The sequence below is a fragment of the Mauremys reevesii genome, linkage group 7 (assembly GCF_016161935.1).
Source record: "Mauremys reevesii isolate NIE-2019 linkage group 7, ASM1616193v1, whole genome shotgun sequence".
In the NCBI taxonomy this organism is placed as follows: Eukaryota; Metazoa; Chordata; order Testudines; family Geoemydidae; genus Mauremys; species Mauremys reevesii.
Genome location: NC_052629.1, coordinates 81,329,069 through 81,383,063, shown reverse-complemented (window position 1 = coordinate 81,383,063; position 53,995 = coordinate 81,329,069). Strand labels below are relative to the sequence as shown.

At 48.1% G+C, this 53,995-nt stretch overlaps 1 long non-coding RNA gene across 1 annotated transcript; it reads left to right on the top strand.

The window, feature by feature from the left end:
- The first annotated feature begins 11,029 nt into the window (after positions 1 to 11,029).
- On the top strand, positions 11,030 to 46,568 carry LOC120368894. Its single transcript, XR_005582826.1, has 4 exons — positions 11,030 to 11,121; positions 22,774 to 22,836; positions 44,453 to 44,538; positions 46,531 to 46,568. It is a non-coding gene; the product is annotated as an uncharacterized LOC120368894 (long non-coding RNA).
- The last annotated feature ends 7,427 nt before the right edge of the window (positions 46,569 to 53,995 follow it).

Genomic DNA, 53,995 nt, shown 5'->3' with positions numbered 1-53,995 from the left:
CAGGTACTGCCCAAACAAGCAAGACAAATGCATTCCAAAAAATGAAATACAAGGGCGGCCAGAAAGCTGGGGATGCTGCACACAGTTTGGAGGCTGCAGTAATTGATAGACCAAAGATTTTCCTTTCCCATCATGCCTTGGGGTGAATGTGTTGTAATTTGATGCTTGGCTGTTGGGTCACTTGATTGCTGCTGATATGGTGGGAGCTGTTTATGAAGTTACCTTTCAGTGATTATAACTTTTATTCAAGAAAGGCCCAGGATTGGAATAGCTGGACTGAGGTGCATTGGCACCAAGACTAAAATAGCAGAGGGCTGCAAGTGCTTTGACAGTGCTGTGATATGACTCAGGACTGGGATGGCAGCAGGGTTGGGCAGACAGGATTTTGTAGTGAAAAACCATTCCATTTCTCGTCTCCTTTTGCACAATACATCGCAGCACACCAGTGTTTTAAAGGTATAAAGAATCTTGGGTAAGCTTGCATTGTGCCTGCTTGTGCTGGCCTGGCCTTATACAGCCAGGGTTGCTAGTTTCCCAATGCTATAAATATTTGAAAAGCTTTTTCAATAGTACCAGCATAGGGGACTCTATTGTGCTAGAGACAGGGCTGATTCATCAGGCAAAGACCTGCAACAAGGAGGAATGGAAATGCCAACAGCTAGACAGGAATGAGCCCCAGTTAAAGACCTGGTAACAGCAGGACCTGGCACATAGGAGGAGGAAAAAGCAGCATTTGAGTCAAGGCTAGTGTATTCTTATAACATAAAAACCTGGTTCCATTGCCACCAGGGAGACAGGCATGAGAGGAGCCAGCCTATAGGAGCAGCTGCTGAACCTATGCTAATAAAATAGCCAAGGACCTGTTTCCAGGAGTGTGCTCAACAAGATTCACTTTCCACAAAACAGCATCTGTTCTTTGTTGCCCTTTTCATGAGAGCAAATTGGGGTTTGGATAATATAAGAATTTTTTTCTCCCCAGACCTTTGTTCAGAATTTAACCACATCCAAACAGGAAAATATTTTCACTTGTCTTTAAACTACAGTGGATTGCACTTAGTAGCAACCTTTCAGTTCCCAGAAGAAAGTTACTATTATCGAAGAGTTGCCAATAAGTGAAAGTTACGTTTGTGGGGCTGCAGCCAGGGAAGAAAGTCCTGGGACATGTTTTTGGGCTGCACGTCCTAGCATTTCTTGTCCTGGTGGCAGCCTCACAGACCTGCCTCCAGCTGGGACCTTTCTTCCACAAAATCATTGTGAATCCCATTAACATTAGATTCAGTGGGATGGGATCAGTTCCTGGTAAAAGTTGCTAATATTGGGACTGCTGTTAAGCAGCGTCCACTGTATGTATGTATTTATTTATTGCAACTTTTTTCTTTGGGTTTTGGCTAAAAGCAGAAGTTTCAAACACCAGTAGAAAACCAATTCTCAGAGGAGGTTAAGTGCAGAGGACATGGGACTGAAATTCAGGAAACCTGTGGTAAATCTCTGGCTCCAATGTAGTCAATGGGAGTTTTGTCACTGTGATAGATTGACACCCTCCACCCCCATACATGATCTTACATCACTGACTTCAATGGGGCCAGGATCCACCCCTGGTTTCTGTTCTGTCCTGGTGCTGATCTGCAGCGTGACATTGGGAATGTCACTTTACCTCTCTGTGCCCCCATTTCCCCTTCTATAACGGTTTATGAGACTGATACTTACCCACCTTTGTGAAGCATTTTTAAATCTGTGGATGAAAGGTGGTGTACTATAAATGCTGGGAGCAAAATTAGAGGGGCTGGGAATGTCACGAGAGCCTGTTGGCATGCAATTGCAGACCTAAGATGCTTAGATGTGGTTCAGCTAAACACCCACACTTGGGGTTCTACCCAGTGGAATCTTTAAACTTTTTGCAATTTGCCCTATTTTCACCATTCTTCAGTGGCAACCTCCTGCAGTGAAACAGTATGATGACAAAAGGGGAAAGTGAGGGTGTAATAGAGCACGTGTTAGAGATTCCTGAGAAGAGAGGCTAAGCCCCTTGCAAAAACCCACATGTTGGCTGAAAGCAGAAGCTTGGCTGAAAGAGTCAGCTGGGGAGGTTTTGGGGTTTGTGGGCAATTGAAAAAATTGCTCCTTGAAGTTTTCTTTCTGCACAATGTTCTACCTCAACTTGGGCTTAGGAACAGTGTGACGGGGTTCCCGGCATGGACTGTGGCACCACCGAACCCTCTGTCCCACCAATCTGGGCTGCCTCTCACACTTTGATGCTATTGCCAAGCTACAAATCTGACAGGTGCTGCACTTTCACAGACAGCCACAGGCAGGGACACACTCAACTGAGTTACATGCATGCTTCTCCCAGCCACTCATGAACCAACAATAGAGAGGCTCCAGCCACTTCTCCACAGTCTTGCACCCCAGAACTGTACTGTCTTGCACTGGTCAGAAGCCTGACCAGTGTAAGTTCATTACCCAGTCCGCTCCTCCTTTGATGTAGAGTGGACATACACAAGCCTTTGCACTTCAACCAAAACACTGTTTTACATAAAATATAAAACAGATTTACTAACTACAGAAAGTTAGATTTTAACTGATTATAGGTAGTAAGCATAGAAATCCAAGTTGGTTATCTAAAAAATAAAAGTAAATTCACAGTCTGAGTTCTATAAGCTAAACAGGATTTGAATCAAGCAGTGTGTCAACCTGATAGATGGTACAAACAGGTCACTGATCTTCAATACACAGGCTGGAACTGCATTCCATGTTAGAGAGCTTATTCCTTCACTCTCACCCTTCCCTGGTCCTTCTCGCATGAACAGAGAGCAACAATACCCGAAGTCCAAAGGTGCAAACAATTCGATGTTTATTGGGGTGAACTTCCAGCAAGCTTAAATTCAACTTCCTTTTCCTTATTTTCGAATCCCAACTTACTTCCTGTTTGCCCCTAATTTATATAGTAATATTTTCAGCTATACCTTAACCAATCATTCTACTAAAATTTACCTAACCAATCCTAACGTATTGTAACATGATTAGCTAACCAATTATATCCCACCACCTTAATTAGTTTACACCTAGCAAAATTAATTATACAGCAGTCAGAGACAATCACAGAACCAGACAGAGACCATGCAAATAAACATACAAAACAATACAGAAGTGAGGATTTCACAGCTACATCTATACAGACATAAGGGTTCTGCAGCTGTGTCTATTGATAAGTGAATTCTTACCAGACAGAAAATTATCAAACTAAATTTCTAGGCTCTTTCCTTTCTCTGGAGGTGATAGATCGAATCACCTTCCTAACAGCCCCAGATTGCCTTATTTTAATATGACTAGTTTGGAATGTGAGGACGTGACCATACATTTCCCAGTTTATGGCTGCTAAAGAACCAGGCCTCAGACTGTCACAGTAAGAGAAGGCCACTACACAGACAGTGATTTTTTATTCTTTCTTTTATACCTCTATAACTAGCTGTCAGGATCTACCCTCACTTGAAACTGGGGGGTTTCTAAGTGAGGATCCGCATGACTTCCCCCACCCCAAAATCCTAGGGTAGGTCCCCCCTTTTGCTGCCACCACCCAGTCAATTTCGTGGGCCTGGACACCCCTGTTTCCCCCCTGTCTCCCTTCAAAGACACTCCCTGGGAACACAGATCAATTCACAGAGGAGGAACCTTCCCCCTCCCCCCTCTTCCCTCTCTCCAGCCTGCTCCGGAGAGAGAGATACCTTGATTCAAACTCCTTGAATCTCACACACACAGGGAAGCAGCCCACTTCCCCCCTTCCTCTCCCCTAGCCACTCTGGAGAGATTTCTGATTCAAACTGCTTGAATCAAACCCAGGAGGACTGTCTCTTCCCTCCTCCCCTTCCCCTGAATTTCCCCAAGGGAAGGAATTAACCAAGTCCAAAGAAAAGAAAATAATTTATTAAGAGAACCAAAAGAAAATACAGAATCTCTATGAGTCCAAGCTGGACACTCATAGGGTATAACCTTGCTAAGTTCTGGAGAGAATCCCCTCTCCTTCTCAGTACAACCAGTACAAGCAGAATTAAGAATAATCAATAACAAACACACAGAATTGCAAACATAGGATTATTAGTTAAGACACCACGTATCTTTCTAATACTCACTATCTTGGCTAGAAGAATTTAGTTCAGAAAGGTAGAACTTGTAGGGACTTGATTAACTCGTCTGGTCTCTTGAACTCCAAACGGCCAAAGACAAAAGACACAGAAGCAGAGGGAAAAAGTTCCCTCCTAGAAATTTCAAATTCTTTTCCCTGATTGGTCCTTAGGTCAGGTGTCTACCAGGTACTATTTTTAACCCTTTACTAACTATTCATGACAGTAGCTAAGTGATAAGAATACACCTACATTCTTAAAGTATAGGCCTTTGCAGACAGGCCTGAATATCTATATCCTAACACTCCACCTCTTTTTTTTTCTTTTGGGATCCTCCTGCCCAGGTATCCCTGGAAAAGCATAGGACATATGGCGACACATTTTCTGATAGGGCCAGGCATCAAGGTGGAAGGTGTTGATATTTCATTTGTCCCACTGCCCCTTGTGTAGTACAGTGCCCTGCACCTTCTTTCATACGGGCGTACCACACCTAGTTCAATTAGTGTTCCAGACTTTCCATTATAGTGGGCCTGAGAAGGTTGGGTCCGGGTTGTTTAGTGCACTGCGGGGGAGGGCTTACTACATTACATATAGGTTATAATTAGTGGCTGTTTACTAGGGGGTTGTGCCCCCCTTAATTGTTTCCATATACAACGTAACACAAATACAGTTAACAATACACCAGCTGCTATGATAATCCACAGCAACACTGAGAGTCCTGACCACTGCAGTATGGTCCAACATCCTGGCCACCACCAAAAACACTGCTTCTCCTCCTTTGATAGGGTTAAATTTTTGTCAGCACCATCCTGTAGTGTGTATTGTAAAGTGTGTCCAACTGTTGGCACTTGCAGCAAGTTGCTCTTGTAATTTTTATGTGCTTTTGTTCATATTGTGTGTCCATTGAATATTCACAGTGAAATTTGGTATTGTCCAAACCAGTTCAACTACTTGGTACGGCATGGGGTAGTGGGTGCTGGTTTGATTGTTTACAACGATTAAGTCCACTGATCCATTGGTGCACCATAGTCCAGGTGGCAGTGTATAGAAGTTCATAATTTGGTCATATACTGGAAGGATTTTGCCTCCTAGTGTTATATTGCAGGACTGCATCCATTCCCAACAGAATACACCATACCCCATATACATTACCCCTAAATGCCCCCCCTTTGCAATAGGCCATTGATTCTGCTCCTCCATAGTCATAGGCGAGGGGCACATCCATATTCCTCCTCTGGATATACAACTTCTTAATGTGATGACAGTCCAATTTACCCCATTCCACCCCCCCACACCTATTTCCTAATGGTTCCCAACGTGCTCCCCCTTCCCTAGTTACTCCCATAGGGTTCAAGGGGACCACCTTATTTGCATTTCCTTCCCATGGTATTATAGTAACAATTACACAAGAACTCTCCCCATAGGTGGGGGATGTTATTTTCCTGGTAGATGGGTATGTTTTTGCAATTGTGGATAAATATGGGCTAGCCTTACGATTTAATACTGAAGGCCACTGTTCCGACCAAGCATTTTTCATAATATCCATTAACATTATTAACTGAGCATTTTGAATACCCACACATGCTTCTCCCCATGTTAATCTTCTGAAGCCATCCCCAACCCATGTTACCAGGTCCCCTGCCCAATGAGTTAACTGCAAGTTTACCTCAACTGCTGTCCTCCACCCGGTGGCAACTGCAGATAGTTGCTGTGCCATTAATTTATTAATTTGTTATTAAAATTTTACATTTTGGCTTACTAATTGTTTGGTTACCCACTCGTCCCCCAGATTCCATGTACCCAGCATAGTGTTCCCCGCTGCCCACAGTCCCCTTTTCCGACGACAATTCCAGGTGTGTCCCCTCACCCACCAATTAAATTGTTGTTTCAACCCTTTTATGTACATACTACAATTAGGATGAACTTGGTCCACCCACCATTCCTTGGGGCGTACCACCCATGTAATAGAGTGAAAGGACACATTAAAAAGTGCTGGTTGCACCTGCTTCCACAATGGCTCCCATACATTTGCTCTTCGGGGAATATTTTCAGCTCCAGGCTGTGGCCACTTTAAATTTGGATTCTTCCAACTTGGCATTCATATTACCTGTAGGGTTACATTCTGTAAAATGGTTAACTCATTATACACCGAGCGTGTCTTCCACCATGGGTAAATTACACTCCCCGGGCAGGTCATACCATGCTTTGACTTTTGCTGCTCGCTCGTCTCAGCAGGCCACTGCCTGCTGTACCTGTTTAACATGGTCAATTAGAGTTAAAATTCATTTTTGCGTTAAGCCGTGTGTAGTGACTTCCCCAGGTACTGGGGTAAGTAGATTTTCCCACCGTTCCATGGGCCTTCCCATGAGAGCCTTGTATGGAGAAAATCCTGTGCCCTTTGATTCTCGGGCCCTTATTCTTATTAAGACAAAGGGCAGTAACTGTGACCAGTTTTTTCCTCCCATTTCCACTCCCTTTCTTAGCTTACTTTTAATGGTGCGATTCATGCGTTCCACCTGCCCCGCAGCCTGTGGGTGATAAGCAATATGGAACAATTGTGTGATTCCAGTGAGGGCTGATAGCTCCCCTAACAGATCTGACCGGAAAGCAGCTCCTTGGTGTGAGTCAATCATCTTTGGGACCCCCCAGCGAGTGAATACCTCATTTACCAGTATTGCAGCAGTTACCGGGCGGGCAGTTTGATACTTTGTGGGGAAAGCTTGCACCCACCTGCTGAAAGCATCCACTACCACCAACATGAACCGGTTTTTCCTGTGATCTGGTGGTAGGGGTCCTGTGTAATCAATTTGTATCCTTTCCCAAGGTCCCCTGGGGGCTTGTCTCATTAATTGTCCCTTTAGCACCTTGTGAGATGGGTTGTGCCTGGCAAATCTCCTGCCTCCCAACAGATTTAGCACATCATTACAACCCCACATAATCTCCCCTTCCCCCCAGACTCCTTTGATCTGTCCCCGCCTCAGGGTTAACTGTGTCTCCCCTCCCCTTGCCCCTACAATTGTTACAGTTCCTTCTGAGGGCCTCCCCTGCCCCCATGTGGTTAAGCTGATGGCTGCTCTAGTGTCTATGAAAAAATCCCTCATGGGACTCCTTCGATCGCTCCCTGGAGCGTGGGGCGACCAGATGCATCCCGTCCTAAACTGAGAACATGGACAGGATGCCTCCCAGGGCACCCCTAAATCGCAGCATCCACCTCTGTCCCTCCCACTGGTTCACGGTGGGGGGGAGTGGGGTGGGGTTTCTGGCACCGAAGACATTCCTGTCTCCAAGCAAAATTGTGTGTCTGGCATTTCAGGCAGTCCCAATCCCCTGGCCTCCAGGGCCACGTTCCCCCTGATCTGGTAAGATCCTGGGTAGTCAGTCTAGCCTGCAGTCTCTGGATCTGTTGCTCTATAGCTGCCCGCTCATCCCTGACTACCCCCACAAAGCCACAACCTCGCCCTCTACCTCCTCCCCTCCGGGCTGACCCACCCCTTTCCACCTTGTTCTGATCCCCTTCAGTAATAACATGGACCGGCTCTCCCCCCTGATACATCTGCCTTCACACATCTGCCTGTACCAGAAACTGGGATAGCTGATTGGGAGCAAGTTCAGGATGCTGCAACCTTAAATGTCCCACGAACTGAGGATCGCTCAGCTCCAACCATTTTTCCAGCAATTCCACACCCCTACCATGCTCCACACCCCCACCAGGTCCTGGTGCCCCTGTCTGGGGTATCACCCATGGACCGTCTAGGGGATCCACCCAGCACTGTGCCCATGCCTGTATGCAATTAAGTGCATCTCGCCCTGTTTCCCCAGGGATTCGCTTCATCTTATTTATCCCCGCAGTACTTATTTTAATATGACTAGTTTGGAATGTGAGGATTGGTATCCTATACCTTAACCAATCATTCTACTAAAATTTACCTAACCAACTGTTTTATAGAGGTATAAAAGAAAGAATAAAAAATCACTGTCTGTGTAGTGGCCTTCTCTTACTGTGACAGTCTGAGGCCTGGTTCTTTAGCAGCCACAAACTGGGAAATGTATGGTCACGTCCTCAGACTGTCACAGTAAGAGAAGGCCACTACACAGACAGTTTAGCTAAGTGATAAAAATACATCTAAATTCTTAAAGTATAGGCCTTTGCAGACAGGCCTGAATATCTATATCCTAACATTCCAGCCTGGGACCACCCTCTCCAGTTCAGTCTTTGTCCTCCAGACGTGTTTCCAAGTGTTGAGTTGTGGGGGAGTGAGGCCAAGTCATGATGTCGTTTCCCCTCTTTATAATTTCTTCCAGTTTCTTGGAAAGACGTTTTGCTATGAGGTCAAGCAGTCTCCATTGTCTATGTGCTCTCCCTGAGAAGTTTCCATTGTAGACAGTTCCTGGGATAGTGGATTCTCTTTAATGGGCTATCAGCACATCTGGCTACTCTATTGTTGTACCTGAAAGACTGGATGTGGGTGTTCCCAACCTCACAACATATTTCAGTAACATATGCAGCAATATTTTAACCTCACATACAGTGATAGCACATACAATCCAACAGGATATTAATGTTCAACAGATCAAGACTTTTACAATGATACCTCACAAGGCATACTGTGTACAAAATATATCATAATTATATGACAGTGTTGAATATGGGGTCCCTGGGTGTAGCTTTGAGTGCCACAAACATTCTCCTGTAGGATAATCTGAACCTTTGGATGACAGAAAATGGAAGGGTAATGTGAACAGCCACGCCAGAAAACTAGCTCCCAGTACAAAAAGGTAAAGAGGTGTTTCTGAGAATGCAAACAAATTTGTTAGGAGACAGAATTAGCCAGAAATAGAAGGGTTGCAAGAAGGAAGCACTGTCCCCGTATGTGACTGGGAGAAGAACATGGGGGGTGGAGGAAGGAACAGTATATGAAGCAGGTGGCTGCCTCAGTTCCCCTTGACAAATTTTAATGTCCAGGGCAAATACTTTGCTTCCCATTCCCTCCAAGTACTGAGTACAAAGTACTGCAGAGTGCTGAGTGCCTCTCATCTCCCATTGAAGTCAACTGGAGTTGAGGATGCTCAGCACCTCACAGGAGTAGCCTCTTGGGATTCTGGCCCCGAGGATTGTAAAGGGAAGTGCAACCAAGAGTTGACCCAGAGGGTGTCAGGAGCATCTCAAGGGAGGCTGGAGAAAAAGTTGCTCATCCTGCAACAATCTGCTTTTCTCTTGGTTCCTGCTAAAATGTCCATCATGCAGCTCTGCTTAATTTTCACTTCCTTGCGTGCTTTCTCTGTGACTCATGAGCAGACACAAGGTATTTGGTCTCATGCCTGATGCTGGCTTGGCCGTAAGACAAATTGCCTAAGTAAAGCAGCTTAAATTTTGCCATTAATGGCTGATACAGGCCAGAGGGAGAGATGCTAAGGGAGACAGTGACTAGGAAAAATTCCACACCTCCCAGGAGGCTTGGGTGGAACCCAAGAATTCTGGTAATAACTTATCAGGGGGAAGGGTAATCTGTCCTTCTCAGTCTTGCTTTTTGCCACCTCCCTAAGTCATACTGTCTCCACGTTTTCAAAAGCTCTTTCTGTTAGAAGCAGAGATTTCATTGGGAGGGAATCATGGGGGCTGAGCCCAGCATGATCTGATAGAAGCTCCACCAGTTAACAAACCGCTCTCCTCTTCAACCCAACCAAAGGTCCATCTCCCTTACCCTCACTCCCAGGAAGCACACACTTTAGGCTCCAGAGACCTTGGAGCACTTCTCCCTTTGGAGTGAAGTTCACTCTCAAGGCAGATATCGATTTGATCCTTTGGTTTCTGTACAATTCTTTCCCCTCCATCATATTACAGTGGTTGTGCATGAGTGACCTGGGGAAGCTAGACATTGGTGAGGAGCTCCGGTACCTTCCAGAGCATTGCTTGCCCCTGCTGGCTGCCTCTTTGCAGTACCCGCTCCAGCTGCCAGGCTTTTAGAAACGTTCTCCCATGTTGCTCTGTGATCTCCCCAGTGCCCTCTTCTGCATACGGTAAAGGCAAAGAGACAGAACTGAAGCCTAAGTCTCATTTTACACACACAAAGATGAGCAAGGAGCCAATGAGCTCAGTCTATTGAGAGCAGTCTTCACAGCCCTGTATCTCACAGCCCTGTCACCAGCACTTGAAGGCCAACAGTATTAACAGTTACTGAAAGACAAGGAGTGTTCCTCACCAACTGGAGACTGTCAACTCTAGCAGCTCTGAATTTGTCAAGAAAGAATAATTCCCACAACATTATCTCACCTTTGTAGTTTGGGGTTCTAAGCATTCTAGATACCAAGATGCCAAGGTATGGAGTCTGGGTGCATTTCTGTCTGCTTGCAAGATGTTCACAGATGAGATTCATGTGTGGTGAGCCTGGATCTGTAATCCTTGGGTAGCAGGGATTTCATTTAAGCTTCATTTGAAAGGTGTTAACAATTTTCTCTCTCTGAGAATTATTTAATTTTGTTTGCCTCTGTATCAGAAGATGCTGCCCCCTCATCCACTTGGCCAAATGGTGCCTATTACCCCTATTCCAGTGTAGTTTAGAAAACCTGCCTGAGCAGCAGTGAGTTTACATGCTATAGGAAAGATCAAGATCCTCTCTTTAAGTGAATGGGAGCAGAGGATCTACTCCAGGGGTAGGCAACCTATGGCACGGGTGCCAAAGGCGGCACGCAAGCTGATTTTCAGTGGCACTCACATTGCCCGGGTCCTGGCCACCGGTCCGGGGAGATCTGCATTTTAATTTAATTTTAAATGAAGCTTCTTAAACATTTAAAAAACCTTATTTACTTTACATACAACAATAGTTTAGTTATATATTATAGACTTATAGAAAGAGACCTTCTAAAAACATTAAAATGTATTATTTAAATTTAATAATTTAACCCTTAAATTAGAGTGAATAAATGAAGACTCGGCACACACTTCTGAAAGGTTGCCGACCCCTGACCTACTCAATACTTCGAATAGAGAACATTTTCCTCATAGGTAAGAAAAAGTAACCTGAAGGAATTCTCTCTTTCCTAAGAGCTTCTACAAACTTTCACAATGTAGTCCATACAGCATCTACCAAGGAGTAGCAAAATCACATTTCTATAGCTCTCTATCCACTTAACCTTTCTATTTCTCTCTCTTCCTTTGCTACGCCACTCTTTCTGACAGCTTAAGTTAAATCCGTTCAAGTGCCTTATATTGAAGAACTGATTCAACCAAATTGGTTTGTAAACTCTGTTAGTTAAATTGTTGAACTTCTGTATGTAGACAAACCCTTACATATCCTCCTGGCACCTGCTTCAGTAGCCCAGCAAATAGCAATGGTGAAGACAGAAGGCCCAATTCTCAGTTGTCCTACACTTTGTGTAGCTATTTACACCCAATCAGAATGGTTGTTTTTCACATCCCCTTTGCCCTGCCTCTTGGGCAGTTCTTTACATCTGTGCAATGGAGAAGCAGGCACAGAGTCATTAGCATGGCACATGCTCCACTTGTCTGTTGTGTTAGTGTTGGTTGTCTTTGGCTATGTGTATGCCACTCTTTGCCCTTCCAGTGTATTGAGTGTTGTTGTTTTTTAGTTTGCACTTAGCTGATGTTTCCACTTCTGTACTCACTCCTTATAAAGGTTTAGAAACTGCTTCAGAGTAATCCACAAAGGTCAGAATATATGTTTGGGGCTCTGAAAACCTGACCCTGCTTCCATTTAAGTAATCAGCAACACTGTCCATAGGCGGCAGGTTCGTATAATTTTTGGTGGGGCCCAAAATGGTGGTGTCCCCCCCCCCCCGCTCTCACCCTGTAAGCTGATATAAAATGAAGCTACAATGCATCAGCACTACAAGATTACAAGGGTCAATTAAAAGTGGAAAGTCAGAAGCAGCACTTGCCTGCTTTAATATACAGTATTAAATTTTGTTGCACCTGTTGTGACAAAGTGGGAATGTTCTTAATGTTTTCTCTGAATACTGTGTGGGTACCTCAGTTTCCCCTGCAAAGTGCCAACTGACGGTGTTGGGGACAAAGAGATCAGGTGGCCTCCTTGTCCGGAAGAGACACAAAGGCCAGATGAGGGAGTGTCAGTTTGGAGCTGGCTGGGGAAATCGGGAGAGGCCCAGAACTTTGGTCTGGGCTCCCCACCCCCCAAGATGGACCTGACTGAGGGGTCCTGTTTTCTGTACCTACAAGCTCTGTTTTAGACTGTGTTCCTGTCATCTAATAAACCTTCTGTTTTACTGTCTGGCTGAGAGTCACGTCTGACTGCGGAGTTGGGGTGCAGGGACCTCTGGTTGCCCCAGGACCTGCCTGGGCAGACTCGCTGCGGAAAGTGCATGGTGTGGAAGGGCATGCTGAATGCTCCGAGGTCAGACCCAGGAAGGTGTAAGCTTCTTGCCCTGGAGACAGTATGCTCAGAGAGGAGGCTCCCCCAGAGTCCTGACTGGCTTTGTATGGAGTTGTTCCAAAGCATCCCAGCATCCCCTTCCACACCATGCGCTTCCCGGAAGTCCGCACAGGCACTGACACTCCCTCCTCTGGTCTTTGTCTCTTTTCCAGGCATTAGGAGGCCACCTGATCTCTTTGTTCTCCAACACCTTCAGTTGGCACCTTGCAGGGGGGTGGCCCAGGCCATCAGTTGCCTGGAGACAGGGTGTTGGCCATTCTCTGTGCAGACGGCATCACACTGGCCTTCTAGGGCTTTACAACAATCACACCCCCTTATCCCACCATCTAGAGCCTTAAGAAATGCATTGGGGAAACTGAGGCACACAGACAGTACTCAGAGAAAACACCTGTATATGACCAGTTACGTACTTTGAAGGGTGTAAAATAATCAAATATTGTGCTAAATACAATGATACTCCAAACTGACCACCAAATTTAAGTTGCACGTTTTTCCCCTCAGGTGAGGGTTCTGGGGTGGGACTGGGGATGAGGGGTTCACAGTGCAGGAGCGTGCTCGGTGCTGGGGGTGCAGGTTTTGGGGTGAGCCAGGGCTGAGGATGAGGAACTTGGGGTGCAGACAGGCTGCCCCAGGGCTAGGGCCAGAGAAGACTCCCCATCACCACCACTGGCAGCAGCAAGCTCCAGGGGAGGGACCCCTCCTCTGCCCCCCTACCCGCCACAGCACACTCACTCTGCACCACAGTCACTGCACATGCTCCTAGGCCCCCTCTCAGGTCCAGAAAGCTCACTCACCTCCTCTATGATGGGTACTAGGGGGTGGGGGTTGCCATCACAGGTGGCCTTCCATGTTACTGCCCCTCACCATAACTTCACTGTGGATGGGGCTGCCCCTTGCCCAGCATGGGGCAGAAGTGGGGTCTGCATGGTGATGGCTATGGGGCAGGGGAGCAGGGTGTCATAAAATTCACCCAAGCCCCAGCTGCTCAGGTAGGTCTATGAATCCCCTCCCCCATCTGCCCTGTGGTGGGTGGGTGCTGGAGGGGAGGGGCACTGCCTTCATATATGGCTTCCTGCCTCCCTGACCCCTGCTGCAGGCTGCAGCCTGCTGCCCCTCACCGTAGCTTCACTGGGGGACGGTGGGAGGGGATGGCATGGGGCTGCCCCTTCCCCAGCGTTGGGCAGGAGTGGGGCGGGGGGGGGGGAATCATAGGGTCAAACACTCACGGAAGCCCCAGCAGCTGCTCAGGTGAGTGAGGTCAGTCTCCGAGTCCTGGCCAGAAGTCCCCTTTGCCTCTCCTCCAGGTAGGGGGAGGGGAGGGCTGCCAAACATGGCACAGCCCCCTCCACTCCGCTCCCCTCCCCCGGCCGGTGCTCCAGCAAGCAACAGCAGCTTGCATTGCCTTAGGCAGCAGCCGGCAGCAGCAGAGGCAAGGGAGAGAGACACGCTGTCTGGTCTGTGTTCAGGCAGGGAAGCTCTGGGGCCGGGCGGCAGGGCCGGCTCTAGGTTTTTTGCCGCCCCAAGCAAAACATTTTTTGGCTGCCCTCCCCCGCCCCCAGACATGAGCCCCCCCCCGTACACCCCCTGTTGCCCCAGCACTGGGCTCCACCCCAAATGTGGGATCCGCTACCAGCACACTGCAGCCAAACCCTGGCCCAGCTGTGACTCTGTCCCCATGCGGGTGGAGCTGCTGGGCGGCGCGGAGCGGGAGTACTTCCAGGTGGCGGCGCGGCTACGGGGTGGTGCAAAGAACACGGCCCCCTCCCTGGGCTTCGCAGCACTGCTGGTGGCCAAGGTGGATCAGTTCACGCTCACCGCCCTCACCCCCGACATGCTGGCAGCCGAGGACCTGGAGAGCCCCCTGGACCTGCTGCTCTTCAGCCTCACGGTGCCCTGGCCCAGCCCCGGCAGGAGGGAAGGCAAGGATCTCCGGCTGCGGGGCTACCTGCTCAGCACCGACGAACCCAGCCGGCCGCTCACCTCCTCACACACTCCAGGAGCCCCTCGCCACCATCGCAGCCTGGGCTCGGCTCCAGGGGACCCCGTTTCCGTCCCTCCCCAGCTCCTCACACACACTGGGTAGGGCCTCCCAGAGGATTCAGGGGGCCTGGGGCAAAGCAATTTTGGGGGCCCCTTCCATAAAAAAAGTTGCAATACTATAGTAACATGTATTTGGAAATGTAAAAAATAACTAGTGAAAATTAATTTGTAATAATTTGAAAATACACCAAATACATTATTTAAAAACATTAAATGCTTTACTGGTCTGTCTACATTTGCAATTACATAATGGGCTGTTGCTGGGTGATGGTTGGTGCCAATGGGCTGTCACTGCCTGGAGGTGGTGCTGCTGTTGCCCAGGGCTGGGTGGGGAGCTGGGCTCTGGGGGGTGCCTGGCTCACAGGGGCTGGGCTCAGGACTGTGGGGAGATGGGGTCGGAGGTTGTCTGGCTCAGAGGGGCTCGCCTCAGAGCTGGGGGTCTGGGGTGGGGATGGGGTCGGGGTGCCCAGCTCAACGGGGGCTGGGCTCGGAGCGGGGGGTCTGGGGTGAGGGAGATGGTGTCGGGGAGTGCCCACCTCAGAGCAGCTGGGCTCAGAGCTGGGGGTCAGGGCTGTGGGGGGACTGAGGTCAGGGGGGTGCCCAGCTCAGAGGGGCTGGGCTCAGAGCTGGGGGGCAGGGCTGTGAGGGGGAATGGGTACAGGGGGGTGTCCGGATCAGAGGGGCTGGGCTCGGAGCTGGGGTCAGGGCTGTGGGGGGAATGGGTACAGGGGAGTGTCCGGATCAGAGGGGCTGGGCTCAGAGCTGGGGGTCAGGGCTGTGGGGGGAATGGGTACAGGGGGATGTCCGGATCAGAGGTGCTGGGCTCAGAGCTGGGGGTCAGGGCTGTGAGGGGGATGGGGCCGTGGGGTGTGCCCAGGTCCGAGGGGCTGGGCTTGGAGCTGGGGGTCAGGGCTGGGTGGGGAGGATGGGTTTGGGGGGGTGCCCACCTCAGAGGGGCTGGGCTTGGAGCTGGGGGACAGGGCTGGGTGGGGAGGATGGGTTTGGGGGGGTGCCCATCTCAGTGGGGCTGGGCTTGGAGCTGGGGGTCAGGGCTGGGCCTGGGGGGTAATGGGGTCGGGGGGTGCCTGACAACCACCTCCCTGAGACCCCCAATCCAACCCCCTTCCTGGCCCCGGACCGCCCCTCCCCCCACAGAACCTGTGCCCCCTCCCTGCCCCCTGAGTGTCCCCGGGACTCCCTGCCCCTTAGCCAACCCCCCGGCCCCGGCTGCTTACCCCCCGCTCACTGCGCGCCTCGAGAAGCGGCCCTGCACAGCGCTGCAGCCGCATGGCTCCCGGAGGGGGCTGAGCTCTTCCCCGCTCAGAGCCGCGTGGTCAGGGGAGGAGCCGCTCGGCCCGGAGCTCCCAGCCCCGCCCCCTGACCACGCGGCTCTGAGCGGGGCGGAGCTTAGCCCCGCCCCCCCCAGCCAAGCTGCTGCTGCTGCGCTGTGTAGGACCCGGGCGCGAACAAGCGGAGGAGGAGCGGCCCGTCCTCTGCAGCCAGGCGGGGCCGCGCTACCGGTAAGGGGCCATCCCTCTCCCCCAAGCGGAGCCGGTAGCGCAGCCCTGCCCCGGCTGCAGGGGATGGGCCGCTCCTCGGCTCACAGCGGCAGGATGAGCTGGGGCCCCAGCTCTAGGCACCAGCTTGTTTTGCTGGTGCCTAGAGCCGCCCCTGCCGGGCGGGGAGGGGGGAAGCTCCAGCCGTGGCGACGGTGGCGGCGGCGGCGGGGGGTGCACTCCAAGCAGGGGAGAAAACATTGGTGGGGCAGAGCCCCTGCTTGGGAATATTCCTGGGGCTAAAGCCCCAGAGCCCCATATAAGTCGGCGCCTATGACACTGTCCCTTTCAATGGTGCGCAGGATCCAGCCAATAGGCAGTATTTTGAGAGGAAACTTTAAGTGAACTTTAGGAAAAAGTATCATTCCCTTTTTATTTTTCCTAAGCCCCGTGTCCACTTTTGCAGCATGAGTTCCTGCAGAGTGCCTGAGCACCTTGCAGCTGCTTTTCACGCATGCTGAACTTCCACAATTACATGTCTGCTACTACTTGAAGTCAGTGGAAGTTGCTCATGCTCAGCAATCCTATAACTCATGCTCAGTAGAGCTCAGATTGGGCACCAAACACAACAATTCCCCCAAATCATTAGCTACTTGGAAAATATCTAAAGTGTCTTGTCCAAAGTCAATGTCAGAGCCAGGAATAAAACTCACATCTTCTAGCTACTGATCGTGTGCTTTAGCTGCAGGACCAGACTTCATCTGAGACAGAGCAATGGGCTCAGCTAGATCTCCTATTAACACATTCTTGTGTGGCTTTGTTTTCCCACTTTAGGTTGATGAAATAGTCACAAAAATGGGTAACCTCTCCTTTGTGGTGCCCAGGGTTCCTCAGATGCTCAGTGCAGAGTAGGCTAATGCAGGCAAGTGGCAACACAATCAATTACATGACCACGTTCACCGGAGCTGTCCCAGTGACATGATGGCATGGTGCCAGCCCTCACCCCCAAGCTGTTGGAAGAATAGATGTTCCTGGAGCTACCCGGTCAGTTTTCTCCAATAAAAGGAAACTGGAAGCTATTTGATAACTAGCCAAGATGGTCATGTTGAAAGAAATGAGGTTTTTTAAATCAACAGATGAGTTTTCCCACACACAAGTGCAGTCCTACCCCCTCAGGATGTGGCATGAAACAACACCCTGGCCCAAGAAGGCAAGACTAAATTCCTCTCCTCCTCACGCCTTGAGAGAGTATGATCCTCTCCTAGTCTCAGTTGGAGATTTACTTGTAAAACAGTCAAGAGGAAGCCCTGTGTTGAGTAACCCCAAAGAGTGAATTCCTCTCTTCACCCAGGAGAGGCTGTGTCCCCCAGGTGGTGCTGGGCAACCACTGATAGACAGGACATGAGAAGCCAGATTTGAATGCACATTGATTTAAGAGAACCCCTCTTTCCATTCTATCATTCTAACACCCTTCGCATTTGCTAAATATCACCTCTGTCAGCCCTAGCAGCTGAGGCCACTTTCAGAGGGAGATCACTACAGTGTGATTGCTTGCAGAGAGCCAGGCATCCTGCCGTCCTGGAGAAAAGGTTATGGCTGAAAAGGAGGGCACGAGGAGCTTTGTGCCTCTCCTCCTTTCTCTCCTCCCTTGCAGAACTCAAAGGACTAGCGGACTGGATCTTGCAGCCTTTCCTGAAAGATGAGCCAGCCACAACAGGTTATAAATACCCCTTTTATTGCTCCTTGGGGAGGGAACACAGCAACACCCAAATCCAATCCCTTTAGCTTGGCTCAGCATCAAGTGACATGATGCTATCCTTTAGTCATTTCACCTTTTGCTCGCAACAGAGGGCCAGATTCCACCATGGCTAGGAGAAGAGTCTGGCCTGGAGGGGCAGATTCTGCCCATAGTTTGCTGGATGCGGAGGGACGGTTGGTAGCAGAATCAGTTCAGTCAGGACCCCGGAGCGTTCACACCATAGGGTGTCCGATTGGACTCAAGAGGTGGACAGAATAGACCAAGGGGGTGGGAGGGTGAGCTGACAAAATGAACTGAGTAAGGGGTGCTAGGCCCACTAAGGTTACCCTGCTCTTCTCCCTCATGGATCAGAGGAAACCTTCTGACAACCACCGTCCCCAGCAGAGAGTCCCAGTGCCCAGACAAGATACTTGCACTGGATTTGACCCTGAGTGTCCTCTTACCCTATGTCTGGCTCACCAAAGGACTGACTGGAGAAGCTGTCTTACCACAGAGGCGCACTGCTGATTGGCATCAGGAGACCTGTGACGAGGATGGATGCCCCTGCTGTCAACAGGCATATCCCCAAAATGACCAGATTTCCTTTTAACATCTCAGGGCAAGTGAAGCTAGCATCACAGGCTTCTCACTGCACTAAAATTATACTGACAAATAGATGCACAGTGGAAGGAGGGGATGTGCAGTGGAGACCAGGAAGGGTCTGGCAGAGGGCGGTGCCTGGCAATGGAGAGGAGATCAGGCACAGCAGAAGTCAACGAAAACAATGTAAGAGTCTGAGATAAACCCCACAAATCAGGAAATAGAGTCAGGGCTGCCACTCCGTCTTTAACCCTTCCCGTGCTGCCAATGTACATGGAGTGAAATCCAACCACCATTGAAATCAGTGGGAGTTTTTCCATTTATTTCAAGAGGCCAGAATTTCACCCATGGCAGGTATCATCCCCCACTCAGATCTTTGCTGTGTAGACAACACAGTGCAGCCTTTTGTAGCTCACTGCCAGATGCGGGCCTCACTGGACACATTTCTTTACAGCCAAATGTGATCAAGTTTCCAATTCTCTGTTCTGCACCCAACGCCCACCATTTCCCTCATGTGTTTACTATCTGCCCTTCTCTTTTACACTGCCTTTCGAGTCCCCATTCTGGCTCTACGTCTTGAGTCATAGCAGAAATTGGGCTATTGCTACTGCCACCTCTCCAGTCTGCACTAGGTTATCTTTCTTACCCATCTATTAATTCTGGATTTCCATGTGAGACAATGGTCTGTTGTTGTTTAATATTTACATTAGAGGAGAGCCTAGAGGCCCTGATCCCTTTGTGCACAAAGGCATCTGAAGACATTGGCTCTGCCCTGAAGAGTTTCCAATCTAAGAGGTGTGGGGGAGAAGAACACAATAAAATAAAACCATTTTTTATCTAAATATGTATATCAGCAATATTTTTTCTGATATTTATTATAATGTGCACATGTAGCAATGCCTGTTACTGAGGTTGCCAAACACTTCCCACTATGACCACTTTTTCTAACTGCTTATAACATTGCCAAACTGTAACCATTGAACCTGAAATGTGTACTGTCACAGATTGATCTATTGCCTGTCCCCCCTTGCTCACAATTTCTCACAATTCTGGGTTGAACATGTTGCTTCTAGAATAGGTTTAAGGGAGGTTGGCTGTTGGAATGAGAATCATAAGTGATTAGTGACCTCCTTGTTTGCTGGACCAGTTCTGATAGACTCTCTGTAAGGAAGAATTTGGAGGGCTGCTGCTTTGGTATCTGCATAATTCCTCAAAATGTGGATGCTCTTTCTTTTTACACTTGTATCTGCTAGTGATTACTGACATCTTGTTGGAAGGTCTGGCTGGAACATATCAGACTCTGCCCCACACTGTGACATCACAGCTACCACAAGAGCAGGGAACAACCCATACGGGCTGTACTTAGTGGTGTTTTGCTTGTTTTATTTAATGGCCTCTTATGTTTCCTGTGTTGTATCTCTAAAAGTATCAAGCAATCTTAAAAACAACCAATCACATGAGAATAACCCATTTCCTGAGTCCCTGTAGGCTGTCACCAGCAAGGCTCCATGGTTATTTAACATGGTGCATGCTGGGACATTGTAGTGGACCAGGAGCTAGTGAGTGTGGTCTGTAGCACATTTTAAATGGCTGAGGCTGGAATCTATGAGTCACATGGCAAATGGCCCTGTTTGTCTGATGTGGGATGCCAAATGCCCATCTTACACTTGCTGCTTGAGTCATTCAGAATCTAATGGTATGTTAGAGAGAGAAATCAGATGTATGTCTCCATTAAGAGCACATAAAGTAACCTGGGCCTGATTCTCATTTGCATTAAGGCTACATCACACCACTTTGTACCCACTTTACGGTGCAACCTTTGCATTGCCAGAGCAGCGTAAAAGGGCCTTAATGTAAACAGGAATCAGGCTCATTAATTCTGAACATCATGGTGATTGAACTGGGGCATTAATGTGCTAATAAGATGGAGCTGTGACAGCCCAGGGACTATGTCTATGTCAACTTATGAATTCCATTTTTATTTTGTGAATGTCTGTTGTATTTCAGCCTCTATTTTGACTGTTATATTTAGTGGACTTTGAGCATTCATGCTGTAGTCGGAACTTGACTCCTAGTGCAGAGACTGTGCCTGGAAAGTGGTGACAGAGCAATCCAGGGTCATCAACATCAACAACTCTTCCCTACTGGAGCAGTGGGGTTTCAACTGGCAGGACTGCTGGCTTTGAATGACTCTTCCCAGAAGTTTGGTCGTGGGATTGTGGGGTTGGTGAATGGAAAATCCCCTGCAAGACCAGAGAAGAGTGAAGACAGAAAAGGTGTCAGAGGCTGTTTTAGAAGAGGCATACTTCCTCAGCAAAACGAGCCATCTTACCACCAGAAACAGAAGTCCTAGCCGGAGGAAGTGAAGGCAGGAAGGCCTTGCCCCTCCCCCCATTAAAGGATCTAGACCAAACCCAAAGACTCACAAAAGATCAGACCAAGGGTATTAAATTCAATAATGTGTTGTTTTCTACAGATCTGTAACTCTTCTGAGCGATCTAAGACTAAAGTGTGTGTGTTTAGGAAATTCCTTTGCTAAGCCTGTGTTTCCTGGCTTTACTGAAGGGATTAGTTGAGAAAAATATAGCTTGTATAGCCAGGTGAACACTGGAAGGAACGTGCCTAAGCAACTGGGGGCTGAGGAGGGCTGAGATACTGGTTCCAGGATCTTGGCAGCTGGGCTGCAGGGTCCCAGTGTCCAAGAAGGGTCTCAGACACTGGGCGGTGTATCTGGGTGTTTGCTTGCGAGACCCAGAGCTAGGGATAATGACCAGTCACCTAACAGCACTTCAGATTCAGCAGTTGCCATCACAGATTGGTGTCCACACAAAGAGAGACAAACTGAGCCAGGTGATAATAGGGGCTATCTTAAGTTTGTTGAATTGTACTCCTAACTCTTCCTATGGCATTCCCGTCATGTATAAAGAGCCAAGGAGTGAAAAGCGTAGAATTGTGCATAACTTTCTTTTTTTTTTTTTAGTTGTGGTTCATTGCACAACATTCCAAAACACTACCAGTGCAGAAATAACTTCCCCCTGCATCCAACTTTTCTTGCTGCTTTATTATGTCAATATGTATGAATAAACTGTGAGCTTGACAGGATGGCAGTGTCAGCATGGGAGACTTTTTGCTTTGTCTGTCTTTAGATCATGTGTTTAATAAAAATAGTCTTGCTGGCTGATGTCTGCTAAAAATGGGATTTTGAATGCACTTAGCATTGGCTTAACTCTAATCCCTGTGAAATCAATGATAAAACTCCCCTTCATTTCCATGGGAGCAAAGTTAGACCAACACTGACTGCTTTTGAAAAATCTGACTCCAAAGTAATATAAAAATATTCATTTTGATAGATATAAGAAGGGAAGGTCCTTATTAGACCAAGTTAAAAATGCCATTTTTTCCTTTGCAAAAAACCTGAAAACAAATCAACCCCCCTTAAAATTTTAAATTTTTAATTTTGGTCATTTTTATTTTTTATTTCATAGCTCTGCTCCTCATTATTAATTGTGTGTTGCTCTAGCAGCATATTAGGTGCTATGAGTGCCTAATATGTGTGAGTTAGTTACTGTAGAATAATAGATCAGCAGTTCTCAAACTGTGGGTTGGGACCCCAAAGTGGGTCGTGACCCTGTTTTAATGGGGTCACCAGGGCTGGTTTAAATTTGCTGGAGTGGCGGGGCTCAGGTTACAGGCCCCTTGCCTAGGGCTGAAGCTCTTGGGCTTGGGCTTTGGCCTCCCACACCAGGGGTGGCTGGGCTTGGACAGGCTCAGGCTTCCGTCTCCCCTCCTGGGGTTGTGTAGTAATTTTTGTTGTCAGAAGGGGGCTGCGGTGCAATGAAGTTTGGGAACCCCTGGAATAGATCCTTCAGAGAGGCACTAAAAGTTATATAGTCTCTGTGCTTTACTACCCATATCAGAGTGGCAATGGCTAGTTAAGATAGAATCTCCACTCTATTTTTTTTATCTAATAAGAGGTACAAGAGAGTGGAAAATACTAGTCTTTTGTTCTTTAAATAACAAAAATTGAGCCAGTCACATGACAGGCATGAACAGGATCTAATTACAATAGAGATGTAAAAACTCAGGAGTCCTGAGAGTATTGGGAAAAGCAAAATCTCTGTAAAAGTAAATATGGGTTAGGGTTTCAAGGCAATGTGCCAAATTCACCCCTACTGTATTCACAGTGTGCTATGGAGTCCAAATAAAAACTGATATTCTCTCTCTTGAATTATAGCCCTGGATTTGCAAGTTAAGCATATTCTGGTCAGAAGCGGGATCCCACACAGGTTGCAAATAATACCACGTGTATCTGTGCTAGAATGTGGATTTCTGAGCTCTTTTTTTTTTCTTTTCTTTTCTTTTTCTTCTTGCAGATGAAGTGAAAGGTCCCGGATGAACAGCTCTTGCGACTGCAGCCCTCTGTCTATCCCCGCAAAGTAAGTATAGCATGAGCAACAACAGTCCAGGCTTGTCTGCACCACATTGCTGAGATGCCCTGAACCTTCAGGAATCTTCGCTAGGGCAGTGGTTCTCAGTCTTTCCAGACTATTGTACCCCTTTCAGGAGTCTGATTTGTCTTGCATACCCCAAGTTTCATCTTCCTTAAAAATTACTTGCTTACAAAATCAGACATAAAAATACAAAAGTGTCACAGCACACTACTACTGAAAACTTGCTGACTTCCTCATGTTTACCATATAATTATAAAATAGATCAATTGGAATACAAATATTGTACTTACAATTCAGTGTATAGTACAGGGGTCGGCAACTTTTCAGAAGTAGTGTGCCGAGTCTTCATGGGTTCAATCTAATTTAAGGTTTTGCGTGCCAGTAATACATGTTAACGTTTTTAGAAGGTCTCTTTCTATGTCTATAATATATAACTAAACTATTGTTGTATGTAAAGTAAATAAGGTTTTTTAAATGTTTAAGAAGCTTCATTTAAAATTAAATTAAAATGCAGAGCCCCCCGGACTGGTGTCCAGGACCCGGGCAGTGTGAGTGCCACTGAAAATCAGCTCGCATGCTGCCTTCGGCACATGTGCCATAGGTTGCCTACCCCTGGTATAGTATATAGAGCAGTATTAACAAGTCATTGTCTGTATGAAATTTTAGTTTATACTGACTTCGCTAGTGCTTTTTATGTCACCTGTTGTAAAACCAGGCAAATATCTAGATAAGCTGATGTATCCCCTGGAAGACCTCTGCATACCTCCAGGGGTATGTGTACCCCTGGTTGAGAACCACTGCTTTAGGAGACAGAGTGTTAGTCACTTTCCAAGTCCATTCAGTCCTCTGCCTTCCTACTGAGTTTTCCAACAATGATTTGACTGGTCCACTTTTGCAATGCTGGCTTCTGTCCACAAGAAAATGGATACCCTACTGGAAATTCACTTAGGTTCTTTTTGAATTGTTCATTTGGCTTCCATTGAACAATTCAGTGGGAGACAAACAAGCCCATTTAGCTTGTTCAAAACCTGTTTGGCCACCTGGAAAAAGGGAGTTTTTTAAACTGGACTATCCTCTAGGGCTGAGACCAGCTCCTTTCAGAGAGGTCACTGATGGCAAATTAGGTGGCATTAAATGTCACCATAAACTGAGGCCAGATTTGTTCTAGTGCCCTACAAGTGAGTGGTGCTCTGTGACTCATTATCAATCAACCAAACTCATCTAGTCTCCCTGATAGGCAGCAGACAGTAAACCTGATGAGTGAAGTAAGAGGAATTGGGCATTTCACCCTAATTTTCCAGGACATTCATAATGGTCAGTTGACCACTGTCTGCCACCACATGCCATCCAGAGAATTCTTCTATGTTCTCCAGCTATTGTTCATGCCAGGGAGCTGTACAAGTACAAATACAGGCAGACCACCACCAACATACACACACCAATAGTATTTTTACAGGGTTCTAAAATGATCCTTTTCCTCTACCTCCGAGCCCTCTACAATTGCCCATGGGGTATTAAAGCCCCTTAGCTTTACTTGCAGAGGAAGTTAAAAAACAGTCTAACAAAAATACCTCTCTCAAATATTTCTAAACTAGCTCATTTGTAAAATGTGGTAAATGCACACAATGTGGTAGAGTGGGATAAAGGTTGTCTCAGCATTCGTTTGGGATGATTTGCATAACTCATTCTCTTGTGGCTTTGATGTTTGTGAGTAATGCAGCCATCCTAAACTTGTGCTAATAAGTCTCTGACTGCACGCTACAGCACCACATACTGTATAAATCTCCAAAGGCTTACATTTAAATTGAAGCCGGTTAAGGAAGACGAGTTAAATTTATCACTAAGGCTTTTAAGTGTTTCTCTCTATTTCTCTTCTGCTTAAGAGGTTTTTTTTCCAAACGTGTTTGCATTAAGTCATTCATTCTGGAATGACCCATCTTGTTTGGAGAAGAACAGGAACTGAATGGGTTCTGGGTGCAGCTTCTGGGAGGAAAAGTACCTGGTCAGGGTGCTCCTGGAAACAATGCTGAGTATAGCTCCTGAGAGGAGAGAAGCAAGGGCTTATAGCTCCAGACCAATGGGTTAAGCATGTGCTGTTTCATAACTCCTGCTTTTTGCATGGAGCCCTCTGAAGCACATGCACTGTGTTTACACTGAATGATCTTGCTCTAAATGTGGTCTGTAAGCACAAAACTCTCCTTCCCTGTTCTGTTACATGAAAGTCTTGCTGTGTTTCATCCTAAATTAAAGAGGCAGAAAAGATGTAAAATATCTAATTATATATTCACAGACTGAGGCTTTTTATGACTGTTGCATAAAGCAAACAATGAAGCACCCAAGGAGGTTGGCAGCAGGTGAGACAGACACCTCTCTTGGTGCTCGTTCTTGCTGAGTGTCTTTTATGATGAGCTGAGTCAACAGGATTCATACCAAGCGTACCAAGAGAGCTCCCAGGAGCCTCCTAGTATGTATACCAGTGGTGACTGCATTATCTCGCTCTAACAAAATTCCTGCTGGTGGAGCACCCACTCAGCTGCTGTTTAAACAGCAGCACCTACTCTGTGTTTCTGTCCCACTTGAGGCCTCCATAGGTTGGAGATTTAGAAAAGAGGCTCAGCACCTTGATTGTGAGCAGTGCTAAGAACGGGTCATGTTCCCACTGGAGGAGAGCATTCGAGGGCAGCCTGTGTTACGGGGTAGAACAGAGAACCCAGTGCAAAGCAAAGAGAGACGAGGCTGGCATAGTCCCCCAGCTGATACCAATCGGTAAATCTAGGTTTTTATACTTTTCTTACCACCTAGTATCAGTATAGAGAAACTTTTAACTTGTTCTAAAGCAGCTGAGTAACAAATTGAGGGAGAGAAGGCTGCAGAGAATCACATGGGCCAGTTGGCCATGCTTTTCAAAAAGAGAGGCTTAAATTTAGGCTCCTAGAGTAAAATTCACCAAGAGCCCAACTTACTTAGGAGCCTTTCAGTGGGGCATAGGCTCCTGAGTCAGTTAGGTGTGCTGGAAATTTTTACTCAGAAGTGCTGAGTACCCATTGGGTGTGTCTACACAGCCAGTTGTCATGAGCCTCCAAGTCTAGATCAACAGACTGAGGCTTGCACTAAAAATAGCTGTGTAGACAACGCTTTTAAATTGCGGCTCAGGCGGAGCTTAGGTTCTGAAGCCTATGGTGAGGGATGAACCCCCCACCCTGGGCTTCAGAGCCTGAGCTCCAGTCTGACCCACAGCATCCATACAGCTATATTTAATGCCATAGCAGAATCTCAAGTCTCAGGAAAGAATTTTTGCTCTGTACATGTTCACAAAGATCACTTCATCCAACACTGAACACAGTCGCCATTGGGCTAGAAAAAGCATTACAATAATGCTACTGTCAAGACAACTAGAGTGGCTTATGACCATGAGTGCCAAGCTCAGCACAGACTGTTAAGAAACAGGGCACAAACCCCAAACTGGTTGTGTGTTCTACATTTAGGTTTCACCAATGAAGTATCAAGTGTGAACTCCTCAAGCACTACAACAGCCATTAACATAGAGTCACAGACAGTCCCTTTCGGCACTCAGGTCTATCTAGTCACCTACGCAAACTTGCCTTTGTGATAGATGGTCCCTTACACCAAAAATCACAACAATATTCAGGTTACTCCCAGTCACTTACCCCAGGTCAGTTGTATCTTATCTCTCTCCACAAAGACAGCACCTGTAGCCAATCCACTAATAAATCAACTAAAGATTTGTTAACTAGGAAAAAGAAATGAGAGTTAATTACAAGGTTAAAGCAGGTAAACATATATACACATACAAATGAGTTACAGTCTTAGGTTTCAAAAGGCAATAGAAGCTGCTGTAATATGCAAACTCTATATGTCCCTTACGGCTAACCCAAGCTGAGTGGCTTGGGGATCCCTTGCTTATACTTAGAAATATTGCCTTCTCCAAATTCCACAGTGATACGGTTCCGTCTGGTCAGGGACTTTTATTCCTTTCCCCCAGAGCTCTCACGGATGCAGCAAGTGTTGGTGCCTGCCTCCTCTTCATGGGTGTGTGGGGGTGGGACGACAATCTTCACTGCTGTTGTCCTTTGATGTTTCACTATGGCTCCTTGGGTTTCAGTTGGCCTTCTTGTGTGCAGGACCAGCACTTAACATTAGTTAACACTTCTTTCCTTTTTGGGGAGTTACACAAGTACAGAGCTTTACAAAGCAAACATTCCATATAACGTCATACCATGCAGTTCAATACATGCAGCATCCTACAAGCATTTCATCAAATCTAAACACTCAACATATTCTTAGCAAATTAACATCTATGCGAACAGTGCTAGCACACAGGTGAGCCAGACTGGTTTCTAGCTATGCTTTTATCAGTGTTCCGTGTAGGGTGACCAGACAGCAAGTGTGAAAAATCGGGATGGGGTCGGGTGTAATAAGAGTCTATATAAAAAAAAGACCCAAAAATCGGGACTGTCCCTATAAAATCAGGACATCTGGTCACCCTAGTTCAGTGAGGCTTGGGGGCCGTGGCATGAACTGATGGCTGGTCTGTCGGCATCATAGTTACCTAGAGGTTTAGGAGAGGAAATGAAGATCTGTGCATCGAAACTGCATCATGACATAGAGGGCCTGGGATCTCAGGAGGCCCACTCAGATGGGAAAGCCTGAGCATTAGCTATAAATACTCAAAAATATGACTGACTACCATGACATAATATTAAAAGGACATGCTGTGCCTGCCAGTTTACAGTACAATCCGTCCATGAAGTGTTCCAGTAAACCTGGAAGGAGTTATGGGACAAAGTGACCACAGCCTCTGAGCCTGGGGGGATCAGTGTTCTTCAAACTGATTGAAAGTTTGCCAAGTACAGTTAGTCCTCTTGGAATTAGACCACGCTCAGTAATTCCTTGTGCATTAACTGCAGCCTCCTGAGTTTACTGTTCTGATAGCTCACAAGTGTTTCATGCAATTCTAGATCTTTGGGCCATGGTGCAGCTACATCTGGCTGAAACTGAAATATGTTTAGCTGACCATGTTTACAGTTTAAACTGATGTGAGGTTCCTTCTTCTTCCATCAGGCTGATTACCATGAATTCCACTGCCTTAATTTCAGCTCTCTGTGATTCTAGGAATAGGTCCTTGATTAAATGCTCAGAAACTAATCTATTTTTAGTGCTTCAGTTACAGTACAGTATACTAAATATAGACATGACCCCAAATCAAAACCCTAGATCCCAGGTTATGGGGGTGCTTGAGATCCTTATCCAAATTTAAATTTTGTTGCTTGGGCCCATCTCTAATTAAAGCTAATGGGCCAGATCCTCACTTGACATACTCAGCATTTACACCAGGTGCAGATTTGTCCAATGGCAATCTGAGCAGGTGCAAAAAGCCTCTTCTAGCTTTTTCGGTTCCTGATTCCAGTTTTAAGATGGCAATACTGAATAAGGCCTCAGGTCAATGGGGAATAGAACTCCCTAAGGAGCGGCAGAAAATTAAAACTTTGGGTGGTGTTTGGTGTCTGAGAACTCTGAAATTGTAACTTGGGTAAGTTGAAAATGTTCATTTACATGCAAACCAACCCAGTGGTTTGCTGTTGACTTGGCATTGCTCACTCTGCTGGAGATGTTGCTATCTCTGGTGCTGTTAGGGTGACCAGATGTCCCAATTTTATATTGACAGTCCTGATTTTTGGGTCTTTTCCTTATATAGGCTCCTATTCCCCTCCCCAGTCCTGATTTTTCACATTTGCTGTCTGGTCACCCTAAGTGCCATCCTCCTTTTTGCAACAAAGCAATGCTGAAGCCAGTTAAAGGTAATAACAATAAATTCACCTCAAGCTGTGAAACTGAGAGACTAGGACCTGTCAGTGCAGAGAACTTTGCAGAAGCCTGATGACCAGACTCATTTACCGGTATATCCTGCTCCCTTGGAGCTAAGGAAATGTTTTATGTGACTAGCACTTGTGATGAACCAATAGCCCTGGAACCTGAAGTCTTCTAATTTGCCGACTGACCAGCTACTGTACATCATAGCAAACAGCAATGTAAGCTTCTCCTATACCTCCCCCGGTAGCAAATTGTCTTGGCCCTGACCAGGTGGTCACTTGTAGGACTGATGTGCATTACGGACCATTCAGTCATTAGCCTCTCTGCTGAAACTCCCAAGAAGGACACTGGTCTACTAGGAACCCCGTTGAGACCCACTAACTCGGTTCACATTGGCTAATAACTTTCAGACAATAATGACTTGCAGTCACTGCTAGCCAAGGTTGGGGTTGAACCAGGGCTTTAAGGTGAAAGGCTGTGTAATGCATCATCCTGGCAAGCTGCCCAGACACTAGCCTCTCCAGCAGAGCTCCCTTTTTTCTCGGCTCATTACCACCCCGCTGAGTTTCAGAGCCAGCTCCCGGAAGAGTAAAGTAGACTCAATCTGATTTTTATTTATCCTTTGTGTCTCTCCCATTCTTACGCTGAGCTCTGCTATCTGTCTCTGCTCTGAATGGTTCCGTGGGCAGTCACTTGCTTTGTGTCACTCAGCATACTTCACCTATGAACCAGATTATTGCCTTTAAAAATGGAGACGTCCCTTCCTATAGACATTTCCACTGGGTTATTGTAAACTCCCTCCACGGACAGCTCTGCTGGGAATGATCCCAATATCCAGTCAGCTTTTGGAATTTGTATTGCATGTTGCTAAAATAGCCCCAAATAGCTTCCAGAGGCTGGGTGATGTTGGAGGGTTCTGTGTTTATTTCTGGGAAAAGTTTAAAAAATACAGTAGGTCACACTGTAACTGAACAGGTCATGCGATGGAGTGGGGAACGGGACAGGGGGAACGATCACTTACCCAGTGATCTAATCTTTGGTGGTTTGATGAATTCAGCCTCTTTCTGCTTGTGAGCTGCTTACAATGTCCAGGAAGTTATTTGATAAAAAGAACGAGCCCAGCTTTACAGCAGGGAGATGCAGAGCTGACAGGGAAGGAGTGCTCATACAGCCCTGCCAATGCCAACGCCTTATTTTCCTTTGCCTTCCAAGAACAACACTGTGTTCCATTGCCCGCCGCCCCCTCAGCTGGTGCTGGGAAGAGCAGCTGAGTTTAGCTCATTGTTCCTGGAAGTAACTGAGATTCTGAGCGTTCTCTGCCGTCAGGAACTGCTTGCACAGAAAAAATGAGCAACTCTGAATCCTTTTCCCTCACTAATGCACGTATAAAACTCTGCATCAAAAGAGATGATGCAGCTGTTCTCAGGGTCCTCACAAAATGCACAGGGCTCTCTCCCATAAGCCTTGAATTTAGGAGCAATTAGCATATTCAGACTATAATGTCAAGTATCAGAGGGGTAGCCGTGTTAGTCTGGTTCTGTAGAAGCAGCAAAGAATCCTGTGGCACCTTATAGACTAACAGATGTTTTGCAGCATGAGCTTTCGTGGGTGAATACCCACTTCTTCGGATGCAAGCAGTGGAAATTTCCAGGGGCAGGTGTGTATATATAAGCAAGCAAGAAGCAGGCTAGAGATAACGAGGTTAGATCAATCAGGGAGGATGGGGCCCTGTTCCAGCAGCTGAGGTGTGAAAACCAAGGGAGGAGAAACTGGTTCTGTAATTGGCAAGCCATTCACAGTCTTTGTTTAGTCCTAAACTGATGGTGTTAAATTTGCAAATGAATTGGAGCTCAGCAGTTTCTCTCTGGAGTCTGGTCCTAAAGTTTTTTGCTGGAGGATGGCCACCTTAAAATCTGCTATTGTGTGGCCAGGGAGGTTGAAGTGTTCTCCTACAGGTTTTTGTATATTGCCATTCCTAATGTCTGATTTGTGTCCATTTATCCTTTTCCTTAGAGACTGTCCAGTTTGGCCGATGTACATAGCAGAGGGGCATTGCTGGCATATGATGGCATATATTACATTGGTGGACGTGCAGGTGAATGAACCGGTGATGGTGTGGCTGATCTGGTTAGGTCCTATGATGGTGTTGCTGGTGTAGATATGTGGGCAGAGTTGGCATCGAGGTTTGTTGCATGGGTTGGTTCCTGAGCTAGAGTTACTATGGTGCGGTGTGCAGTTGCTGGTGAGAATATGCTTCAGGTTGGCAGGTTGTCTGTGGGCGAGGACTGGCCTGCCACCCAAGGCCTGTGAAAGTGTGGGATCATTGTCCAGGATGGGTTGTAGATCCCTGATGATGCGGTGGAGGGGTTTGAGCTGGGGACTGTATGTGATGGCCAGTGGAGTCCTGTCATGGACTCAGTTCATCTCTGGTGTAACTCCAGGGAGTTCAGTAGAGTTCCACCAGAAAAATGATTTTTTTCTTTGTTCAGCAAATTGAAGTACCATCAGCTGTTCAGCCAGTCCACATGATCTACTAGCCAACTATTCCACAAAGTCTGTGTTTGAAGAGAGACGGTGCCTTGCAACACAGAACAGGTGGAGCAAGGGGCCATTCGAATGTGACTACCCCAGGAGGTGGACTGCTGTAACAGACAGTTCCATTGTGACCATGCCCTGGGGATACTGGAGAGGGGGGTATTCAAATGTTAATGCTAATTGAGGACACAAAAGATATTAATGCTACTTCATACCAGGCTATTAGAGCCTAATCCAGACCTGGTGTGAGTAGGTTAACCAGATCACACAGCTGAAATATCAGGACGCTGGGGGGGCAGAGCAAAAAAAAAAAAGGAAAAAAAATGGCCGCTGGAGCGCCACACCCCGCCCCCACTGCACCAGCATGCCTCTGCTCCATCTCCACCTCCCCGCTCCCTCCAGCACTTGCGCTGCCATACAGCTGATCAGCGCAAGCCTAGGGGGCAGGAGGAGGAATGCAGCGTGCTTGGGGAAGAGGTGGGGCCAGAGCAGGGATTTGGGGAGGGATCCAATGGGGCAGTGAGGGGATGGGGCTGAGGGCACGGGGCCAGGGCGGGGATTTGGGGAGGGATCCAATGGGGGAAGGAGGGGACGGAGTCAGGGCAGGGGGGTGCAAAATATTGGGACAATTTGCATCCCAACCGAAGGTAGGTCGGTACGCGGGACAAATAAGCAAATATCGGGACAGACCCGATAAAATCAGGATATCTGGTCACCCTAGGTGTGAGTGAATGACTCACTGCAAACTCCATTGAATCAAATGAAGTTGTAGTCACTTCTATCAGGTCTGAAATTGGCCCATAGATAGGTGGATGGTTTGGGGAGTCATGTGACCTGAGTTTGTTTCCTGGCTGTGCCACAGACTTCCTGTGTGACCTTGGGCAAATCACAGCATCACCCGTTGCTTCAGTTTCCCCATTTGTAAAATGGGCATAATGATACAGAACTACCTTACGGGGGGACAGTGAGGCTTTATTAATGTCTGGAAGGCCCTCAGGGGGAAAGCACTATAGAAATACAAATTATTACTATGCCCTTTGGGAGGTGCTCTCTGTAAGGCTGCTCAGTTCAGAGTCAGGGATAGAAGAGCTGTCTCTTCAGGCTGGCCCAGTGCTCTAATTGAGCAGCCCGGTGAGGGATCTGCAATCCAGTCCCCCACACTGTCCCTGATGTGCTATGAGTTTAATGGCTGCAAAGAATCCAACTGGGTCTAGGAAAAAAGAGTGCCCCAGGTGGCCATTAATATAGCATCTACAAAAACCAGAGAAAAAAAACCAGGAGTACTTGTGGCACCTTAAAGACTAACAAATTTATTTTAGCATGAGCTTTCGTGAGCTGCAGCTCACTTCTTTGGATGCATAGAATGGAACACACAGACAGGGGATATTTATACATACAGAGAACATGAAAAGGTGGAAGTATGCATACCAACAGGCAGAGTCTAATCAATTGAGATGAGCTATCGTTAGCAGGAGGAAAAAAACTTTTGAAGTGATAATTAAGATGGCCCATAGAAGGTGTGAGGAGAACTTAACATAGGGAAATAGATTCAATTGGTGTAATGACCCAACCATTCCCAGTCTTTGTTTAGGCCACAGTTAATAGTATCTAGTATCTAGTATCTAGATATAGTATCTAGTTTGCATATTAATTCAAGTTCAGCAGTTTCTCTTTGGAACTGCTGAACTTGAATTAATATGCAAACTAGATACTATTAACTGTGGCCTAAACAAAGACTGGGAATGGTTGGGTCATTACACCAATTGAATCTATTTCCCTATGTTAAGTTCTCCTCACACCTTCAATGGGCCATCTTAATGATCACTTCAAAAGTTTTTTTCCTCCTGCTAACGATAGCTCATCTCAATTGATTAGACTCTGCCTGTTGGTATGCATACTTCCACCTTTTCATGTTCTCTGTATGTATAAATATCCCGTCTGTGTGTTCCATTCTATGCATCCGAAGAAGTGAGCTGCAGCTCATGAAAGCTCATGCTAAAATAAATTTGTTAGTCTTTAAGGTGCCACAAGTACTCCTGGTTTTTTTGCGGATACAGACTAACACGGCTGCTACTCAAAAACCAGAGAAGCAGCCAAGGAAAACTGTAAGCAAGGAGAAAATGACATAGCACAGTGGTTTTCAACCTGTGGTCCCTGGACCCTTGGGATTCTGCAGACTATGTGTAAGATTTCCAAAGGGGTCTGCACCACATTCAACATTTTTAGGGGTCTGAAAATGAAAAAAGGTCGAAAGCTACTGACATAGCAGAAAAGTGGAAACAGCAGAAAAAATTGTATGGGATGGTTTCATACCAAAAAAGGATTTGCTGCTCCTTTTAGCTTCAATACAGAACAGTAGCAGAGAAAGCTTTAAAATGAGTGATCAGTGAGGAAGTTAAAGCTAGAGCAATAGATTCCTTAGTTCCTGGAACAGAGTCTGGCAGGAACAGGTCTAGTAGTTGGGGTATGAGGACATTTTTCCTAAGGTAGAGAGTCTGCAACAAATCCTGATGGACAGGAGAATCTGGCACTCAGATACTGCGGTGGTGGATGGGCAGTACAAAAAATTGTGTCTTCCGCTGGGAAGGCTAGTCTCTGATGGAAGGTCAAGAAGAGCCAAGGACAGGAAAGCCAGAGAGAGCCCTGCTGAAGTGTGTGGCTTTCCAGACATCTAAGCCTAGGACATTCAGGCCAGCTTGGGGACTGATGGGCTGGAAATTGCTCTGGGGCAAACTATGGCAGATGCCCTGTCTTGGTTAGCTGTGGTGTGGAATGAGGGACCATCTGTGGATACTCTCATTGCTGCCTTCCTTGGTGTAACTGGTCTGCAGAAGAAGAGCTCAGGAGGTATTGCCATATCATTCACTCTGGGATTAGTTGATGGGAAAGTCCATGTTCAGGAGGGAGAAAACCCACTCTGGTTTAATTTTATATGCTTAATACCTCGCTCCCTGCCCCCTCCACCCACCCACCCACACACACACCCACACCCACACACACACACACACACAGTGTCAACATGGGAACTTGCAGACATTCAGGTTAAGGCTCTACTTTCAGCAGTCCCCAAACCTGATGGTGTAAAGCTGCACCATACAAACATTCTCTGTGCTCTGGAAGCCCTTCCCCAGAACACAGAGAACCAGCTGCATGGATACCCCTTTCTCCTTCTGCCTTCTGTACGGCCCATTACCAGAGAGCAGGCTGTGTGGGCTGGGGCAATAGCAAACTCTGCCCTTCCCTGTGTTCTGGGGATGTGTGTATGGCCCAGCCAATGGCATTTGCATTATGACGCTGACCGCCTCAAACATCTGCTGTTGCTGCCGTACTTGAGTTCCACTGAGCAGCTGAGAAAGTGCCATGTCAGATTGGGCTTGGTCTCAGGCTCTGGTTGTTGTTTGACTGTATGGCTCAGCCCTCCTGTTATGTGCAGCCTCCTCTGGGTCTGTGTGAATTCTTGCTCTTGATGCGCTTCGTTGGGACCCTGACACAGCACTGACTGTGGTGTTGAGGAGCCTTTCAAGTTTCTGTCTTCGGCTGCCTCAATTCCTGGAATCGGCTCAGGCCAGGCAGCAGCTTGAAAAAACAGTAACCAGAAAAATAAACACCCTTCCATTTGATGTGTTCCTATAAACACTGCTGCAAAGGGAAAACCAGAGCAGTGCAGAACTGCTGAGACATCCTGTGTGGTGAAGAGGTGCTGGCAGCTGAGTCAAATGCACAGAACACAGCTAACTCAGAAAAACCCACCCATCCCTACACACCGCTCCAGAGGCAGCTTCGTCCATATGCCATCATCATGGGAAGGAGAGGGGGAGGTAGGGGGCAGCATGACAGTGCCTGTCCAAAGTAGCATACCAGCTAGGATTTCCCTGCAGGTCTGTGATCTAACATGTTGCCTATGGTAACAACATGTTGCTGCTCCTTATTGCTGAGTAACAGTCTCTGACCTCTGCTTGCTCTTTTGCCAGTTAGCTAGAGCTAGACATGCACACACACCCTCACCATACCACTAAACCAGTGACACTGTTCACAAAGCTGAGCAAAGAATTCCAGCCAATTGAAATGCCTATAGAGTTATGAATGAGTTGTCATTTCTCATTTTTCAGGGGTGGATGGGTATGTGGATTAAAACCAACTTTTTTTTTTTTGTTAATAGAAATTCTGGAATCAGTTGCTCCCTGCTGAGACTAAAACCCTGCTACAGTATTCTCTTTCATAGAAAGCATGACCCCATAATGCTAGTCCAGAAGAGCCTCTTTCATACTGCCATGAAATGAATCTTAGAAATACCAGGCAGAGAATTTGTATTATGACTGCTATTAGAGGGACACCTAGAGTACCCTACAGAGACTGGGGCTCCATGCTCCATAGACACATACTGTGCCCAAAGCTCTTACATTCTAAATGGGCAAGACAAAGAAATGGTAGGAGGGGAAACAAGGCAGTTGGTATATGTCTACTCTGCAGCTGGGAGTCAAGTAGACAGACTAGTGCTAAAAATAGCAATGTGGACATTGCAGCACTGACTAGCCACCTGACCTCAGACCCAGGGGGGTCTGAACACCAGTGGTTAGCTGGAGCCATCACTCCAGTTAACTATCCACTGCTGCTATTTGTAGCATAATAGTTTGAGCCTGTCTCCCTAGGCTTGGAGGTTTGCTCCCCACAGCCCTAAGAAGTGAAGCTATTTGCCTGAGGTCATACAGCAGACTAGTGGCAGAAAGAGAACTAGAACCCAGGTCTCTAGAGAGTCAGCCAGTTTAGCATCAAAACCACCTCTCAATGTAGAGTTAGAGTGTGTTTCCAAAGAACACAGAAACTGAAGATTCATCTCCCACCTCAAGGCACAAATAGTGTAACAAATCTGCAGACATCGGTCTTCGCGACAGCTGCTCAGTGGCATATCACAAGCACTCAGAACTCCAGGGCAAGTGGGGCTAAGAACTCAGCCCTCCAGTTCCGAAAAGCACAAGCTTTCTACAGCTTGAGCTAAAGACCACTTGTGCATGCCACTCTTTGAAAATCTGTAGCAAAGCCATGCTCTCCGGGAAGACGTCTCTAGAAAATATACCTATTAAAAGCTAACTTTCCATGCAGCAAGGTCTGAATTTTCCCACCTCCCACTGTATCATGGGTTTTCCTGTGGGTTTTAAGACAGATGCGCTAGGAAAGAGAATAAAAGGTGCCTCTATAAAAGTGCTAGTGACAGGTTTGGGGCAGCTGCTGGGAAAGCACCCAGTTATAGCAGAAACATACTTGCATTCTCACCAACACAGGAATATTACTGTGTTCAGGGGCAGTGACACTGGACAAGTTTCACAACCAATCTCTCTTTTCAATTGCTCAGACATTGCTCAGATTCCTTTGGGGCAGGAACTTTCCTGGCCTGGTCTTGGCCCAGAGGAGAATAGTTTGTGGGGGGAGATGGTTGGTTGGTGCTTGTTTTGTTTTTAATGATGGAAACATGATCTGCCAGTTTTGAGCTTGTGAAGATGTCTGAGAGCTTCTTGCACCAGTTAGTAGTAGTAAGATTAGTGATACTGTAGCATCCAGGAGCCCCAATCATGGGCCAGGATCCTGCTGTGGTAGGCACTGCACAAATGCAGCACAAGCCCAGAGAACTGTCTCTGGCACCAGATGGGGAATCTTCCTGATGCTAATAATACCATGGGAGATTCCCCCAGTGTCCACCTTTGTGGTGAACAGGCATGAAGTACCTAGAAACCCAAGCTCCCTCCCTGGCTTTAGGACTGTGCTGAGAATGAAGAGGGGCCCTCCCTCAGGCAGCTGCCTGTTCTCTTCCTGCTCTTTCTCTGCCTGTCCTCAGCAGACAATTTCTGTTCCTATTTTCCCTCCACCCTCCAAAACCCTCAGATATTTCCTTCATTTCCCACCCCCCATCCCCACTCTTTCGGCATCTCCTCCTTGTTTCCCTCCAGAGTTTCTCTTGCTCCCTCTAATATTTTCTTCTTCCACGAACCCCCTTCAGTGCTTCCCATCTCTCTCCTCCCTACCCAGTTCCCCTCTTCTCCCTGCTCTCCCAGCCACTCCGGGTGTCCCTTGCTCCCTGTCTTTCCTTTTCATGCCTTTCATGCCTCGCCCCCTTGAATAGTCTCTTGTTCTCTCACTTTTCCCTTTCTCCCTCACTCCCTCAGCAGTCTCTCTGCTCTTTCCCCTTATCCCCGCTTACGTCTGCTTTTCATTATGGCCTTTGCACTTGTGTCCCCTGCGCAACGAAGGAGCAAGTAGACTAAACAAGAGGCTTCTGCCAAATCATTGCAGAGCTCTTGATAAATTCAGTGCTTCTGCTGCTCCTTGTTCATCTGGCAGCATAACAGGCAGCCCAGCATCCTGCCTCCCACTTGATGAGCTCACCAGGAGCTGTGGTAGTTTGTTCTAAGAAATCAGCTATCATTCAGTACTCAGTAGAGGCACCCCTCCCCTAAGAGGATCAGCAGAATTAAGATGTTCAGTGAGCTGTCTTGGGGATTACACAATCTTATCACCTCCTGCAAGGCCTTGGAGAACAAGGCTAGCACTACATGCACTGAGTCATACTTCCCCTGAAACAGTGCAGGTTCCTTGACTCACATCCTCTCACAGGAGCGCTGCTTTCTTACATCTCTGTAGCCAGATGCCCCAGTGCAAGCACAACAGAGACACAGAAGTAAAGGCTCCTATTTGTCCCCATTGATTTTAAGTCGAGAACCAGTCCCCCGGGAGCCAGTACACAACAGACCCGTTCATTGATCTCATGTTGTGGAAGGTAATAAAGATTGTTGGTCAGCCTATGGGAACTAACAGGAGTTAGCTGAAAATTTTCTGCTATGCTTTTTAATAGCAAATAGCCCTTTACACACCCCAAAATGATAATGCACACAAAGGCACACACTTTAAGACAGGAAGTTTATTAACAGTCATCATCCTGCATAATCTGGATATACCATGATGAGTGGAACTGGAGAAAGAGGGTCAGGTTCCACGAGGGACTGTATTTGGTATGATACCAGGGGTGCAGGCGTGCAAACTGAGCCAGGCTGTTGCCAGACACACACACACCTCTCAGCAGGTAATAATGGCTTCTATGTATGGTCAGCAAAGAACGCCTTCCTACACCACTGTCTCTGTTGACACAGCATGTGCAAGTACCTAGCATTGACACAGAGCATCATTCTGTAGCAGTGAGTGGTGAGGTGCCTGTTGGAGTTGCTGTTGCTCTTTGGTATTTTTCTTAAAGCCCCAACTCCCGGACTCATGTGATTAAGTGAGAATCTCAGCTTTCATTTTTATTATATATATTGTATTATAAATATATAAAGATATTTCATGCTCTTATGATTGCAGATAAAAGCATGTTGGCATGGCTGTCTGATGGGTTTGTATTGCAGAAAGAACCTGGGTGGGGCCTACACGTGTTGTTTACACTGGCAGTTTTGTGGAATCTCCCACCAGTGGAAACACTAGTACAGGCAAGCCCCTGGTGTTTTTGCCATCATGTTATCCAGACCTGCTTTGAGAAGCCTGGCAAATTCAGGCTGTAAATAAGGCACACATTTTTAACAATTAGAGTAATTAACCATTGGAACAATTTACAAGCCTTGTGGTGGATTCTTCATCACTAGCAATTTTTAAAACAAGACTGGATGTTTTCCTAAAAGATCTGCTCGAGGAGTTATTGTAGGGAAGTTCTACAGCCTGTGTGATACAGGACATCAGACTAGATGAGCACAATCATCCCTCTTTGCCTTGGAATATATGAAACATGATAAAATCTCCTAAACCCTATCTGCATAGCATGCCCACTATTGCTATCAGAGCATAGGCTATAGCTGGAGATTTCCCAACACTTGTCACTATAGACACAGCCCAGGTGTTCTTGTAAATTTTGCATCATGAAGCCAGGGCTCAGGGTAGTTCAGTTCTTCCTGTCTCAGAATTCATTATAAGAGAGTTGGCAAAATGGACCATCCTTTCTGATATGTTGAAGTCTAACTTAACAGAGCAGGAGGGAGTACATTGAGTACTTATCTGAGAACACTGAAAGGATCTTAAGGGAAGAGCTGGAGAATGAACAACATGCCCAGCTGCTTCTTTTGTGAGTTTGCTTGTATTTTGACTGAAGAACATGAGCAGGCAGTAGCATTATATTCAGAATCTTCATTGAGTACTTTTTGTTTTCCAGCCTCAGAAGAGCATGTTCTTGAGTAAATATTTCCTCACACTGCCTAAGTAATAAGTAGTGACCTGGTTTAGTTTTCCAGGAAGTTCAGCTTTCTCTATTTAAGTGTGGTGACCAAGCTGTGAGTTTAAGAACTGGCAGTCCTAGTCTCGCTTGCAGATTACATGTTACTGGGAATCGGAGTAGACTTTGGCCTAGGGTGAGGTTATGGTGTTCTGCCACTCTGGCAGCAGAGATGATAGAGGAAAGGGCTATTTGCCAGCCAGAAGGAGTGTGTTCTTCTCTGACTTGGTAGCTGCTAATAGCTCAAAAACTCCACTAGCCAGTGGTGATGACCCCATGTCTCAGTATGGAGATAATTGTTCTGCATTCCATCCAGTTACAGTTTTACAAAGTAAGCAGGGCCTTCACGGAAGTGTTCAAACAAAAGTAGCCCTGCCCTTGGGAATCATTCTCTATGAAGTCATATATTAATTTCAGATTCCTGAGAAGGGTAAAGTCACCCCCAGCTTCTGTCTTATATACTCCTATATTTGGAGAATGGAACCCAGAGCCTTGTATCCCACTGCAAGAGTAGAAGAGTCATTGTGGTACACCTGAGAGTGGAGTATTCCAAATGTAGGCAGATTCTAATTCCAACAGCCAGTGACTGTAGGCGTCTCAAACTGGGAGAGCTCTCAACAGCTAGTTATCCTGTCAATCCCTACATGAGTATATGATGCTGTCATTGCACTTCATTCTGATTCCTTTGTGAGCCTTGGGCATTTAAAGGCAAAAGTTAGAAGTTGCAATGGATGGTTTGATTCCAGCTTGTAATGTGTGTCTACAGCCTTATTCTGCCTGCACTAACCTAAACTTAAAGGGCCAGATCCCGGGCCCCCTCCCAAGTGCCCTAGTTAAGGCAGAAACTGAGGTTATCCCAAGTTGGCATAGCCAGCCCAGCCAATTCCCCTATCTCCCCTAACGTAAGAAACATTCCAAGGGAGGTGAGTATGGGAGCAGCAAGACGGGAAAGAGTGAAGCACAATGTGCTCAGTTGGGATCCTGTGTGGCACAGCAGTCCTGCCGAGTTTAGTCTCCTAAACCAGTTTGGCCCCTGGCTGCATCAGGTTGAAGGAGTTGGAAAGGTGTCATAATACCACCTAATCTCCTCCCTCCTGCACTTCTCCAGCATCACTGAGTGTTACACTGGCACATGTGGAGATCCATCCCCAAATGGGCAGGGTTTTTTCTCTCCTAGTATCCCTGACATAGCAATAGGTTTATGCTGTATGTCACATGCCAGGAAAGAGAGACCATTCCTGCCCTGCAGATCTTGCCATCTAAATAATTCAAGACAAATGAACACTAGATAAGATACAGGGCAAGAATTCAGGAGGGGGTGGTAAGGGGATGATTAAAGTTGCAAAGAGCGGGTGGGAGATCATTTATACAGGTGGAGAGACACGTCGAATTTTCAATTGGAAATCTTGAAATTCTTGGGGTGGGAAGGAGACTTCTCCCAAGCACTGGGATGTGTTTGGAAATACAGTCCAAATTAGAGTTTGCTGCACAGCTGTCTCTGTGCCTCAGCCCGACAAGCCAGCAGAAGGGAAAGACTGTACAAGCGAACAAAAGGCAGCTTTGACGTCAACGCCGGGGAGTGTTACCCTGACAATGGAAGGTGGAGCAGGGGAAGGAATCTGCAGTTAATAGGCTCTGGACTGGAGTGTACTTTGGCAGAAGGACAGCGATTGCCCCTAGTTTCTAGGAATAATAGATTATTTCTGAATTACTCTCCCTGGCTCAAGTTATGTGGGTCGGGTTTCAATTCACCTGCCCTCACAATAAAGTCAGTAGCTCTGACAAGCTGTAACCTCGGGTTTCTCAACCTGTATGTTGGGACCCAAAATTGGGTTTCCAGAATGTTTCAAAGTGTGGTGTGGCAGCTCCTGTGACTCCTGTCCAACAGGGCTGGCTGGGCTCGCCTCCCTGCTCCAGGCACTGCAACCTCTGGGGGCCCAGCACCACTGAGGTTTAGCCCAGCTGTCAGGATGACAAGAGTCCGGGTAGGCCAAATTTGAGTGAATGGCACTGCAACCCCATGAGCCAGGTCACAACTCCACTCTCACAAATCTGGTCCAATCTGAGGGTGGGACCAAACCTGAGCAGTGCTGCAACCCTGGAGGTTGCAATGCTCAGAGTGAAGAGCCAAGCCCAGCCGGCCCCACAGCACAGGAGCTGCCACTGTGGGGGGAGTTCTGGGCAGGGCCCAACTCCCTAGGGGGACAGGACCTGACTGAAACCACCCCAGGGCTTCCACCCCCAGACTATTTACTGGTTGTGACAGGCCATAAACATTGAAAAATGGGTCCTAAACCCAAAAAGATTGAGAACCACTGCTTTGTATTTCCAAACTTCCAGTGGTACACATACCCCTGGGGGTACGCAGAGGTCTTCCAGGGGGTACATCAACTCATCTAGATATTTGTCTAGTTTTACAACAAGCTACATAAAAAGCCCTAGTGAAGTCAGTACAAACTAAAATTTCATACAGACAATGACTTGTTTATACTGCTCTATATACTATACACTGAAATGTAAATACAATATTTATGTTCCAATTGATTTATTTTACAATTATGTGGTAAAAATGGAAAGTCAGCAATTTTTCAGTAATAGCATGCTGTGATACTTGTATTTTTATGCCTGATTTTGTAAGCAAGTAGTTTTTAAGGGAGGTGAAACCTGGGGAATACACCAGACAAATCAGACTCCTGAAAGGGGTACAGTAATCTGGAAAGGTTGAGAACCACTGCTGTAACCCACACCACCTATCCCCTACACTCCTTTCCACTAAGCAACTGTGCATATCATTGTTCCTTTCCTGGCTTTGATCAGTTTGTTTGATGTGATTGTAGCATTCTTTCAATTGAGCTTTTGTTGGAAGACTGTGTTGTAATGAACTGCAGTGCACATGTGTGTACCACAGCTCTCTGCTGGATAGAATCAGAAGCGTTCAGTTGCGTGTAGGTTGTCCCTGTACTGCTAACAGCTAAAGGAGATTCTCTCTTAACTCAAATGGCAGTGCCCTGTGGACAAGAGTTCTGTCCTTACGAAGTTCCGAATGGCTACTGTGTAACACAGTGACAACCCTGAAGTTCTGGGAAGCTGGGGATTTGTTACAGTACATGTACTGCCTTTACATTAAAATGCAGTTGAAGAGTCCCTGCCACTCTCAGGCAAACTTTAAAATTACTCGGGCTGGACTAAACCCCCATGAAGCTGGAGTGTAGTTTGTTTCGTACTTTCCTTTCCCATCTCTGCACAGATCCCTGAGTATCAGTGAATACTGGTTCCCTGTCCGGTCCCCCTGGACAAGGAGCCCTGAATCAGAACACTTTGGAAAATCTGAATCTGAACTCCATGGTTCAGGCCCACTGCACTTTAAAATCTGCCACCATATGGAAAAGGCACCTTAAAATCTAATTCTGCATGGCTGCATGTAAACCAGGATATTTAAGGTTAAACCCAGAGTCTGTTGTTCACTCACTGCTACCCTGTCTTCAATTCACTTTGCTGATTCTAAGTATAGAACAGGGGTCTCAAACTCAAATGACCACAAGGGCCACATGAGGGCTAGTTCATTGGCCCGAGGGCCACATCACTGACACACACACCCTTGCTGCCCCCAGTCCTGCCCCCACTCCACCCCTTCCATGAGGCCCCGCCTCTTCCCACCCCTTCCCTGCTCCCATTCCAACTCCTTCCCTGAAGTTCCCACCCCAATTCTGCCCCCTCCCTGTCCTCAGGGCAGGGAGTTGAGGTGCAGCAGGGGGTTGGGGTGCAGGTAGGGGGCTCAGCGTGCAGGAGGGGTGTGGGATGCAGCAGGGGGCTCAGGACAGGGGATTGGGGTGCAGAAGGGGTGTGGGATGCAGCAGGGGCTCAGGGCATGGGGTTAGGGTGTGGAGTGCAGCAAGGGGCTCAGGGCAGGGGGTTGAGGTGCAGGCAGGGGGCTCAGGGCACAGGGTTGGGGTGTGGGGTGCAGGAGGGGGCTCAGGGCAGGGGGTTGAGGTGCAGGCAGGTGGTTGGGGTGCAGGCAGGGGGCTCAGGACAGGGGATTGGGGTGCAGAAGGGGTGTGGGATGCAGCAGGGGGCTCAGGGCAGGGGGTTGGCGTGCAGAAGGGGTGTGGGATGCAGCAAGGGGCTCAGGGCACAGGGTTGGGGTGTGGGGTGCAGCAAGGGGCTCAGGGCAGGGGGTTGAGGTGCAGGCAGGGGGCTCAGGGCAGGGAGTTGGGGGGCGGGGTGCAGGAGGGCTTCGGGCTCCGGGGTGGCAGTGGCGCACACTGGGGCCAGGGCCGGCTGCTGGCCCTGGCCCTGGCCCTGGCCCTGGCCCTGGCCCTGGCCCTGCTCCGCTCCGGGAAGTAGCTGGAACCATGTCACTGCGGCCCCTGGGGGAGGGGGATGCAGGGCTCCGCGTGCTGCTTGCAATGCCTCCAGGTACCTCCCCCGAAGCTCCCATTGGCCGTGGTTCCCCGTTCCCAGCCAATGGGAGCTGCGGGGGGGGGGGGCAGTGCCTAGAAGCCAGGGCAACACACAGAGCCCTCTGCTTCTCCCCCACACACCCGCCGGCCGAGGGGACATAATGCCAGCCGCTTCATGGAGCAGTGTGGGGCTCGAGGTGGCAATCCTGCGGGTGTAGTTTGCCCACCCCTGGCCTGGAGGTAGGCCAGGGGTGGGGGGGCACGGGCCACTTGGCGGGCCGCAGGAAATGGCTGCACCATTTTTAATGAAACATACATACTGGATTGATGCTGGTGATATATTTGACAAGGTAAATGTTCTGGGCCGAGCACTGCCATTGGCTGAATTTGTGTATTGAAATTAGTAGAAGTAGGTATTAGTTCGGCCCACTCTCCTTAGTATTCTTGGAATGGTGATGAATATACTGTTCTGTCATGTAATCTATTTTGTAGTCTGATCTTGAGTTTCCCTTGCCATGAGAACTCACCAGTTCCATCCTGTTTGACTGTTACTGCTTTTTAGATTAGTAATGTGAGATTTCTATTTTAGTCCATATAGGACCAAAGAGGCGGGGGAACCTTTATCTGTGAGAACATTGTGACTGACTCTGGAAAGGCTTACTCTGTCAATTAAGGGTAGGTCTCCCAGCCATTCTTAAATGCTATAACACATTATAAGGGAAAATATTTTCAAAATACCTTTTTTTAATGAAATTACAAATTTGGTTGATAAAAGAAAATGGTGTTGATGTAATACACTCAGGCCTGGTCTACACTAGGACTTTAATTCGAATTTATCAGCGTTAATTCGAACTAACCGCTCAACCGTCCACACCAGGAAGCCATTTAATTCGAACTAGAGGGCTCTTTAGTTCGAATTTGGTACTCCACCCCGGCAGGTGGAGTAACGCTAAATTCGACATGGCTAGCTCGAATTAGGCTAGGTGTGGATGCTAATCAAACTTAGCAGCTCCGGGAGCTATCCCACAGTGCACCACTCTGTTGACACTCTGGACAGCAGTCCGAGCTTGGATTCTCTGGCCAGCCACACAGGAAATGACCCGCGAAAATTTGAATTCATTTTCCTGTCTGGGCGGTTTGAATCTGACGTTCTGGTTGCACATCGGGGCGAGCTCCGCAGCACCTGCAACGATGCAGAGCTCTCCAGCAGAGGAGTCCGGGCAATCCCAGAATAGAAAGAGGTCCCCAGCATGGACTGACCGGGAAGTCCAGGATCTGATCACTGTGTGGGGCGAGGAGTCTGTGCTCTCGGAGCTGCACTCCAACAAGCGGAACGCGAAGACCTTCGAGAAGGTCTCTAAAGCCATGAAAGAGAAAGAATACAGCCGGGATGCGATGCAGTGCCGCGTGAAAGTGAAGGACCTAAGACAAGGGCATCAAAAAGTCAGAGCGGCAAACTGACGCTCCGGAACCCAGCCCCAGACATGCCGCTTCTACGAGGCACTGCATGCCATTCTAGGTGGGTCTGCCACCAGTGCCCCACCAGTGACGGTGGACTCCGAGGACGGAATAGTGTACCGGGACAGTTCCTCCTCCCTGTTCGCCGATGGGGAAGATGAGGAAGGGTCTTTTGAGGACGGCGCAGGCGACATCGAACCCACTCCCGCTTTCCCTGACAGCCAGGATCTCTTCATCACCCTCACAGAGATCTCCTACCAACCGTCCCCGCCCGTTAACCCGGACTCGGAATCAGGGGAAGGATCAGGCGGTAAGTGCTACAAACAGGGAAACATTTATTTTTTTAAGAAACAGGGATATATATAAAAAATAGAAATACTATATAAAAATTTTTAAATATGAAACTATACAAACAGCAGGTCTACACATATAGGAATGGAGCAATAGTCCTCTGGGGACAGTTCAAAAAAGCTCTCAGAGAGCAGCTGGAAAAGCCTCAGCAGGAGGTTCCTTGGTAGAGGTGCCTTGTTGGGTGCTCCGTTGAAGCACACTCTTCCGCGCCAGGCCATCCTCAGGTAAAGGGGGACCATCGCCTCGACGAGCATGGCAGCGTATGGTCCTGGTCTGTGCAGGGCTTCTGTTAGCATCCGCTCTCTCTGAGTCCGCCTGACACGCCTCAGGGTGATGTCGTTGTGGAAGTGCTGCATCTAATTAGTGGAATTAGTGTACTGTTACTATTGTGAATGGTAGACTTTTACTTTGCATAAGAATGACCCTCGCTTAACAGAGTTTTACTTTGCATAAGAATGACCCTCGCTTAACAGCCACGTGTTGGAGGCCACAGAGGAAAAGCATACAGTGATCTTTCCCGTGCACTGGCGGGAGGGGCCGCAAAACGGTCATCTTTTCTGCTTTGCACATTGCCTCCAGCAGGAGAGCACAGCTAAGCACTAACTGATAAGCACTCTGTACTGTAAGGCTTACCAGGACTTTGTGCAAGAGGGATGCAGCTGTTTCTCCTCGCTTGTGCGCTATCCAGTGCGATGGCGCCGCCAATGAGAGCGTATTCCGAAATCTCAGACTAGTTCTGAGATCTCCTGAGACTTGGTTCCCTCTTTGGTCTTCTTAACTGAAACTGACTAGACTGTGTTTACTGTTGGCAAACATGTATTTGTTCAAGGAAATCACCAACTTTTTCTCATCACACAGCTTCGGCTCCTTCCCGGACTGCCCCGGCATCCCCCTCGCAGAGGCTGGCTCAGATTAGACGCCGAAAGAAAAAGACTAGGGACGACATGTTCCAGGAACTGATGGCCAGCTCCAGAGCGGAGGCGGCAGAGCAGAGACAGTCGAGGGAGAGCCTGTGTCAGCAGCATCGCACACACCTGGAACGGGAGGATAGGTGGCGGCAGGAAGACCAGCAGGCGACTCAAACGCTGCTTGGTCTAATGAGGGAGCAAACGGACACGCTCCGGCGCCTTGTAGATGTTCTGCAAGACCGCAGGCAGGAGGAGAGAGCCCCCCTGCAGTGCATCTGCAACTGCCCTCCAACGCCAGGAAGTCCTGTCCCCCCCTCACCCAAAGTTACAAGAAGGAGGGGCGGTAGGGGCCGTGAGAACTGTCCCTGCACCGCAGCACACCGATAATGTTCGAGACAACTCTCGCGCTGTAAATTTGTACAAGCTCTTTCCTTACAGCATCAACCAGTCCCAACTCCAAGTTCAAACCCCCCACTGTGTACTACATTATTAAAAGCGGTTTGGTGTTACTGACTGTTTCCGTCACGTTTCTGGTGTCAGAAGACTTTCTGTTGTTGTGTGTGTGGGGGGGGGAATTGTAATTTCAGTGCATAGCCCACAGTGCCATGCTACAGACTTGGCTGCAGGGTCAACTGCAGGGCACACACAGACTGCAGTCACTAGGCACCAAGGACAGTCTGTGTGGTGTATGCTGCCCCGGGTCTTTCCTTGATGTGTATGCTTGTGCAGGGTCCTGGTGCCTGCCATCCCCGAATGTAAAGGCAGGCTTCCCTTCACATGCACTTGGACCGTAGTCACGATCCTCCCCGGTGCCCTGAGCCCCAAAAAGAGACCTCATCCAGGGGCAGATACTCACCCTTCCCCCACACCCTTCACCCCTTCCAACGCCCAAACCCACAGCCGTCATGTTAACCCCTATCCAAAGACGGCACCCCTCGCCCCTTCCTGCAAACCCACCCATCAGTGCACACCTTACCCAGCACAGAATGCTTCCATGTTTCAACCAAGAAACAGAAATGCAAAGTCAACAAAAGATTTATTATTAATTACTAAAACATGTCCTTAGTTTTAAAACGTCCTTCGGAAGTGGGGGAAACTTGGTTTATGATCAGGCTCTCTTAAAATCAAGTGGACAGTCACAGGTTACCCTGCTCTGCGAGGAAACTCGCTTTCAAAGCCTCCCTGATGCATATTGCTTCCCGCTGGGATATTCTCTCAGCACGGGTGTCTGGCTGATCGTAAACAGCAGCCAGGCGATTTGCCTCAACCTCCCAAGCGGCCAAAAAGGTCTCGCCCTTGCTCTCACAGACATTGTGGAGCACACAGCAAGCAGCAATAACTACGGGGATATTCTTTTCGCTGATGTCCGAGCGAGTCAGTAAGGTCCGCCATCTCCCCTTGAGACGTCCGAAAGCACACTCCACCACCATTCTGCACTTGCTCAGCCGGTAGTTGAAGAGTTCCTTTTCACTGTCCAAGGCGCCTGTATAGGGCTTCATGAGCCGGGGCATTAGCGGGTAGGCCGGGTCCCCGAGGATCACTGTAGGCATCTGCACATCCCCAACCGTTATTTTGTGGTCCGGGAAGAAAGTACCTGCCTGGAGGCGTCTAAACAGACCAGAGTTCCTGAACACACGCGGCCATGAACCTTGCCCGCCCACCCGACGTTGATGTTGGTAAACGTCCCCTATGGTCCACCACAGCTTGCAGCACCATTGAAAAGTAGCCCTTTCGGTTAATGTACTCGCTGGCCTGGTGGGCTGGTGCCAGGATAGGGATGTGAGTCCCATCTATAGCCCCACTGCAGTTTGGGAATCCCATCGCGGCGAAGCCATCTATGATGACCTGGACATTTCCGAGAGTCACTACCTTTGAGAGCAGTTGCTCAACGATTGCGTGGGCTACTTGAATGACAGCAATCCCCACAGTAGATTTGCCCACGCCAAAGTGGTTCGCTACTGACCGGTAGCTGTCTGGCGTGGCTAGTTTCCAGAGGGCTATGGCCACTCGCTTCTGCACACTCAGGGCTGCTCGCATCCTTGTGTCCTGGCGCTTCAGGGCAGGGGCCAGCAAGTCACAGAGTTCAAGGAAAGTGCCCTTACGCATCCTGAAGTTTCGCAGCCACTCTGTGTCATCCCAGACCTGCAGCACTATGCGGTCCCACCAGTCTGTGCTTGTTTCCGGGCCCAGAATCGCTGCTCCACACCATGAACGTGACCCATTGCCACCATGATCTCCACTGCCCGGCGTACCCTGGTTTCTGAGAGGTCTGTGCCACTCTCCTCACCGCGCTGCCGGAGCCTCCTCGCCCGGTTTCTCAGCAGCTGACTGTGGAAGAGGTGGACGATAAGGTGCGAGGAGTTGACAACGGCCATAAGTGCAGCGATGATCGCAGCGGGCTCCATGCTCGCAGTGCTGTGGCGTCCGTGCTGTAACCGACCAGACAAGGGCGCGAACAGATTTCCCGCCGGCGCTTTCAAGGAAGAGAGGGAGGGCGTGATTGACGGTTCAATGACGACAGTTACCCAAAACCACCCTCGACACATTTTTCCCCCCAGCATGCATTGGGGGGAAATCCCACAATTCCAATGGGCAGCGGGGAGTGCGGGAACTGTGGGATAGCTTCCCACAGTGCACCGCTTCCAAAGTCGAAGCTGGCCCCGTGAATGTGGACTCAGAAGTTCGAATTTGTGTATTTAGTATGGATACACAAATTCGACTTATTAAGGTCGAATCCACAAATTCGACTTAAGTAGATTCGAAATAGTCCTGTAGTGTAGACAAGGCCTCAGGGTACATTTACAGTACGAAATTAATTCAAACTGATTCTATTTGAATTTTCAGAAGCGATTTTATACATTCGGTGTTGTGTGTCCCCACTAAAGTGCGTGAATTCGGTGGAGTGCATCCACAGTACCAAGACTAGCATCGAATGTCGGAGCGGTGCACTGTGGGAAGCTTTCTCGCAGTCCCCGCTGCCCACTGGAATTGTGGGTTAAGCTCCCAGTGCATGATGGGGCAAAAACATTCTCCTGGGTGTTTCTGGGTGTGCGCTGTCACTCGCTCCTCCGTCCGTGAAAGCTACGGCAGACGCCATACTGCCAGCAGACGGTGCAGTGCGGTGCCCCACTTGTCTCCTGGTACTATGAATCCACTTCACATGTCCTCTCATCTTTCTATCTACTCTTTTATCTAACCATTTCCCGCCTTTTTTCGGCTACCGTGAACCGAGCAGCACAGCTTGCGCCGCAAACTCTGCTCTCCCGCTCTTGCATCGCTAGCTAATTTTTCCATGCTGTCTGTCCTGGCCTCGCATGCAAGCTACAGAAGGCAACAATTCCCCACCGTTTTTCGGCCATTGTGAACTGAGCCGCACAGCTTCCACCGCTTTTTCCATGTTGTCAGTCCTGGGCTCCCAGGGAAGCTACAGACGGCAACAATTCCATGCCATTTTTCGGCCATCGTGACCTGAGCCGCACAGCTTCTGCTGCAAACTCTGCTCACGCTTCCGCCACAAACTCTGCTCTCCCTCTCTTGCAGCTCTACCGAGCTTCCTGACTCCGTGAAAGCTACAGAAGACAACCATTTACTGCCTTTTATCGGCCATCTTGAACCGAACAGACCTCCTATGTTTCGCACCCCTTTTCCAGGATTACACGTGCAGACACCATAGCACAGCAAGCATGGAGCCTGCTCAGATCTCCGCTGCAGTTTTGACCATTGTAAATACTGCGCGCATTATCCAGCAGTATGTGCAGTACCTGCAAAACTGGGCGAGGAAGCAACGACAGTGCGATTACTATACTGATGAGGACATGGACACAGACATTCCTAGAAGTACGGCATGTGGCAATTGGGAGATCATGGTGGCATTGGGCCAGGTTCATGCTGTGGAATGCCAATTCTGGGCCCGGGAAACAAGAACAGACTGGTGGGACCGCATCGTGTTGCAGGTCTGGGATGATTCACAGTGGCTGTGAAACTTTCGTATGCATAGGGCCACTTTCATGGAACTTTGTGACTTGCTGTTCCCTGCCCTGAAGCGCAAAGACACCAAAATGAGAGCAGCCCTCACAGTTGAGAAGCGAGTGGCCATTGCACTGTGGAAGCTTGCAACACCCAACAGCTACCGGTCAGTCAGGAATCAGTTCGGAGTGGGCAAATCTACTGTAGGGGCTTGTCATAGGTTTATTCCCCACTTGGAACTTTAGCGTCCATAAGATGGGGACCTGCATGGGCTCCTCTAAACTTAAATCCTAGTTTAGATCTGGTAATGCTGCCACCAGCTAGAAATTCCAGTGTCTAGCACACTCCCTGTTCCCCCAAAACTTTCCCGGGGGAACACCAATTCAGACTCCTTGGATCTTAACACAAAGGGAAATAGCCCATTCCCCCACCTCCCCCTCCCTTAGCCGTCGGGAGAGATCACCTTGATTCAAACTCCTTGAATCAAAACAAAGAGGGATTCACCTTCCCCCCTCCTCTTCCCCTGAGGTTCCCAACAAGGGAAGAAATCAATCAGGTTCTTAAAAGGAAAGATTTTATTAAAAGAAAGAAAGTAACACTATATCTGTAACACCAGGATGAAAAATATTACAGGGTCTAGCTTATAAACCTAGAGGGACTCCCCCCGCCCTTTCTCAGAATAATCAAAAGTAACAGCAAACAGAAATAAAGATATTTCTCCAGCAAACACACATTTGCAAATACAGAAATTAATCACAAAACTAATCCGCCTTGCTAATACTTACTATACTGAATAGAAGGAAATATTTCAGGAAGCTTGGAGAGCCTGGATGTACGTCTGGCCTCTCTTAATCCCAAGAGAGAACAGCCCCCAAAACAAAGAACACAAACAAAAACTTCCCTCTACAGAGATTTGAAATTATCTTGTCCCTTGATTGGTCCTCTGGTCAGGTGTCCATCAGGTCCACTGAGCTTGTTAACCCTTTACAGGTAAAAGAGACATTAACCCTTAACTATCTGTTTATGACAGGGCTGCTGTGCTGCAAGTAGCCAGTGCAATCATTGACCAGCTGCTATCAAGGGTAGTGACTTTGGGAAATGTGCAGACCATTGTGGATGGCTTTAATGCGCTGGGATTCCCTAACTGCAGTGGGGCAATAGACAGAACACATATCCCTATCTTGGCCCCGGCACACCGGGGTGGCCAGTACATAAACCGCAAGGGGTACTTCTCTATGGTGCTGCAAGCACTGGTGGATCACAAGGGACATTTCACCGACATCAACGTGGGATGGCCGGGAAAGGTGCATGACGCTTACATCTTCAGGAACTCTGGTCTGTTTGAACAGCTGCAGGAAGGGACTTACTTCCCAGACCAGAAAATTACTGTTGGGGATGTTGAAATGCCTATAGTTATCCTTGGGGACCAAGCCTAACCCTTAATGCCATGGCTCACGAAGCCGCACACAGGCACCCTGGACAGTAGTAAGGAGCAGTTCAACTATAGGCTGAGCAAGTGCAGAATGGTGGTAGAATGTGCTTTTGGACGTTTGAAAGCGTGCTGGTGCAGTTACTGACTCGGTTAGATCTCAGCACAACCAATATTCCAATTGTAATTGCTGCTTGTTGTGTGCTCCACAATATCTGTGAGAGTAATAGGGAGACATTTATGGTGGGGTGGGAGATTGAGGCAACTCGCCTGGTGGCCAATTTCGCACAGCCAGACAACAGGGTGATTAGAAGAGCGCAGCAGGGCGTGCTGCGCTTCAGAGAAGCATTGAAAGCCAGTTTCATGACTGGCCAGGGTACGGTGTGACAGTTGTGTTTGTTTCTCTTGAAGTTACCTGCCCCCTATATATATGAAAGGAAATAAAGTCAAAATTGTTTAAAACTGTTCTTTATTATTTGTTGCTCAACACATTGAGAGAAATCCAAAGGTAGACGGGGGGAGGGGGTGGTTGGGTTAGGGGAGTGGAGGAGGAGAGAAGGACAAGTCCATAAACCAAATCAAAAGTTTGCATATGCCAGCTTTCTGCTGCTTGGGCGATCCTCTGGGGTTGAGTGTGTGGGTCCCCGTAGTCTCCCCGCTTGTGTTCTTGGGCATCTGGGTGAAGAGGCTATGGAACTTGGGGAGGAGGGAGAGCGGTTATACAGGGGCTGCAGCAGCAGTCTGTGGTCTTGCTAAAGCAGCAAAGAGTCCTGTGGCACCTTATAGACTAAGAGATGTTTTGGAGCATGAGCTTTCGTGGGTGAATACCCACTTCGTCAGATGCATGTGGTCTTGCTGCCTTTCCCGCATTAGATCCACCATACAGCGGAGCATGTCAGTTTGCTCCCCCATGAGCTTGACCATAGCGTCCTGCCTGCTCTCATCACGTGCGTCCCTCTTCTCTTCGTGTTCCTGTAATGCTTTACGGGACTCTGCAATTGTTTGCCTCCATGCATTCAGCTGGGCCCTATAAGTGTAGGAGGACTGCATGAGCTCAGCGAACATGTCATCCCGAGTTCGTTTTTTCCACCTTCTAATCTGGACTAGCCTCTGGGAAGTAGTAGATAGGGGCTGTGTTGGAACATTTGCACCTGCGGGAGGAGAAAAAGGGAGGGTAATATTTTAAAAGATACGTTTCAGAGAACAAAGAGGACACTTTGGTGTGAGTAAGCCATCACACACGGCCGGGCAACAGAATTCAGCTTGCAGGCAGCTTAGAGGCACGTGGGGTTCTGCTTCTTCTACATTCATTTCAATGCTTTCAAACTGCCAGGCCCCCTTTCCCATAGCAAGCAATGCCTGGTGGGTTTGCCATACAAAAGGAGGGCCTGCGGGCTCTCTGGGATGATCGCTTCACACACACACACCCCGCACCCACCGTGTGGCTCCGATGAGGCTCTAAGCAGGGATGAGCCCTTTAAACTAAATGCAAACAGTCCAGCGCGGCTGGGTTTCCCCTGCGCCCCCCACCGTGTGGTTCCGATCAGGCTCTCACTCACCAGAAGTACCTTCTCCAGGGTCATGATCCGGAAGCCCGCCTTGGGAGTAGGGGGAGGCTATTGGCTCCAGAGTTAAGAACAGTTCCTGGCTAGGGGGGGAAATAGATTCCCCACTTGCCGCCTGTGCACTGTGTCCTCCTCCTCCTCCTCCTCCTCTTCATCCTCCAATGACTCTTCCTCCTCGCTCCATGCAACTCCCCCCTTGTAGGTATCCACGGACAGTGGTGGGGTAGTGGTGGTGTCACCCTCCATAATTGCATGCAGCTCACGGTAGAAGCAGAATGTATGGGGATGTGATCCAGAGCACCCATTCGCCTCCCTGACTTTTTGGTACACTTGCCTGAGCATCTTGATTTTTGTACAACACTGCTCTGTGTCCCTGGAATAGCCTCTTTCCGTCAAGGCCCTGGAGACTTTAACGTACGTATTTGCATTCCTTTTTTTGGAACGTAGTTCTGCCA